The sequence below is a fragment of the Camellia sinensis genome, chromosome 3 (genome assembly GCF_055761805.1).
Source record: "Camellia sinensis isolate YWXY chromosome 3, ASM5576180v1, whole genome shotgun sequence".
Taxonomy (NCBI): Eukaryota; Viridiplantae; Streptophyta; class Magnoliopsida; order Ericales; family Theaceae; genus Camellia; species Camellia sinensis.
Window position 1 is genome coordinate 26,513,538 of NC_138963.1, and position 72,089 is coordinate 26,585,626.

A 72,089-nucleotide genomic window follows, 5' to 3' on the forward strand; every position below is an offset into this window, starting at 1 on the left:
TCACTTTTACAAAAACGTGATCACCTACTTCATATTCTCTGTCTCGCCTTCTAACATCCGCATAACTTTTCTGTCGGCTCTGTGCGGTTTTCAGTCTTTGTTGGATCAGTTTTACTTTCTCAGCCGTTTCATATACAATCTCGGGCCCAAGCAATGGCCTATCTCCAACTTCTGCCCAGCAAATCGGAGACCTACATTTTCTTCCATACAAAGCCTCGAAAGACGCCATACCAATACGTGAATGAAAGCTGTTATTATAGGCAAATTCAGCCAACAGTAAATGACTTTCCCAATTTCCCTGGAAATCAAGAACATACATCCACAATAAATCCTCTAGAGTCTGGATGATTCTTTCTGACTGACCATCTATCTGAGGATGGTAGGCACTGCTCAGTCTCAGTTCAGTACCAAATGCAGTTTGCAGCCTTTGCCAGAATCTCGATGTAAACTTCGAGTCCCTATTAGAAACAATGGAAAAAAGCACTCCATAAAATCTAACAATCTCATCAATATAGAGTATAGCCAATTTGTCCGCATTATAAATTGTTTTGACAGGTAAGAAGTGAGCAGATTTAGTCAATCTATCAACAATGACCCAAATTGAATCCATACCTTTACTGGAGTGAGGTGAACCAACGATGAAATCCATGGTAATATGTTCCCATTTCCACTCCGATATGGGTAAGGGTTGCAGTAAACCTGCGAGTCGTTGATGTTCGGCTTTAACTTGTCGGCAATGAGGACATTTTGACACAAAATCAACAATTTCTTTCTTCATTCCCGGCCACCAGAAATTTAATTTCAAGTCTTGATACATTTGCGTATTTCTTGGATGGATAGACAATTTTGAATTGTGGCCCTCTTGCAGAATTCTTTTTTTCAGTTCAGAATTATTCGATACACACAATCTTCCTTGGAATTTCAACACATTATTCTCAAATTTGAAATCCGACCTCGGTTTGGATTCTCGTTCTTCGATGATCTTCTTCAAGAAGTCATCCTGTTGCTGTTTCTCTTTAATTTCTTCAATCAGTGCCGATTTGGCAGAAATAGCAGCTATTGTTTCATCTTGTTCTCGTAAAATAATCTCAATTTCAGATTTCTCAAGGTCACAAAGCAACTCTTTCTATCCGGTGAGTAAACAGGCTAAGTTTCCAATCGATTTCCGACTCAGTGCATCGGCAACAGTGTTAGCTTTCCCCGGATGATACAAAATCTGTAGATTATAATCTTTTATCAGTTCTAACCACCTCCGCTGCCTCATATTCAGTTCTTTCTGTGTAAAGAAGTATTTCAAACTCTTGTGGTCTGTATACACCTCACATGTCGCCCCATAAAGGTAGTGACGCCAGATTTTCAGTGCAAACACTACTGCAACAAGTTCTAAATCATGGGTCGGGTAGTTCCTTTCATGCGGTCTCAGTTGTCGAGAAGCATAGGCAATAACTCTCCCATTCTGCATTAAAACACATCCCAAACCCTTATGAGAAGCATCACTAAAAATGGTAAAACCATCCGTACCTGAAGGTAGGGTAAGAACCGGTGCAGTCATAAGTCGAGTTTTTAACTCTTGGAATGCTAATTCTCTTTGGTCAGTCCAGTCAAATGATATCCCCTTCTGAGTCAACTGTGTCAGTGGTAAGGCAATTTTGGAGAAGTCTTTGACAAATCTTCTGTAATACCCGGCAAACCCCAAAAAGCTTCGGACTTTTGTAACATTTGTTGGTCTAGGCCAATTTACCACGGCTTCAACTTTCTGTGGGTCAATTGAAATGCCATCTCTACTAATAACATGTCCCAAAAACATAACATGATCTAGCCAAAATTCACATTTAGACAGTTTAGCATACAGTTTCTGTTCTCTTAGGGTTTGTAGGGCAAGTCTCAAATGATGTTCATGTTCTTCTCTACTTTTAGAATAAATCATAATGTCGTCTATAAATATAACAATAAAGTCATAGAGGAATGGTTTAAAAATTCTGTTCATAAGGTCCATAAATGCAGCAGGTGCACTGGTAACTCCGAAAGGCATAACTAGGAATTCGTAATGTCCATACCTCGTTTAAAAGGCAGTTTTGTCAATGTCCTCTGGTTTAACTTTTAGTTGATGATATCCGGATCTGAGATCAATCTTAGAGAACACTTGAGCCCCCTGTAACTGATCAAATAAGTCATCAATACGCGGCAATGGATATTTATTTTTCACAGTTACCTTGTTCAGTTCATGGTAGTCAATATAAAGTCTCAGTGAACCGCATTTCTTTTTCACAAACAAGACAAGTGCGCCCCATGGTGAAGTACTGGGCCTAATGAACTTCTTATCTAACAGTTCCTGCAGCTGAACTTTCAGTTCTTTCAATTCGGTAGGTGCTATTCCGTACGGAGCTTTAGATACTGACTGTGTACCCGGAATCACATCAACGGTGAACTCAATCTCCCTATCAATCAAATCCCCTGGAAGATCATCTGGAAAAACATCTGGGAATTCTCTAACTATAGGAATACTGTCCACATTAGCGTTAACATCAGTAGATACAGTCAATATAGAACATAAATACCTTTTATACCCCTTCCTAATCAATTTAAAGGCTTTCATGGAGGAAATCAGATACAAGGGAGGTACTATTCCAACTCCATTAAACACAAATTCAGGCAAACCAGGTGGACGGAAAACTACTTGTTTCATTACACAGTCTATGGTAGCATGATATTTCGTTAACCAATCCATCCCCAATATTACATCGAAATGGTCAATATTCAATGCTAGTAAATCAATATGCAGATGCATATCCCCAACAATAATTTCACATGCAGGGTACATATATGCACAAGTCACAGATCTCCCAACAGGTGAAGATATAGCTAACAGATAGTTCATGGGTTCTAATGGTCTATTCAATTTTCGCGAAAAAGCATGCGATACATATGAATGTGTAAACCCCGAATCAATCAAAACATATGCGTTTTGAGTACAAATTGAGAGTATACCTGACACGACGGTCTCGGTATTTTGTACGTCTCCCGGTACGAGTGCGAACACTCGGCCTTGCCTCATAGGCTCTTTCCCAATAGATTTAGGGTTGGGTTTTGGTGGAGCAGTTAATGCTGCTGTGCTTGGTGCAACTTTACTATTGCCCTGAGGAGTGGAAGGGCAATATTTGACCATGTGGCCCACCTTGCCACACCTGTAACAAGCACCTGAAAGTTTATAACAAACCCCTTTGTGTTTCTTACCACATTCAGAACATGGCGGTATGGAACCACTTCCCTGACTGGAGCTGGTGGTTGACCCTGAGTTTTGTTTTTTTTTCAGTGGGTTGTTTCTGCCTTTCTTGAATTTAAAACCCCGTTTCTTCCCACGCCACTCAGTTGCGGGTGTTTCAGTCTGTTTCAAAGCTTCGGTATTTGCTTCGGCCATAATGGCTCGGTCAAGAACATCTACATATTTGAGCAGTTTCAGTACATTAATCCTGTCCACTATTTCTACATTGAGGCCACCTTCAAACTTCCTGCCCTTCTTGTAGTCGGTGTCCACCATGCGTGGTGCATATCTAGCAAGTTCGGTGAACTTTGTTTCATACTCTCCTACGGACATGGTACCTTGTTTCAGCTGTTCAAATTCAGTCACCTTTCTGTCCCTGACACACTGAGGGAAGTACTTTTCGAAGAAGAACTCCTTAAATTGAGCCCAGGTCATAACAGTATTTGTATCACGGATCAACATCCACCACCTTCTAGCTTCTTCTTATAAGGTGAAGGTAACTAGCAAAACCTTGTGTGCTTCAGAACATGGAAAAACTTCAAATAACTTTTCAGTCTCAAGAACCCAAGCTTAAGCTTTTAGCGGTTCGAGGCCTCCCTGAAAGGATGGCGGTTTCATCTTACTAAATTTCTATGTCAGAGCTATGATATCATCATTCATAGGTGGCTCTGGTTGTACTGGAGGAGGAGGGGGCTGTTGGTTCTGTTGTTGCTCTAGTCTTTCAGTTAGTAGTTCCACCATTCTCTCCAACCTTGTCATTCTTGCCTCAGAGGATTCAGTTTCATCAACATTTCTTGTGTTGTCCATCTCACTATAGGCAGTTATAACCATTATAAACATAGGCAGTTGCATACTTAGACAGATTATCACATTAACAGTTATATTCATGTCTTAGCCACACACACTTATCATGCTCATGTAATGCCCTAATCACTTTTCTAGGACATCCTATAGCTCATTTGGACACGTGTGTGCGGTACAACTCGTGATTAAGTATCGCTTTGATACCACTTTGTCACGACCCAAACCCGCCCCTATGGGTTTAGTACCGTAACCGGCCAGTAATCCGAGATTACCGAAGGCCTGCTTAATAGTAATACAATAATACAGAGTACAGGGGCTGGCGAAAGCCAAATCAGTAATTAAAAATGTCCAATGAGCTGTGACAGTCTGTATGCAAAAAGACCTTTCATATCATATACAAGCAGTACCAAAACAGTATGTACAATATATACAATCATCCAGGACAGAGACTTAATCCCTATTTAAAACATTACAGTACAAAAACATTCAGTCTATACAGAACATAAACAAAAAGGGGAAAAAACTAAAACACCCCAAAAGCCCTAGCTTGACAAGCTCGGAACCTCGCAGTGAGACACAATGGTTGGCTTTGACAAAAGGGAGTCTAACCCACGCTCCTAGCTCCGGTCTGGTGCCTAAACACCTACATATATATATGAGCAGTGAGCTACAGCCTAGTGAATAACATAATGCATAAAGAGGTTAAGAATGAATGTCCATTCAGTATAGAAAACAGTCGATTAATTTAGTAAATCAGTCATTCAGTCGTAACAGTCATATGTGGTACATCCAATAGTAGGACGGTACAGTAAACAGTAAGTCTAAAAAGACCGAACAGTCAATGATGGCCATCATAGCAGTAAACAGAAGTTCCAAAATAGGAACTGACAGAGATCTCTGTAACAGTAGCAGTAACAGTAACAGTAGTTGCTAAGGATGCCACAATACAGTTCAGAATAAAGGACAAACATTCATTCAGTTAACAGTAAACAAATCAAAAACAGTTCAGTTGATCATTCAGGAAATATTCATTTTCGAACATATCTTTACAACATTGTTACTCACAGAGTTCTGGGCTACAAATAAGCTAGTACGCGTCTCTGGATGCCAACCCTACACAATTACAGAATGAACACACACTAAGCTACACAGTCGGAAAACAATAACGTAATCCCTATCTAGACTTGGTGTGGTTCTACATCAATATCCTCATTAAGATGCCTTAAACTAGGCCTAAGAATGCCTAGAATGGAATGAGGATGCAAAGATGCACTTTAAAAACATTTTCAGAAAATAGGGGTCTCGCTCGAGCGTGTCTATATCCGCTCGAGCGGACATGTAGACAAGGGTCTCCGCTCGAGCGTGAATAAATCCGCTCGAGCGGACTGCAAGCTACAGTAAAAGTACTAGATGTGTGAAAATCACGCTCGATTGGACGCTCGATACCCGCTCGAGCGTACAATACCCCGCTCGAGCGGACTGTAAAACAGTGCAAAGTGCTGGATGCACGAATTTCACGCTCGAGCGCCAGTAACTCCCCTCGAGCGTGAGTCCAAAATTTGGAATTTCCAAATTTGAACCTCAAGCTCAAAAACAAGTTTCAAAATACCAAATCCGATCCTTTTGGGCTAATTTTCTGGAAAATACTTCAAAACTCATAATATAACATGTTTCAAAGATCAATTTGAGAAATCAAAGCCCAAAGGTAGTTCAATTAAATCCAATTTCAAATCAATTTTCATGAACATAACTCAAACATGAAATGCATGAGTTTAAACCAATTCAAAGCTTCAATTACATGCTCTAATGAGCCAATTTCTTCCAAAACATGGTAAAATCATGAACTATGATCAAAAGATGAACATGCATGAAGCAATCTCATGAACAATAACTTCAAAACTCAAGAATGGCAACATGCATGCGTGATTTGAGCTACAATTCAACATGCTAGAACCAATTCATGACTTAGCTCTTCAATATGACATGAACCATGCAAGAACCAACTTAAAGACACAATTAAGAGGTTGAAATCCTTATCTAAGTCTTCAATTTAAGGTATGGAAGTCCTATTCTTGCAATCTTCCTACAATTTCTCCAAGTTTCCAAGCAAATATGAGATGAAAACAAGCTCTCTCTCCTATCACTCTCTCTAGTCGGCTATAGCAAGGAAAACAAATGGCTGAGCAAATGTGTGTCTAAGTGTAATCAAGTCTCAATGTGTTTGGTGTGGTGGCCCACTAGGATGGCATGTTGGTAATTAAGCCAACTATTGCAATTTATCCTTTATTTAATCTAATTAAATCATATCAAATCACATTTTAAATAAATATGCCATAAAATCACATTAATTCTAATTATCATAAATCATCAATCAATTTCAGATTCGGCCACCGATAAGGCCTTCAATTTGCAGTTTAAAGCATACAACATAACCAGATAATTTTAACAGTCAACAGATAGGTATGCACTTAAACAGATACACTTGATCAATCAGTTCAGTATTTCAATCAGTTCAATGACTATTTATAATCAGTCTCAGTTTAGCAATAATCAGTGGTTAATCAGTAAACAGTGGTGAGCGTTGTCACATTAAGTTCCACTTAGGTTCTCATTAAGCATGTGGCTTTAACCTCGTCACCTAGGTCAGATTCAAACAAAGACTGGCCGAGGTTACCAACCTTGGTTTCTTTGTTAATCTAACTGATATGTACTGAGTTTCAATCTGTGTCTGATTCTGCCGATATGGCAAGTCCAGGTTAATTCAACTTAGTTCAATTCTATTATATGTAAGTTAAAAAAACTCTGTCATATAACAAGTCTAAGTTATTCGTCATGTTTCAATCAAAAACATCGCCAACTTAGTTCAACTCTATTATATGCAAGTGTAATTCAGCTCTGCCATATAATAAGTCTAAGTTATTCGTCATGTTTAAAACAGAAACATTGCCAACTTAAGTTCAACTCTATTATATGCAAGTGTAATTCAACTCTGCCATAAAATAAGTCTAAGTTATTCGTCATGTTTCAACTAGAAACATCGCCAAATGACTGGTCAGTCATATGACACAAGTTCAAAAATCAAGCTAAGACTTTATTATTTATTCGGCTAATAACAAGAAACTTAAAAAACAAAAAATCTAATGATAAAAAAACTTCATATTGCAAGTATTCCAAGGTCTTGGCAACTTTTTACCTTCACTGTCTTTAAGCCAATATGCACCATTGCCCATGACCGAGATGATTCTATAAGGTCCCTCCCAATTTGGGCCAAGCTTGCCCTCTTTGGGATCCTTCTTGTTGCCGAAAACTTTTCTCAAGACAAGGTCCCCAACTTGAAACGCTCGTGGGTTAACCTTTTTGTTGTAAGCCTTGGCAAGCTGTTGCTGGTATGCCTCCAGTTGAATTGCTACTTTCTCCTTTCTTTCTTCCAGTAAGTCCAGATCTTGGGCTAAAAATGCATCATTAGTCACATTCTCCACTCCTTGAGTGCTCCCTGGGATGTCGACCTTTAATGGGATTACAGCCTCTGTGCCAAAAGCCATGGCAAATGGAGATTCCCCAGTTGATCTTCTCGGCATAGTCCGATATGCTCAGAGTACATTGGGCAACTCATCCACCCACTTTTCCTTTGCTGCTTCCAACCCCTTCTTAATCTCATCCAAGATAACTTTGTTGGATGCTTCTGTTTGTCCATTACTTTGAGGGAAGCTTGGAGTGGAATAGTAGTTTTTGATCTTGTACTTTGCACAGAAGCTTTTGATTAGCTTACTGTCAAATTGCGTACCATTGTTTGCTATTATTGCTCCTGGCATCCCAAACCCGATGATAATGTTCTTCCATATGAAGTTTTTCACATTAACATCTCGAATCTTTGCGAGGGGTTCAGCTTCTACCCACTTGGTGAAGTAATCTGTTGCCACTAGCAAGTACTTCCTTTGTCTAGTTACCTGAGGCAGCTGTCCAACAAGATCCATGCCCCATTGGGCAAATGGCCAAGGGCTGGATACTGGGTTTAAATTTGCTGCTGGTTGATGTATCTAAGGTGCAAACTTCTGACACTTTTCACACTTTCTGACATAGGCTTCAGCATCTTTCTGCATATAGAGCCACCAGTACCCATGAGTAATGGCCCTACGAGTAAGTGACCTGCCCCCTGTGTGGCTTCCATAAACTCCTTCATATATCTCATACAAGAAGTCTTCAACTTGTGAAGTATGCATACATCTCAAAAGGGGTCCAGTAAAAGATCTTCTGTAGAGATGCCCTTCTGCTGTCAGGTTGAATGTTGCCGACTTTAATCTAATCTTGTGTGCTTCTTTCTGATTATCTGGCAGTTTTTCATCTTTAAGGAATACTATTATTGTATCCATCCAATTTGGTCTCATATCCACACACATTGTTTCATGCTCTGTGTTCTATGGTTTTACACTTGGGCTGACAAGTACTCTACCATTATTGTCCTTGCTTCTCATGGTTTTATTGCGCTAGCCAGGTTGGCTAAGGCATCAGCATGGCTGTTGTCATCTCAGCTAACCTGTTGTAATCGGCAATTCTGGAATAAGGGTACCAGTTTGCCCACTTCCTTTACATAGGCTGATATGCTTTCATCTCGGGCAACGTATTCACCTGTCACCTGGTTGACGATAAGTTGGGAGCCACAGAAGACCATTACATCGTCGGCTTCCATTGCTGTTGCCAGTTTTAATTCTACTATCAGTGCTTCATACTCTACTTTGTTGTTTGAGGCTTTAAACCCCAAATGAATGGACTACTTCAGCATTTGCCCATCCGGGGATACTAGTACTACTCCTGCCCCCGCTCTTTGTCGGTTTAAACTTTCATCAACAAACAGGCGGAATAAGTCACCGACGTAAATACTGCAGGGTCTGAGTTTCTCTTCCTTCCTTTGTTCTGCTCTCCCCAGCTGGGTTTTTCCTTGTTCACCTGGACAATGTGTACCTCGGCTCAACGGAGCCCGATGTGTGATGGCGTCTAGTGTGAACTCGGCCACGAAGTCGGCCAAAACTTAGCCTTTGATTGTTGTTCTAGGTCTGAATTCCAGATTGTATTGGCCTAACACCACTGCCCATCTGGCTATCCTACCTGTCAGATCTCCTTGTTACAACAGGGACTTCAAAGGATGCTCAGTTAACACCACAATCTTGTGGGCTTGAAAGTAATGATTTAGCTTCTTGGAAGCCATTACTAAAGCCAGTGTTAGCTTCTCCAAGGATAGGTATCTGGTCTCAGTATCAACTGAGGTTTTGCTCACGTAGTAAACTGCCATTTGCTCTCCCTTGTCCTGGTTTCATCTACCAGGTCCCTTAGATGACCCCGTCTTACCAGGTCTTCCAGATGTGCCTTTAGGGCTCTGCACCCTTGAGTTAGATGCCCATTCTCATTGTGGTAGGCACAGTGTTTCCCCAGACTCCTTTCCATAAATTCACCAGGAAGCTTCTCTAGTGCTCTATAATAAGGTTGATTCTGGATTCTTTCCAAGACTTTGTAGACCAGAATCCAGAATACGGTAGTGACTACTTGTGTAGCCCTCAGTCCTGTCTCTTGTTTATTGTATCCATTATTACCTCAGCCTTGTTTTGGTGAGCCGTTCTTCTTCTATTTGGACGCTTTTGTTCCTGGCGGTCCTCCTCAACTCTCGCATACTTCTCTATCCTGGCCATTAGCTCCTCCATACTTTTTGGCAATATCTTTGCCAGTGATTTTCGAAGCAGACAATCATCTTTCAGGCCGTTTTTAAATGACACAACCGCCACCTCTTGGTTGCATCTGGTATTCAGTTGAACACCTGATAATACCTTTTGGCATAGGCCCTAAAGCTTTCATCCTCGCCAATTCTCAGAGCCATCAGGGCGCCCACCCTCAATGGCTGTAGTTTGTTTGTCATAAACCTGGCCACAAACATCTCGGCCAAGCCTTTCCAACTTTTCATAGTTCTTTTCGGCAACTTGTGAAACCAGTCTGATGTAATTTTCCCAAAGGATGAGGGAAACACTTTGCAGAGCAACGACTCGTTTCCGGTGTATAGTGCCATTGAGTTCAAGTACAAGCCGATGTGAAAGTTAAGGTCCAACTTACCGTCGTATATTTGGAACCTCGGCATATGGAACCTTTCGGAGCCTTAAATTTGTCAAACTCCACCGAGAGCTTGACCGGAGAGGTTACCTCGGTATCTTGTTGCTTCCTCTGGAGGTAATCCCTCAGATTCTCCTTGGTCCGTCCAGGAGCTGGGCTATCAACGGATTTCAGCCTCTTCGGTGCCCTACTCCCAGTATCATTATGAGTCCTCTTGGACCTTTCCCCATTAGTTGCGTCGAAAACAGTCCATTCCTTTGAACATGCCGATGTTCTTTAGGGTCAGCTTCCTTAGTACAATGCGTCTTTCGAGAATCTCCCCTTCTTGACTCTCCTCGCCCGACCTCCCTTGAAGGCCGGTGAGAGTGTTCCTTGGTCCCGGTGTGCTAGGGGACTGTAGGGACTATTTTCTGCCCTCCATTCTAGGCATTGTTCCTGGCCGTTGGAATCGCCGTGTCTTGTAACGGGAACGGTGGCTGCATGATGTTGTTCTGCATCATGAAGTTAACGACTGATTGCAGGTCAATTAATTTATCCGTCATTCCCTTCATCTCTTCGTCCCTCCGCATGCATCTATCTTTCCATACCTAGAGGTCATTCTCGTTATAATACCCGCATCGGTCTGCCTTCTTTGGTACATCTTCCTCATGGCCGACGTCCTTCTCTCCGGGATTCTGATACTGAGTTTCTTCACTGCAGTTATTCTTCTCTATGATAGGGTCAATGTGCTTACCACTCCCAGCAGGGATGTCGTCCCCTACCTTTTCTTTCTGTCCATCGTTGGCCATCTATTCTCCTTTCGTTCCCACAGACGGCGCCAAATTGTGTGTGCTATTTTCTGACCACACTGCGAAACAGGTACTCAGCTGGAGAACATCGATAGAATAGATTGCGCCCGAACGACCTGTAACAAAAAAAAAAGACTCCGGCGGTGGTTCGTCCACCCGGGGGCACTCGACGATCAAGTCAGTTATCTCTCAAAGATATCAAAAGTGTTTAACTCACTATTCAAAATACAAAAAGTGTACCTTAAACCCACGAGGGCGTCTTACTTTTATAACCAACACTGACCTGATCTCTATAGAAGCCTAGCTTTAATGGACTCTGGCTTAATGCCTATCCAGTACTCTCAAATAGATAAAGATAAACTTCCTAAGAGTTTTATCCTTATCTAGGCTGAAGTCCTCCCTCATTCTAGGACTCTTGTAAATTATCCGCTCATCTCGGATTCCGGTATCTTTGCAGATAACCTCAGCCTAGTCGGGATTACCTCGGCGTCAAGTCAAGGACACGTGGCATCTCGGCTGGCACTTCGGTACCATCTTGGCCACGTGTTGCTATCCAAAAAATATGTCACCACAAATAGTTTAGATTCATTTTGTATAGGGTAAATTACACTTTTCGTTTCACCAATTTCCTACTTTGACATTTTAAGTTTAATTTTTCTCACTTTGGTCCTTTATGTTTGTAATTCTTCTCACTTTGGCCCTTTATGTTTGCAATCCATCCTACTTTGACCCTTTATGTTTGTAATTCTTCCCATTTTATTCCTAAACTAACTTCCAAAAACTAACAGAATCTGCCACATCATTAACACATCAACTTTATGTGTGATGTAAAAAATTCACTAAATATGCAAAAAATAAAAAATAGAAAACAACAAAAAATGGAATTTTTTTTTAGTTTTTAGTAAACTTTTTTTTTTCAAATTTATTCATAAACATTATTACATTATAGATGCATTTAGATTAAATGCAGCTAAAAAAAGAAAAAAAAATTATTAAAGACGAAAAAAATGAAAATATACTAACTTAAACACCTGTATTGTCAATTCTGAAATGAAAAATTTACCATCGTTTTTTCGTCTTTAGTGAACTTTTTTTTTTAGTTAAATTTGTTTTTATTTTTTTAGCTGCATGTAATCTAAATGCATCTATAATGTAATAATGTTTATGAATAAATTTGAAAAAAAAGTTCACTAAAGACTAAAAAAAATTTCCAATTTTTTTGTTTTTTGTTTTTTATTTTTTGCATCTTTAGTGAATTTTTGACATCACATGTGGAGCTGATGTGTTAGTGATGTGATAAATTCTGTTACTTTTTTGGATGAAAGTTAGTCTAGGAGTAAAGTGGGAAGGATTACAAACATGAAGGGCCAAAGTGGAAAAAATTAAACTTAAAGGGCCAAAGTGGGAAAGATTGCAAACATGAAAGACCAAAGTGGAAAGGATTGTAAACATAAAGGGCCAAAGTGATAAAAATCAAATTTAAAGAGCCAAAGTAGGAAATGGGTGAAACTTTAGGGGGGCAAAGTGTAATTTATCCTTTTATATATGTTCTCTAAATTTTATCAATTTAATCTTCACCGCATGCCTATTTCTAGATAAATTCAGAGTCCTAAATTATGGGACCTTAGCTTTTTTGCCATATATACATTCGATGATTGATAGGCGGTGATAAAAAAGAGTTTAAAATTAGACAAAAAATGTCACAATACTTATTTCATATGTGGATTTCATACTTTATCAATTTAATTTCTACCACATATACCTATTTCTGGATAAATTCGGGATTCTAAATTCGTACCCTAGTGTTTTTTTGCTATATGTACATGCGAGGACTGATAGTCGGTGATCAAAGAGAGTTTAAAATTATACAAAAAATGTTACAATAATTATCACATAATATAAAAAATATATTATTATATTGAAATTAAAGTTTATGTTAGAGATTTAAGTCATATATAATAAAATATTTTTATACTACGTGATTATCCATTTGTAAATAATTTTAAGAGTAAATTAGAAAAAATTTAAAATATAAAAGGTTAAAGTAGGGGGGAAAAAAAAAATTTAAGGACAAAGTGAAAAAGTGACCAAGCATAAAGAGGACAAAGTGTGATTTACCTCTACTTATAATATATATATATATATATATATATCATATAATTACCAATGTGTCATTCTTTGTCTCATTTTGAATATAAGTTACGTTTTGGAGTAAATTGAAACGATAAAAAGTTAAAAAAAAACTTAAACCGTGAATGGCCAAGAGGCGGAAAAAAAAAAAATAAAGACCAAAGTTAAAAAATGACTAAATATAAAAGAATAAAGTAAAATTTATCTCTTATTTCAAGTAATTTTTTTTGTAAAAAATATTGGGAACAAAACATAGAGCTTGAGCTGGTAAGTTGTACTAAAATAAATTATGATTTTTCATTTTATTAATTTAAATAATAATTTTTTAATTTGATTTCAATCTAAATTATTTGACTATTTTTATGAAATAAAATTGATGAAAAAAATAATATTTTAGTAATTAAATTTAATAAAAAAATATATTTTAGACGTTTTTTTATAACTAGTGAGTAACACATATGATGTTTCTGTAATTCAAATAGACAAAAGTAAAAACAAATAATAAAAAACCGATATCATAATATGTAAGTTGGTTAAATAGTAAGCATGTTTGTAATGAAATCAAAAGTTTTGGATTCAAACCTCATCTGTGCAGTAATATAATAATTTCTATAATGACTCAAACACCTAGGGATTTTTTTTTTTTTGGTTGTAATTTTCTCAAAAATATTTTAATTACCTAATTTAAATATTTTTTTAAAATAATAAAAATACAACAAAAACTTCTATTTTTGTTAGGTTATGTTATTTGTAATAATCAAACTTCCATACCTTGCATACCATAACATTACTCTTTATATATATTTTTTTTGAATGAAGTCATACGCATCAATTAATATATCAATTAATATATTAATAGATAATGTGATATAATTTTAGAGACTTTAAATCTTTATAATATGTATAACTGGTGGAGTTCATAATTTTTAAAATGACAATGTCGTAGTATATATTGGTACATATTAATTGATAGGTGTAGCGCCATTGAGTTTATTAATTTTTTTAATTTTTTAATTTTTTTTTAATCAAGTCTTAAAACTCTTCGGGCCAGTATGAATAATTTAAGAAGGTAAGTAAATTTGGAAAATTGTTTTGATTTTGAGGTTTTTACAGAATAGATTGAATCTTAAATGGTAGATAAATTGTAGGGGAATAAAGCCATCTGTATAACTGCTTGATTGACATGCATTCAGATTCATATTCATATTCATATCACATCTCATCTACCCAATCCCCACACTGTCAGCATTTCACGTAATCACATCTACCGATTCCTTCTCCCCCTTCACTGCCTCCATTAGACTCGGAACTCCCATCTCTCTCTATGGACCCAACTACCAGAACACCACCCTTCACTTCCACTATTCACATACATATCTTTTCTTTTTCTGTTTTTCTTCTTCTTCTTCTTCTTCTTCTTCTTCTTCTTCTTCAATCAATTCATTCTTTATGTTTGTCAATGCTCAGAAGAACAATTATAACACATGGCGTTCGTGAGGCTTGGTTCCAAATCTGAAGCATTTCGCCTTGAAGGCCAAACTTGGTAAACACTGGTTCCTTTTCTACTTCTCGCGTTTGATTCCATTTTCCTTTTTGACTGACATGGGTTGTTGTTAAATCGGGAAATATGAAATGGGTTGTTGTCAAATCTTTGGTATTACAATGCATTCCATTTGGATTTGATGGGTTTTTGTATTTTGTTATTGTAATTTCTTGATGATATCTGTGAATGTGTTTGTTAAAATGCCGCTGTCGATGTGAAGTAGCATGGTTTTAATTCTATCTCACTCACATGTAGAATTTAGCTTGCAAACAAATCTTCATTGGACTACATTTTGGATGTCTTACGATTGAAGACATTGCATCCAATTGAGCTCACATACAGGGCATTCTTTAACATCTATTTTCCAATACATTTTTTTACAAAGTGGTCGTATAAATCCTATGATAGTTCAACTAAAAGCCTTTTGCAGGGTCATGCCTAGTAGTTGTAATGTAAACATTTTGCTAACCGTCCTAATCAACTGAGTAGGAAGCCTATGCCATCTTCCTCCCTCAAGTCTCCTGTTGGGACTTGTTTAATTATATGATAGCCAAAATAGTTGCTTACATCTAATGTTGTTCATGTATTTGAGCTTTGACATCTCAGCAAAGAGGCTATATGCTTAGAAAATTTTAGACATTAGTGGACTTACTGAGGGGTTGATTATTGCCTTGCAATCTTTGGTCAATTATTTTTATTTAATAAGATATCATTGCAGTTTATTGTAATAATATATATATATATATATTTTTCATTTTAAAATATGTCCTTGCCTATAGATTTATCCCAAAAAAAAAAAATGTTCTTGCCTATAGATAGATTCTCACCAGGCCTCAACGAGAGTAATATAGTACACGTTATAATTAGGTTGCACGCAAAGAGTGGTGACGAGATAAAAGTTTTTGAGACATAACTCTAGAAGATTATGGATTTTTGCTTTTGCCTCTCCTATGAACTAAATGTGCTATTACTCGTCACAAATCTTCTTGCGCCAATGTTTATTATTATGGTTAGCAATTAGGAGTTTATGATCTAGTCTCACATTCATTACCTGATCCCACAATGATTTAGTATCACTCCATATCTGCTAACTTCATATTGCAGGCTAGAATTTTTGCTCTTACATCATCTATTGACTTATCATTATCACAATCGGGCATGATGTGGTGGAAATGGTTCACTGTAGAGGTTGTTGCAATAGTCCCGAGAAGGGTTAGCTGCACCTTGGTTCTCTAAGTCAAAACCTGGTCATTTTCATTGCATTGAATAATTTGATTGATGCAAGTTAGTAGGACAGTCTGTGAATTGGTACTCACCTGAGCTAAATTCAGGAAGTTGGATTTTGTCACCAAAACTGGAGACGCAAACTGTCACCCAATATGCTTATGAGCCTATATTAATTCTCATAACATGCTACATCACTTGATACCCTGAATATATACATAATTTAGTGAATGGTTTGTTTTGTCACCTTGTATTAAGCCTATGAGAAATACTTCACTGTAATTTCATGGAGCGTCTTTATGCTCTCTTTTCAGGCATTGCACAAGTGGGCTTCCAAGTGATGTCACTATTGAAATTGGAGAGATGTCCTTTCATCTTCACAAGGTGCATTTTGTTTAATTAAGTTCAACTTTTAATTTGTTGCTTGAATGCACACCGAAATTATGAAATTATTCACATGCATGCTTTCTACAATTCATCATTTTTTTAATCAATTCAACCTAGTGCATATCAATGCTGGTTTTTTAATTTTTTATTTTCTTCCTCCATTTTGACATGCTTCAGTTTCCCTTGCTATCAAGAAGTGGACTACTAGAAAAGTATATCAGAGATTTTTGCAGTGATGATGGATCAATTTGTGTGTTGCAACTTCATGATCTGCCTGGTGGAGCTAAAGCATTTGTGCTCATTGCTAAATTTTGCTACGGCGTGAAAATGGAGCTCACTGCTTTGAATGTAGTTGCTCTCAGGTGTGCAGCTGAGTATCTTCAAATGAATGAAGATTTTGGGGAGGGAAATCTCATTGTCCAAACAGAGACTTTTCTTAATGAAGTCTTTGGCAATTGGGCAGACACAGTCAAGGCTCTCAATACCTGTGAAGAAGTTCTACAATTTGCAGAGGAACTTCACATTGTTTCCAGATGCATAAGTTCCTTGGCAACGAAAGCTTGTGCAGATACAAACTTACTTAATTGGCCTGTGGCAGGATCCAATAGCATGCCGAGCACAACAGGTGCTGTTTTATGGAATGGAATATCTACTACATCAAAACCGCAACCCGTGGGTGATGATTGGTGGTATGAGGATGTGTCTTTTCTTTCTTTACCTCTCTATAAACGATTGATTCAAGCTGTTGAACTGGGAGGCATGAACTCTGAAAGAATTGCTGGTTCACTCATGTTTTATGCTAAGAGGCATGTCCCCTTGATGAATAGGCAATCTAACTTCAAGGACACAAATGACATTAACCCCGGGTCAACAACCATATCTGCCCCTCCCGAGGCAGATCAGAGGGCTCTCCTTGAAGAGATTGTGGAGTTACTTCCTAATCCGAAAGGGGTTACACATACTAAGTCTCTGCTTAAGCTACTCCACGCAGCCATGATTCTACATGCAAGTCCCTCATGCAGAGAGAATTTAGAAAAAAGGGTAGGGGCACAGTTAGACCAAGCCTCTTTGGAAGATCTACTAATACCGAATATGGGCTACTCAGTGGAGACTCTCTATGATATAGACTGTTTTCAGAGGATTCTTGATCATTTCATGGCAATGGATCAGGCTGAAGCTGCATCTTCTCCTTGCATAGCTGAAGAGGGAGAGTTGATCGAAGGGGCTTCTTCACTAACATCGATAACAATGGTGGCCAATTTGGTGGATGCATACCTTGCTGATGTGGCCCCTGATGTTAATTTGAAGTTCCCAAAATTCCAGTCGCTTGCTGCTGCCATCCCTGATTATGCCAGGCCACTTGCTGATGCCATTTATCGTGCAATTGATATATATTTGAAGGTAAAAAATCCTCCAAATGCTTTTGGAAAATTTGTTAAAAATTATTGTTGTCTTACACAAGGTATGATGAAATTCAAGAAATTTGGATTTTTTAAAAGAAACATTCTGAAAAGTTTGGATTTGTATGTGAATGTGCATTACATAGATTGATATTAGATAATTGAAAATGATAAACACTGTTCAATCACTGATTTTACTTAAAAAAGTTTTGCTATGCATCAATATGTTCAATGGTTTTTACAGCTTTCGAAGCCGGTTTTGCTTAACCATTACTGCTTTTTCTGATTGGGACTTCTAATACATGCAACCACATAGTTATTAACAGCCAGAACCTTCATATTGTCTTGCCCTTTGTCAGTTAAGGTCTCATACTTCACCTGTAAAAATAAGTTAACATGCGAAGACTTTCACCAAGAAAAGTACACTACAAAAAGGCAAATTCCAAAATTTTGGACTTCGACTGTACTTTTAGTAAGCTTGGTCACCCTTTTTCTAACCAGTAAAGTTGTGTACTTTTGAGCATGCTAACACATTTCACAACTTCAGGCACATCCTTGGCTCACAGATTCTGAGCGGGAACAGATCTGCAGACTTATGAACTGCCAGAAGCTCTCATTAGAGGCTAGCACCCATGCAGCCCAAAATGAGAGGCTACCTCTCCGAGTGATTGTCCAAGTCCTATTCTTTGAACAGCTTCGGCTGCGTACATCAATTTCTGGTTGGTTCTTTGTCTCTGGCAATCTTGAGAACTCACAAAATCCCAATGCAAACCTTGCACTCACTACCCAAGACAGAGCTGTGGGGATTGATGATGTGAGGGAACGTGTTTCTGAGCTTGAAAAGGAGTGCCAGACCATGAGACAAGAGATTCAGAACATAGTGAAGACAAAGAGAAGTTGGAACATTTTTTGGAGACGAAAACCCCGGCATACTAATTCTAAAGAATCTAAGGCCTCAAGTTTAAAGGCACCACCACCAGCATCTGTGAATGGACAGAAAAATCATGAAAATGGCGAGTCAAGAAACTAAAATTTGAAGGTTCAAGTAACACTACATCATGTCGGTATATTTTTTTATTTTTAAATTAATAGAGAATCTTCCCCTCCCCTAATGCTAGGTTGTTTCCTCTTTTTATTTATTTTTATTCATTAAATAATGCCAATAGCTTCTTTTTTTAATTATTATTTTTTTTTTTCTTTAGATGCTAGCTTGTATTTTTTCGTTATCCCTCAATTGTATTTACAAGTTTCTGTTCTCCATACTAGCCTGAATTATGATTTTGTTAAAAGATCATTGGAGGACTAGTAAAATGAATTTCTTTTACTATCATGAGCCAATCATTGTAAAGGATGGTTTTGTCAAGATTTGGAGGATGAAGATAGGGTTTGGGTAGGATTCTTTCAATGTTCTATGGCTTTTTGGCTAATATATCTGCTGCAGCATTAATTAATTTTGTAACCTGCTGTGTGTTCCAGAGCGAGACAAGTATCTGGCTAGGTTTATGCTATTCTACAGGTCCGTCGAGCAGGAGCTCATCACTAAGTTAGCCTATGTTTCCTGATGCTGGCATACCATTTGTGGGTAGTTTAAACTCGCTGAACGGGGTGGCTTTAATAGGGAGATTTATTCAGTTTACTGCTGAACTTTTTATGTTGTAGGTATGCACTTTTAGTCAATTAGAATTGGTTTAAGATGTTGATGTAATTTGCTTCACTATATTAGTTATACTTGCACAGTCTCGTCTTGTAGACGCTATTCTATCTGTATCTAGGCTTTGCCTTCAAAACACCATACACACATTTTATCTCATTCTCTGCTTAACATGGTTTCAGAAAGCCCTCATGTTCTTACCTTCAGAATTTTGTTCCTTGATGTTTGTCAGATATGTTCTTTATTATCGGGAGTAGGATTTCAGAGGCACTTCTTGGAGTTCATTTATTTATTATCTTTACGGAGTTTAATGGAAACTCCAAAACAATATCTTAGCATTACAATTATGGAAATCTCATCCCAAACAGTCAGCTGCAAGTTTTTGCAGGAAAAGTGATTACAATTTTGACTTGGGTAAATTGAGGGGAAAAGGAGAAACTTTCAGCTTCACTGAGAGAGTCACGCTCTTTCTTCTTTGATTTGCAATATCTAGCAGGGTGGAAGGTCTTTCGGAGGTGGTAGAACAGATTCTTCTGCTGACTTCCCATTCTTGACTACAAATGCCATCTTTAGCCCCCACGTTGTATGAAGTTCTAGATGACAATGCATGAACCAGACACCTATTCAAACATAGATAGATATGTTAGCATCTTCTTCAAATTTGAAAAGGTGTGCATCTATGGCTAATCTAAGTATCTAAGCCATTTTATTAAATTTACAATAATAACTTGAGTTATTAAGAAGTTTGTATCTGAATGTCTAAAACTCCCTGATCTTGTGTGCTTTCATGGTTTCTGCACTATATCTATGTGTGCTTGCAGTACTTGTGTACATTTACCTGGATTATCAGCTCTGAACCTGATAGCAGTCCAACCTCCAGTAGGAACACCAACTGTATTTCTCTCTGGAGGATCGACCAAGTTGAATTTAGCCGGGTCTTTTTTAGGATCAAAGTTTCCAATCCCACTCCCAACAACAAAAAAGTTGAACCCATGAAGACGAAAGGGGTGTGATTCAGCAGAGAAGATTAGTGTCTTGTAAGACCAATTCAACTGTAGAATTGAAAGGCAGCTTACTGAGCCGGTCCCCATGGCAGTTCCAAGGTTAGCTGTAAGCGGTGCTCCCGTGTAGTTAAATGGAGCAAGAGGCTTGTCTGGGAAATCAGTTCTAAAAACTCCTGAGACGTCGAAATAATGAGCCTGTAAAAGCCCAATCTTAGGCATCACAAATGTTATGTTGTTTAATGAAGCTACTACTTGTGTTCCTTTTTGGCAAGTCGGGCATGGGTTAATTCCTAACCCAATGGTGTAAAAAAGATGGCGGTCAATCTGAAGAGGGACTTTTGCCGGAAATCGTGGGCTGTTGAGACTTTTGAGCTTGCTATTATAGCTCATTGCAAACTTGGTGTCATTGGAAACCGGTAATTGGGGTAAGATTGGTAGAACTGAATTTGGGATGCCTTCGTATTGTAAAATAGCTGTAACAGGTTTGTTGTCCACAGTAATTGGTGCATCCATGAAAGGCCTGGCAGCCATGAAGTAGCGCTTTGGAGATTGGTCAGCTTTGACGAGAACATTTGTGGTTTGGCCAGGCACGATCAGTATAGCTTTGGTCGTGAAGGGCTTGGTGTAAACTGCATCGATCTCCACAACCGTCATGCTATGACCGGCTATGGCAAAGAAGTGCTCATCATTAAGTGCAGCATTGATGATCCTCAAGAGATAAGTTTTTCCAAACTCAACCTCCATTGCAAAGGTATCTATTATAGTAGAAAAAATATATGATTAACATAAATATAACATAATTTGAAGAAGTTTGTATATTTTTGTAAGGAGAACTAGGGTTTTACGTTTCTCAGAGCGCGGAAAAAGTGGTCCTGGTTTTCCATTGATAGTATGAGCATTGGAGGGTTGTGGTGGCAAGCCCAACTTATTAGCTTGGGTAACAATTGTTTCGACATCTTGATTCCACCATTCTCCTGCATTGCATACACATGTTAGATATGTATTAACTTCGAGAATTCTTATTATTATGTGTAGTAAAACTGACCTAAAATTATGTTAGTTTCCCGGTGAGGCTGAGGGAATGGAAATGGAGTCCCTTCCTTCGGCATGATAACAATGGCACCATAAACTGTTGCTCTTAGCCACAGGATGTGTGCATGCCACCATAAAGTTCCTCTTTGATCCGTAACTGTGAAATTGTAAATATAGCTACGGCCGTTTTTAATTGGACACTGTGTTATATATGCCGGTCCATCTGCCCAACCGTTGCGAAACTGTTTCAAGTCATGCCTGCTTATGCAAGCTCACACAGAATGTTATGCAATGATAGATTTGTTCACATCAAAATGCACTAGGTAGCACGAACATAGACGTGCAACACGACATGGACACACTAATACATAGATTTCCAAAAAATACAGGACACAACATGCTTTGGACACTGCTAAAATTTTGTATTTTTACAAATTTATTATATGTTATATATATGAATCTTTTATCAAAAAATAATGAAAAATATGTAACATAATACTAATTACATGAAAAAACTATATATTTCATAACTTAATTATCAAGATATCATTCACGTAACAATTATATTCTAAAAACTGCAAAACAATTATAGAACATTATAATACACATGATATATTTTATCTTGTAAATATTTCAAACCATATTTAGTGTTCATAACTTGTATTTTAAAGAATGTAAAATATTGTTATTATGAAGGTATACATAGGACATGTTCAAAGTGTTCAAGAAGTATCGCCAAAGTGTCTGCGAAGTATCGGTAAGGGTATAATATTATGAATTTGATTTTTTAATTAAGACATGTTGAAGTAGTGTTGAACACGCTCTTCGGAGTGTCTGAAGAGTGTCGGTGTCTGACTCTGACATGCTTCCTACGTAGAAGTGTCCGTGTTTCTTAGCAAATGCATATATATATATCTCCATCAATAGAAACATACCAATGGATGGACATGTTGTATTGTGCATGGTTGGTAACATTTACAAGGACTTGATCTCCTTCTCTAACATAAATGCTAGGCCCTGGGAACATCCCATTCACTGTCACTATTGGTTTGGCATTGCACAATCTGCTCACATTCTTCACTTGTATCTGAAACATCAAAAAGGAAGAACAAGAAAACCAGCTTATTTTTTTGCAGTAACGTTACAAACATCGACTGTATCCAAATTCTGTGTCACTAGCATTGTTGTATTTTTAGTAAATGCACACAAGGTTATGAAATGGAAAAAAAAAATCACATCAAGGGTAAAAGCATAGAACCTACATTGAAGTCATACTTCTTCAATGCTGCGTTGGCAGGAAAAAAATGAAAAATGAGGAACAAAGTGATGAAAGGGAGACATCCTTGCAGTGTCACCATTTTTATCTTATGAAAGTTTGCTGATGATTGATGACTGAGTTGTGAAGAGTGTGTTTTTGGATGCTATGGAATGTTGGGATTTATAGGAGCTGATTTAGAAGAAGCTTAAGTTGATGGTTTAAGAAGAGCTGGAAGTAGAGTTCCGATGGACTACAGGTAAAGCAAGTGCAAAGAGTTGAACAAAGCTTTGAAGCAGCTGTGAGGAGTTGAGATATCCATGTAATGTTTGTTACCAATACATTTACATGTATATATGACTGTATATTGTCTAGGGATATAAAATATTGCATATAGAGTACCTTGAAAGGTGATAATGAGTGACCAACTTTACATTATTTTTGAATATTTTGTTCCAAATTGCCAGCTAGATTCACTAAGATAGGGTTTTATGCATAAGATATTGTGAATAGGTGGAAGAACATGAGGGCATCCTCATATCATCCACATTTTTAATGGGCATTGTCCAAAAGATGGTTGAGATGTCCCTGTAAGCTGAAAAGGGTTCTTGGGCATTCACCATTTGTCTTACGTGGGGCTGCCCCATGACCGCTTTGCTCCTACACCTGGATTGATTACTGGACAGAAATGGACGGGGCTAGTTGCTCTACTAAGTCCGGTGGCAAGTTTAGTGGCATCGACTCATCATAGTGACACTAGCTTGGGGGCTGTTTACAAATACGGGTGATATTAGCTTAAGGCTAGGGTTTCAATTTGGTTGGTTGGGGTCGGCTCCAACCCAACCAAGGGCGTGGCATAAATTTTGTGCAACAACGTAATGTACTTAAAAAATGTCTTAAGAACATGTCCAGAATTCGAAATATGTGAATTAGATTTATCTTGAATTTTACTCACATCACACCAAGTCTAAATCTAAACTATAGATTTAAATTTTTGGAACTTTTTTAGGAACATAAATACAAAAGAAAAAAAGAAGAAGGTATGTACTGAATGGTTACAAGATTTTTTATGTTTGAAACATGTTAACAGGGCTATTTGAAAAAACAGGTTTATTATTACAAAAAATGAATGAATTTTGTGGCTGGTGAATTTTTAAATGACAAAGAACATTTGGTTGGGTGGACCATGGATCAGCAACCAGCCTGGCTGTGTTGTTTCAGCCCATGGTACAGTGCTACATCCCATCCGTATATCTATATATATAAGAATCGCTTAGCTGTTTGAGATTAGTTTTTTCTTTCTGATTTTGTCTTTTTATTTTGAATAATTTATTAATGGTGACCTATATGTTGAGTGAAGTTTTTTTTCGTAATTATGCAAATATTTTTGGTCAATTATGCAACAAGTTTTTTTTTGTAATTACGCAAATATTGTTGGTCAATTATGAAATAGGTTTTTTCGTAATTACGCAAACATTCTTGGTCAATTATGAAATATAATTATTTTTTTTAATTTTTTAACAAATTACAAATACACCTATAAGGTTTGTTTAAAATATGAATCGGTCTTATAATACTAGAAATTACAACAATCGTTTGTTATAAATTTTAATTTACACAATAATCAGTGAAAAAAAAAACTATTCTCATATGCAATAATAAATTATCAAAAATTGTTTATTGAAAAATATCTCTCATATCATTAAAAACCTTTAATTGACTTAATAATTTATTTATTAACAAAATGATTAACTGAAAAATATTTTTCATATCATTAAAAATTATTAATTTACTTAATGATTTACTTATTAATAAAATTGGTCATTTGTTATGCTAGTGTTATTTATGTATTAATAAAATTAGTCATTTCTATGTACATGTATTTTTTTACTTTTTTATTAGTTCAGTGAATTATCTTAGTAGTTTTTTTTTCAAATGAAAGAATTTATCTTAGTATTTGTTTTATATTTATCTGTTGAGAAAAGTTACGCACCATAATTTTCTTTATTATAAATTCAGAAGGAATATATTATTAGGTGTATAACAAATCAAAAAATTATACGTATTATATCACATAATTCTATCATATATATAATGATTTCTTCTATTCAATTTCATAAAACAATATTCTAATTTTTAAAAAAATTATCAAAATATAAAACCTAAATATACTGTAATAATAGTTTGTGAGTTTTTTTAAACTAGTATATATATCTATATATATATATAAGAAGCTCTTTTTTCTTATGGCTTGTCATTTCTTTTCCTATTTTGCCCTTAATTTATTTTGAAATTGCAATTTTGCCCTTTAATTGGTTGGTGAAACAATTTGAGTGGTGGCATTTTGGAAATTTTGTTAGACATTTTGGTTGCTTTGGTTGGGAAGTTTTGTTTTGGGTTGTCTATTTTGCCCTTAGCTTTTTTGAATTTTCTATTTTCCCTTTTATTTTGTATAATTTATAAATGGTATATCAAATTGAATGAGGATTTTTATTGATAAATCTCATTTAGAAGTGTTTTAATTGAAAAAGTCCATGAAGAAATTTATTAATCCATTTAGTCCCATGTATGTATAGTTTTATTCCATAAAGTCTTTTTTCTTGATTTATACTTTTTTTTAGACTCTTATGCCCTTATATTTAATTTTGATACCCTTACAAATAATTTTTGAACGGTTAGCAATTTTATGATGTAAATATTCATATTTTAACATTCACATTGGTAAGAATGTAATTGGCCCGTGGCCCGTGGGCGATATGAAGATCGCCCCCGGGCCGGGGCGGGCCCGATTCGTTGACGATGTGAATATTCACGTTGACATGTCAACATTCACATTGATAGAAGTATAAAATTGGCCTGCGGCCCGTGGGCGGCCCGAAACCCGCCCGTGGCCCGTGGGCTGCCCGGGACGGGCCCGACCCGTTGACAATATGAATATTCACATTAACATATTAACATTCACGTTGATAGGAGTGTAAAATTAACCTGCGGCCTGTAGGCGGCCCGAAACCCGCTCGCGGGCCCGGACCAACCCGTTTACAATGTGAATATTCACATTGACATGTTAACATTTACATTGATAGGAATGTAAAATTGGCCCGTGGCCTGTAGGCGGCCGGAAGCCTGCCCGTTGCCCAGGGCGGGGCGAGCTGTAAATATTCATATTTTAACATTCACATTGGTAAGAATGTAAAATTGGCCCGTGGCCCGTGGGCGGTCCGAAGCTCGCCCCCGAGCCGGGGCGGGCCCGGTCCGTTGACAATGTGAATATTCATATTGACATGTTAAAATTCACATTGATAGAAGTGTAAAATTGGCCTGCGGCCCGTAGGGGGCCTGAAACCGGCCCGCGGTCCGTGGGCTAGCCGGGGCAAGCCTGGCCCGGCCCGTTGACAATGTGAATATTCACATTAATATATTAACATTCACGTTGATAGGAGTGTAAAATTGACCCGCGGCCCGTAGGCGGCCCCAAACCAGCTTGTGGGCTCGGCCCGTTTACAATGTGAATATTTACATTGACATGCTAACATTCACATTGATAGGAGTGTAAAATTGGCCTGTGGCCCGTGGGCGGCCCGAAATCGGCCCGCGGGGCCGGCCCGTCCCGTTTACAATGTGAATATTCACATTGACATGTTAACATTCACATTGATAAAAGTGTAAAATTGGCTCGTGGCCCGTGGACGGCCCGAAGCCCGCCCGTTACCCTGGGCGGGGCGGGCTGTAAATATTCATGTTTTAACATTCACATTGGTAAGAATGTAAAATTGTCCTGTGGCCCCTAGACGGTCCGAAGCTCTTCCTAGGCCGGGGCGGGCCCAGTCCGTTGACAATGTGAATATTCACATTGACATGTTAACATTCACATTGATAGAAGTGTAAAATTGGCCCGTGGCCCGTGGGCTTCCCGGGACGAGCCCGGTCCGGCCCGTTGACAATGTGAATATTCACATTAACATATTAGCATTCACGTTGATAGGAGTGTAAAATTGACCCGCGGCCTGTAAGCGGCCCGAAACCCGCCCGCGGGCCCGGCCCGGCCCGTTTACAATGTGAATATTCACATTGACATGTTAACATTAACATTGATAAGAGTGTAAAATTGGCCCGCGGCCCGGAGCGGGTTCAACCTCTTGACAATATAAATATTCACATTGACATGTTAATATTCACATTGATAGGAGTGTAAAATTGGCCCGCGGCCCGTGAGCTACCTAAAGCCCTCCCGCGGCCCGGGGCAAGCTCGTTTGGGCCCAGGCCCGAGCCCAGCCCGAGAACTTGGGCTAGGACTTGGGTCATCACTTTGAAGCTCGGCCCGTATAAGGCCCATTAAGGCTCGGCCCGCGGCCCGGCCCGCCAGAGGCCCGATGTCTTTTTAGTGGAAAATAATAAAATTTTGACAGAAAAAATTAAAAAGAATTAAAAAAAATGGCGAGGCTCACCCAAGCCTGACCCAAGCCCCTTGGCTTGATCCACCAAGGTACCCAAAGCCTGAATACCTTTGTGCTAGGGCTAGGGCCTAGGCCTAATTTTTTTGGCCCGTGGGCCAGTCCGGCCCGGCCCGGCCTGAATTTTGGCAAGCACCCACGAGGCTTTACATGGGTTGGCCCGGGCCTGGGCTGGGCCGAGCTCCTACACATTGATGATATGAACATTCACATTGACGGTATGAACATTTATATTGACAGTGTGAACATTCGCATTGACGATGTGAACATTCACATTAGGGATATTTTGGTAATTATGTCACTCATAGGATGTGAACATTCACATTAGGGGTATTTTGGTAATTATGTCACCCACAGGACTTATTGAAACATAAAAAAATAACGTGGACTAAATGGAACATAAGTAGATGAAAATGGTATTTTGGTCTTTTTACCTCAAATAGGAACATTCAACATTTACATTAACAGTGTGAACATTCACATTGACGATGTGAACATTCACATTAAGGGTATTTTGGTAATTATGTCACCTATAGGATGTGAACATTCACATTAGGGGTATTTTGATAATTATGTTACCCATAGGACTTATTAAAACATAAGAAAATAATGTGGATTAAATGGAACATAAGTAGATGAAAAGGGTATTTTGGTCTTCTTACCTCAAATAGGAACATTCACATTGACGGTGTGAACATTCACATTAGGGTTATTTTGGTAATTATGTCACCCATAGGACTTATTGAAACATAAAAAAATAATGTGGACTATATGGAACATAAGTAGATGAAAATGGTATTTTAGTCTTCTTACCTCAAATAGGACCTAATGGAATAGTAAAAAAGAATATGAGTTTGATGGAATAAAGCTTTTAGAAAAAGAATTTATCAAAAAAGCTCCCATTTGAATAAATGTTTTCGTGCGAACATTCTGGTCAATTGTAAAACATAAATATTTTATTTTTTAGTAAATTGCAAATACACCCATAATGTTTGTTTAAAATATGATTTAGTCCTATAATATTACAAATTACACCTATCGTTTGTTATGAATTTCAATTTAACCCAATAAGCAAAAAAATAAAAATAAATAACTACTCTCCTACGCAATAATAAATTATCAAAATTGTTCATTGAACAATATTTCTCATATCATTAAAAACTGTTGATTGACTTAATGTTTTATTTATTAACAAAATGGTTAACTGAAAGATATTTTTCATATTATTAAAAATTGTTAATTGACTTAAGAATTTATTTATTAATAAAATTGATCATTTGTTATGCGAGTATGATTTATTTATTAATAAAATGGGTCATTTGTATATATATATATATATGTATTCTCTTTTGCTTCTTTATTAATTCATTTTTTTTTTTAAGATGGGGAATTATCTTATTTCTTTTATACTAAAATGTATACTTTATTTTGTTTATCTTTATGTCTTCACATTTAATCTTACTGAAAAAGAAAAGAATATAATTATGTTAAAATGATAGGATTTATTATATTTTTTCTTCTTATTATTTGTAATGCAATTTATATAATTCTATCATATATCTAATAATTTATTCTATTTAGTTTTATACAATAATATTTTTATTTTTAAAAATTATTAAAATATAAAACTTAAATATACTGTAATAGTACGGCCTTTGTAACTAGTATATGAGGTTGGGCTTTGCGTTTGAGGCCTCACAAAAATTACATGCCAGGCCTTCTCTAGAAATGAGAGCACAAAACTAGTGCTCGCACTCTCTCTCTCTCTCGCCCTCCTATTTTTAGTTCTGCTTTTTTATTTTTTCAAATACACATATGACAAGTATAGCATATAAAAACCAACAATTCAAATACTATAAAGATCAGTTTGGATTGGTGTGGCTTAAAAATCAAGGGATTCGAGGTCAAACTGATAGAAAAACAATAAAAAAAAGTCGAGATAGAATATATATATAGAGAGAGAATTTCAAACATGATTTTAAATGACTAGTCTTATGTGGTAATTTCAGATAGTTAGTTTGATAACCCAGAAAATGTGGTCTAGATTTTTACCTAGAATGTATTTGTGTGGTGAAGATTGCATGAGCATAGTATGATGTTTATGTGTGAAATGAATCTGAATCACATATTAAAAATTCTAAGTATAATTTATGGGTTTGTAGCATCACATGTTTTAAATCTATCATGATAAAACTATTTAACTCATTTTGAAATTCATAAGTAAACTATCATATCTAAATATGAGTTATTGTCTTTGAATGATTAAGATCAAATCCCTTTATTTGAAATCTACATTCATCCAAATCGAACCTAAGGATAAGCATACGTTTAGATTTTGGATTTATAGAGATAAAAGAAAAAAAAAGAGAAAAAAGTGAAAATATAATTTGTACTTCACATACTTTTTCCCTCTATAAATCCCTTCACAAATTCAAGATTCAACACAAAAACATGCTGGATGTGATTGCACCTTTTGATTTTTGAAACAGAGATTTAGGATTCCAACATAACATTACCTACTAAAATAAAAAAAAATTCACATGTTATGTTATTTCTGAAAATGATTGATCCTAATGGTTTTTAAAGTGCATTATAGGTGATACCATTTTGATGATGTTGATATCTTTCTTATCTTGAAACCCTAGGAGATTTCTTAAGAAATCCTTCACCCGATTGTTTCTCACTCATCCTCAGACCAGAGATGCCCTCTTCAAGCATAATATGCTTGTACTTTTTATCAAAAAATATCTCAAAAGAGCGTTCTCTTATCGTAATCATTATTCCACAATCTTCTCGAGACTCATATGTATGTATATATATATATATATATAGTAGAACAAGGAGAAATTTGTTAATAATTTCCGAGGGGGGACGTAATGAGCCTTACCTCTCATGCAATAGAAGAAAAAATGCATACAAAAAGAATCAACACTAACAGAGTATACAAAATACACAACCCTATCTGAAGGCACAAGACCCTTAACCAATTTAAAAAACTATGAAAAAGTCCAACAACAAAAAAAAAAAAAAACTCAACGTCAACCTAACTAATGCATTTGGAACACTATTTCTTTCACTGTAGAAATGAACAACCGAAAAGACCCTAGTGGCTAATAAACTGTTGACCTCAAAGAGAATCGGACGCAAGTGCCAATTAGGGAAAGATAACAAAAGGGTTTAAAACATCAAACATAAGGGGGCATCTCACATCGGATAGCTTTTGGATGTGTGTTGTGTAAATATAGTGCCATGGCCCTCACATGGTGAGCAATTGTCTAGTGTGAGTGGTTTGTGAGTCCTGCGCGCTATATTGGTTCAAAAAAATTAATTCCAAGGCCTCCTGTGTGGGCTCACTTTTCAACCCTCTTTAGACCTGGCTATGTCAGGCGAGGCTTTCGGGCTTGGGAGGGTTGGGCTAGGGCTATCCCACATCGGATAGACTTTGAGTGTGCGTTGTGTAAATACAGTGTCATGGCTCTCACCTAGTCAACAATTGCCCAGTGTGAGTGGCTGGTGGGTCCCGTTGTATTGGTTCAAAAAAAAAAAAAAACAAAACATCAAACATAAGTAACATCGAGCTTGTTTGGTTTATATCTCAAGATACAATTTTGTTTGGTTCAATTTTTTGAAAAGAAAATTCCAAAATTACTTCCTCACTCTCTTATACATTAATCAATCAATTATTTTTTCTCTCTCTTCTCTCATTCTCAATTACTTTTTCTCTCACACACATCTATTAAACTGCAACAAAATATCAAATCACCCCAAACTCCAAAACTATTTTCAAAATATACAATTAAACAAACCAAAAAAATGTCTAAACTTTTTTTCCAATTTTTTTTTTTTTTGAAAATTTATGTCAAAAGACAAACTAAAACACACCTATCATTTTTTTTTTTTATGGGTCCTACCAACCAAACAAAACACTATTCAAAGTGGACCTTCAACCCACCTAATGTTTTTTGATAGTTTGTCAGACCACACAACATTGCAAAGAAGCAGATATAAGCCATGAAATGAAACTATCACCAAAATGACCGTTCATTCTGTCCTAAAATGGCCATGGCAAGTGGTCATTTCCTCGTCGACGAATCGATACCGTGTCCCCCGGGTAACCTCTCTCCAACATCTTGTCAATTGTCACTGTCCCATGTGTCAATGATAGATGATGTTTCCTTCTTTTCTTTCTCCATATGAACACAATGAGGGCCCTCTCTCCTCTTGGGCCCCCTTTGGTTATCTATTGTTGGTTGGATTGATGTTGTCTGATGCCTCTACCTCAAACCTTAACATCAAACAAGTACTTCTTCAAAAACCATTTAATTAATCACACTTGCCCTGCCCCACGTCTTGTATTTAACTTGATTTTGGGATTCCCCTCTTTCATATCAACACGCACATGGTCGTAGTAATTCTCAAACTAGTACTTCTTAAAAAACCGACCAGTCTTGTATTTGCCGTAGATTTTGGGATTCTCCTCTTGCATATCAACGTGCTTGCACATTGTCATTCGTGAGGACTAAACCATTGAACTCAGAATACAACTAGGTAGAATCATAAGATTAAGCTAAACTGAAACAAGAGAACTTCAATACATAGAGAAGCCATTTAAAGATGATAGGCTCCGTTTGTTTGGAGAAATAGAGAAAGATTGAGATTGATAGTGAGGTGAGACTTATTATGTTCGTGTTTATTTTGAGAGATGGAGAGGGGATTCGCAATCTCCACCGGATTATGAATTCCCTTTGAGAGGGGATTCAGATGGACCTCCAACACTTAATATTAGAAAAATAGTCTGGATTATTTTTTTTTTTTGTAATTATTTTTTACATGTTGGACATTTTTTTTTAAAACATTAATGTTTAATTTTTTATTTTTTTTATTAAGTAAAAATCATTTTTTTATTTGTTTATTTTTTTCTAGAAATTTTTTATTTTTTATAATATTTTTTACATGTTGGGCATTTTATTTTAAAACATTAATATTTAATATTTTTGTATTTTTTATTTGTTTTATTATTTTCTATAAAAATAATTTAACATTCCCTACACCAACAATTATCATCAAAACAAACACAATTTTACTTAATCCCTTCACTATCAATCTCCCCACTAACTATCCCTTCATTATGAATCCCTTCGTTATAAATCTCTTCCATTATACATTTGAGAACAAACGGGGCAATAGTTTCTTGATTATCCAATGATAGTGGTGTTTAGTCGGTTGCCCCTGTTTTTATGTTTTTATTTTTGTTTTTAGATTATGTGTTTTTCCATTACCTTTTGCGTGAGGATCTACAATACAATCTCTTCCTTTTCATTCCATCATACAAAAAAAATAATAAAAATAAATTACAAAACAAAGCAAAGTACTTGGATAAGCTATAATTAAGAAGGAAAATTTCATATGCATATCTAGTACTTACAAAAAATGGAAAACCAAACTTCCAATTGAAGGGAATAATAAAACTTGACACAGTGAGGTCATTTGCAGCCAGTAATTTACAAAAATTTTAAAAATAAAAATAAAAATCCCTTCACATCAAAAAATATCAATTTTTGTTTTTTTTTTAAAGTTAGCCCATTGTCACTGCTAGATCTGCCTTAAAGCACAAACTCATTTCATCTAGAGATATTGTACTTTTGAGGGTAGCCGAGCTGCTCAATCTCCCAGCTCAACTTTGAAGCGACTCTTTCATGGCGAGGAACGTACTCCTGTAATTACAAAAAAGTAAAAACATACGATGACTAATTTTTTCCACTAATGTCTTACTAAAATAAGCAATTATATCATAAAACAATCAATCTATAGAAACAAACATATGGCACTCATCAAAAAAGAAATGGGTAGCAAACTTCCCTAATTTTAATGCAAAACAGGTATTAAACTGTTTGATGCAACTGTCAAAAAATAAATAATTTAAAATACCTCAAGTTTCTTCACTAATTCCCTAGCTGTTGGCGCTGATACAATGATATGCCGCGCAGTTGGATTTATGAAACCTTCTTCCACAGCTTTGTCGATAAATAGCAGTAGTGAGTTGTAAAATCCATCAACATTCAGCAACCCCACCTGCAAAAAATGAAAAATACAAATAATATGAAGTTATTTGCACAAAATCTGGTTCAATTACAGCAGTGATCCCCAATGTTAGAACAGAATATCAAATTGCAGATTTAAGTATTACCGGTTTATCGTGTATGCCAAGTTGAGCCCATGTTATCACTTCCAGTAGCTCTTCTAGAGTCCCATACCCACCTGCATTATATAACCCGAATTTTTCTTAAGCCCGAGATTATTAATAGTTCCATTATTTTAATAGAAGTAAGAACTCAAGTACAATGCCTTCTCTCTTTTCTTTTATTTTCTTGTTCTTTTTAACATTTTTCTTAAATTGTCCAAACACATCCTGAGGTAGCTCAAGGTTACTACGCCAATAAAGCTGAAGTTTGTCAGTCCGTCTTAAGTTATTAATAAAATTATTAACTTATTGACGAGAATAAATGCTCAGCAATTGTTTAACTTAACCACAATTGCAAGATTCAACACATCCGAGAATCCCACATTAAGAGTTGTTGAGCATTTTGCAGCCCGTGAAGAAATATAGTAGAGATGGAAAAGGACATTCAGCTTCATAAAAAAGCTAAAAGGAAAAGAAAAGAAAAGTGAAGCAAAGAAAAGCAAATGAGATTGAACTGAAGAATTGCAGAAGAGGAACATCCCATGAAGATCCAATGGAATCTGAGGACAAAGACATCTAATAGGCTAACACAATCACCTCTAATGTAAAGTGTTTTAAAAAATATGATTTTACTGTCTGTTCAATCATTTGTGGTTAGGGAAGAATTACTTTGACTAAGAATAATTACTGTCTACTATGTTGCATTCAATGGTCATCATGGTGATGAAAGTTGAATGACCAGTTGGCCCCAACCTTTTTTACATTTTCCAAAACTTGACATTTATTGACCCCATCCTTCTTTAGAACAGGGAACATAATCTTCTGGCAACCTATTCAGGTCATAATGTATCTCACAATCCCATGATCTCCCGCCCCCCCCCCCCCCCCCTCCTCGAGAATTGGGCAATGACCTGGTTTGCCCCCAACAGGTCCTTCCTTCCAACAGGCTCTCCAATTTTTTGTGTTAACGTGTTATATGACCAAAAAAAAAAAAATGATAAAAGTCGGGTCCAATTTTGTGTGTTAACTGGTTGTTAGTTTAGAAAGTGAGTTGGTGTCCCAATGATGTAGTCAAAATGTCTGTTAGGTAAAAGTAGGGTATACTTAAATGTATATGTGAAGAGAAAAATATAATTAAAGAATAACAAGAAAAGACTTTTGAGGCCCACCACCTCCTCTCTCTATCTCTTCGTGCATTGGCTAACTGTGTTGTCGAAGTTAGTAACACTTCTAGCAGCAAATTAACAACAACAATAAACATGCATTGAGGACAAAAGAAAAGAAAACAAAGGGTTAACTGTGCTAATGTCTGATTCTAATGTAATAGGTTCTTGGAGAGCCTATTGGAGATAAGGATTTGCATTAAACAGGATGGATGACAAGTAGCATCCTAGCAGGTTGAAGATGACTCATTATTTGGTGCAGGTGCTATTTGGAAAAAACTATCCGATCAAAGTATGACTATATATATATCTCTTTTTGCCTTCATTTTACCTTGATATGGTAATGGAAACTGTTCTAATATCAGAGGCTATTACTACATTGAAGGACAAAATCATATAAATGAGGTAAAAAACAAAACTAGTTTTATTCAGGATCAGAAGCTCTAATTTTCAGTGTAAGATGTTGATGGGGTCAACAAAGTAGTGTTTGAAAGGATGACCTGTAATCATGTGCCTTGGGGTTTGTGAGGGAAGAAAGTTCAGAGGGTTGTGATCATTTAGGCTTCACACAGTTGCTTTCACAGCATTACCAACACCAGAGATTGTTTTGGACTGTTTTTTTTTTTTTGGAACTAGTTTTAGACTGTTATTTTCCATGGCCATTTTTTGAGGGACTGCAAAACCTACATAGATACATGCATACATACATACAACATATATAATATCCATTATTGGCTGTAATTTGTTAAAAAAAGAAAATCAAGATAACCCCTCACAACCACACCCCTTAAAATAATGAATAAATCAAAGGTGGTGTCATTTCCACTCCACTTTTTTTTTTTTTTTTGTGTGTCACCAGTGGCTCTGTTTGGTTTAGCATATATGAGATGCTTATAATTATTTTTATTTATTTTGAGAGTTTTTTGTGTGTCTCTATTGGCTCTGTTTGGTTTAGCATATATGAGATGCTTATAATTATTTTTATTCATTCTGAGAGTGTGATAGGTTGTTTGGTAATAGAAATAAGAATAATTTAAATAAGTTGATTATCTCAAATTTGAGAGGGGTGCTTTTGTTTTTATTTTTCCCCTTCAATAAAAGGACAAGAAGGGTATTATTATAATTTTATATAATAAAGACAAAAAACAGTCGGTGCATTTGTTTGTTCTCTCACAACTTGTATCAAACAAATAGACTGCAGTTTCTTAAGGAACAAGTTAAGGCAATCAAAACAAATCTGATTATAATCAAGACATGAGTTCTTTGTAGTTTGACTTATAAAGAACAGACGGTTCATATTTTTTCTTATTTTTTTTTCTAGATTACTTTCTTAGTAGCGAGTGATAGATCAAGCATGTATTTACATTTCTACACACTGGTTAAGTTGACTTTTAAGCTACACTTGAAAGAACCAAAACAAAGAGAGAGATAGGTCCAATCTTTGATGGTAGAACTAGAAAAAGAAAAGCACCTGAATGCCTTTTAGCCTGAGTTGATTTGCCTTAGAGTATTAGTGAAAAAAAAAAGAACTTTTTGCAGGGCTTTATACTAACCAGGTAAGGCAATAAAAGCATCAGAATGCTTAGCCATCTCTGCTTTCCTTTGATGCATATCTGCTACAGCCTTCACTTCCCCTACAGTTTCACCAGTTAACTGCAAAAGATGTTAAAAAACTTAAAATATCTTCACAGAGAGAGAGAGAGAGAGAGACTGGAAACATGCATTGGTTGTTGTGCAAATTGTGCAGTGAAGCAATGATGGGGATTGCAGGAATGGTTCACTTGATGCAAAAGCCTTGAGTCCGCAATTTCCAGATCCAATAGTTCATAGACTTATGGATGTGTGTGTGGTAATACAAATACGTATGTGTATTAGATAAGGAGAAAAAAAGCCAAGGAGAAAAAACTAGCTGAACTGAACAAATAAATAGAAAGTCAGAGAAAACATTTGAAACCCAAAAATATACAAAAAATGGTGAAATGCCAGCTACCAAATTGGTGCTATAGATCAGACTATACAGACTGGTTGTAATTCTTTTGTCATGTCCACTTTGGTTGTATAATGGACCAAGAAAGAAACACATCTTATGAACGGAAAACTGAAAAGAAAAAGACAACAGTACAAAGCAAAAAAAAAACTCAAATGAACAAGATATTAAAGGGAGGTGATACGAAAGGAAAATAAAGTAGCTAGACAAAAAGAAAGAAAAAGAAAATGATTGAAAAGAAAGAGAGGAAGATGAGAAAATAACAAAACAACCAAACCTAATCCATGAAAAAGAACTACTACCTCCAAACCCCTCCAACCCAAAAACAAAACCAGAAAATAAAAAAAAAAGCAATAAGAGAAATGACAGTAGTTCAACGGGTTTTTTTATTTTTTATTTTTTATTTTTTATTTTTTATTTTTTATTTAAGTAGTTAATTAAATAAGAAAAGGCTTAAAACTTTTTGGGGGTGTAGCAGAGAGACATACCTCTCGAGGCATGAGCGTCTTGGGAATAACTCTGCAGAGAGACAATAACATGACAAAAAAATTAGTTGTAATAGAGAACAAAACCAATAGCAAACTACAGACCCAACTCATTGATCTTAGCTACTTAATAATGCTTTCTTTATTGATCTTTAAAAGTCTTTTTTTCAGGTCAACAATATTGAAGGAAGTCTCACCCAATGACATGCCGACCACCATCATGAACAGCTTGTGAAATCAAACCCATGAGGCCAATGCTACCTCCTCCATAGACCAGATCAATGTTCCTTGAGACCTTCAAGAGACCAAAGTCAAATCAGCCCACAAAGTGTTTGTAACAATGTCTATGCAAGAAAATAGATTAACCCATTTGAAATAGTAAATCTACCCTAATGAAAAAGAGAAAGGCAAATGTGGATTCCTCAGTACTCCAACAAAAATGGGTTTTGTTGGTACATATTCTTAGCCATATGAAGGCAATGATATGAGACACAGAGAGAGAGAGAGAGAGAGAGAGAGAGAGAGAGAGATGGAGACAGAGAGCTCTGTTTAGAAACAGAGCTGAAGATATTCATTGACATGCAATCCTTTGCTTGAAAAACTTCCAAAGCAGCACAATTGAATCACAAACCAAAAGAGAAAGTAACAAAAGTGTCCCATTCGAATCAAAAAGTTCAAGAAAACATGATTTGAAGCCAAACCCATCTCAAATCCAATAGAAAAACATTGGGAGGAACACATTTTCTGACAAGACCCAAGTTCAAAACAAAGATTTCTCAAGAATCCAAGTTCAAAAAGGGTCAGACGATACCATAAAACAACTCAAAGAAAAACAAGGCCATTAATGTTTTCATGAAAGCAATACCAATTCTTTGCCAAGCTCAATAGCAGCATCTTGGTAGCTGCTCTTCTTGCCCTGGCTACTCCCACAGAAGACACAAATCCTCTTGAACTTGGATTGCTTCATTTCACTCTCTCTCTCCATCACTCACTCTCTCTCACTCTCTGTGCCTCTACAGGTTTTGTTGGGTTACAAACGGCTTAGAAAAAGGAAGAATCCTCTGCCTCCCTCCCTCTCTAATTTTGTATAAACTCTTGCTAAATATGACCTATATAGGCATAGACATAGATATAGATATAAAGAATGTACTAGGCATATATGTATGTATAATATTAGTACATATACGAGTCACTAAAATTACAAGTGGCAACCTGTAATCTTTTTGCTTGACCACTCCTGGTCTGTCCTCTCACCATTTGAGGTGTTTTTATAGACGTTGTTATGGCACGTGAGAATCTTGGCACGCTTGAATCACTACTCCACTGGCACGTGCCAACCGAAATAACACACGCACAAGAACAACTTCTTGTAAACTTCATCAATATGTTTATATTTAGTAAAAATTTCATTTTGTTTTAAATATATTCTCTTTTTTTTGGTTCTTATTATACCTAGAAAGGAATACATTTAGAGTAGATTGAAATGAAAATAGAAATTATATATGATAAAAATAAATAATAGAATGTATTTAAAACAAAATGAAATGAGAATATCAATTCTTTAAAATATTATATTTAATATGCACATGTTTATGCTAGTAAAATGTTGATGATGTACATATATATATTTTGATCCTCCCCTATCATCTTTTATTAACAAAACCAATAGAGATGTCTTTTATTTTTTCCCCCTAAAATTTTATTTATTTGATATGCTTGTGAAGTACGTCATTAGGCTAATGAATTGTTACACAACTTTGATAAAAACAATAAATAAAACATTTGTTTCAATAAAATTTAAAATGTTGTATTACAAGATCGAAGACGGTTAAAAGAAGTCGATTAAACTTTCCTCTAAACTTTCAAGTCATGCTTTCCTTTCTTTTCACCCTTTAAATGAAAGACTTTGGAACTTAGCCTGATCAGCATAAAGGATAAGTCTTGGCTCAGGATAGTGTCTTTGAATAATGCTTCCACTTCCACAATGTGTAAAAGAAAACAGTTTGATAGTACATTTTCATTGCCCTTTTTTTTCTTGGAATAATATTGCACCCAAAACACTTTTATTATTAAAAGGGGAGATTTGATTAAAACTCGCTCATAATAAAATTTTAATGCATTGAGGACAAATATAAAAAGTTTTAATTGAAAAATTCAACACATATCATTATTATCAAAATATACTTACTGAGTAATTTAATATTCAAACTTTAAAATAATATAATTTTTGATGTAGATGTTAATTTTTAATAAAATATGTATTTTTAGAATCTTCTCATCAAAATCTATCAAACAAGGTCTATGTTGACTATGAAATTCTTAAAAAAAATATATATATATCGTCGAAATTGACATAAACAGTAATATGTTATTCTATCTCACAGTAACATATTATTCTGATTCACAGTAACATTTTATTGTTACAAAAAACAAAGTACATAGTAAATGAACCAATCAAAAATATACATACACAACATTTTTAAACTTGTATAAAATAAAATAAAAGTGTTCATCGTCAAAAGAGTTCTATATATATATATGCATGGATAATTTCAATAAAAAAAAAAATTATTCTGTCCTTACTCAGTTATACACCTCCTCCTTAGGAGGTTTATAAAGCAAAATAAATTAGATTGTCTTTTTTACCAAACAAAGGGTCCAATGGAGGGATTTGACTAAATGTCCCTTACTCAAATAGATATAATTTTAGGGAAGCTCTAATTTCTTGGAATCTTTATAGATCTTAGAAAATCTAAATGTTTCTTCGTATATAGAGAAAGAAGCCTAATTTGATACGGTTGTGCTACATGCATCAATTAGTATACATACTAGTGTTATAATATCGTTAATGATCCTATTTATTATATAAATTACAAATATCCAAAACTTCTAAAATTATGCCGCATCATCTGTTGGTACACTAATATGTATACTAATTAATGTATATAACATTATTCAATTTGATATTACAATAATTTAAAGGAAACAATTCTATTATTGCTTTGAAGAACCACTCACACCATTAGACATTTTGATTATTCAATGTTTATATTGATTATTTTCGTTCCCAATGATTTTTCTTGTGTATTGCTGTATCAGTTGTCTTGTTTTATTTATGAATAATGTGCATGCCATGCGATTAATGTTTTGAAATTGACAAATTACACTGACCACCTCCTTGTTTTCATATTCTGAAATTTAATTTACAAATAAAACCTGAATTATTATAACTTTAATTTAAATGTGTACTTGATTTATTTAAACTAGAATAATTTGCTATATATTGTGATATCAACTCACAGATGTAGCTTAAACAACACCAAACCCATAACTAATCACTAACCAGTTAAGAACATTATCATTCATTGCTAAACAAACTTCTCAAACCAACCAAAAACAAACTTTCTAACAAAACCATAATTTGACAGTAATTAATAAGGTCTCCAATCAAATGGAAAGTTAGAATGTGTCCATTCAACATGTAAAGAAAAAAAGCAGGCGTTGGGTTTTGTTCACCTTCTCTCTCCAAACCAAAAAAAGGGTAAAAATGGACATTGTGAGATGGGTATATATTACTTAACTATACCCACACCGTATACGTATTCACAGAGAGAGACATTGTATGGGCGCATAAATGGTTAAATTCAGAATTTCAGATGATCCCATAAAGCATGTGTAGTATATTTATAAGTACATAGAATTAAAAAAACAAAAAGAGCATATGACATTTATTTCAAGTGTGACCTACATCATGTTCAAAATGAATGTGAACCAGAAAATACATTTTTTACACACTTTTTGTGTTCTAATTTTTTATCTATATTATTGTGTATATAAAGAAATATGATATAATAAACATGTTGGTGTATGACATGTCACCTTGCACCCTCATCCACAGTTTCCCACACGACACAGTTGTTGTAAGCATAGGAAACATTTTTATTTTTATTTCATGCACCATTCCCTTCCTCCATATCACCCACACTTCACTTCACCAAGCATGCTGTCCCCAGCCCTAGCCCCATACATCCCTCTACTAATTGCATTTGCCTCTTCTCCTCCTATCGCCATTATCTTCCCCCACCCTCACAATCATCCCCATCTACATTATATATATACAATTCTTTATTCATTATTACATCCCAAAATAACCCATTTGTTAATTTCTTACTATAATATGGGTTTCACAGATAAGCTATTTCTGTAATTTCAATCCACCGTTGTAACTTAAGTGTCATAAGCTCTCAAATTATGAAAATAGTCTTTTAGCGCAAGAGGTAAAAGACCCTCTCTAAACTCTGGCAAAAATCTCATTCACTGTGACTATTCTTTTCAATTACGGGTTTTAACATAGTAGATTAATTTCACCATTTAAAAAAAAAAAAATAGATTAGATTCTCGCAACAAAAAAGGCCAAAAGAAGAACACGAGATACATTTTACTAATTTCAAAATATTTTTTGACATTTTTAATTATTTTCAAAACATTTATCATATTAATACCAATACTAAACAATATTCACGGAGCACTCATTCGCATTTGCCTTTAAAAAATAACTGTAAGTTGTATTATTTTCTAAATATTATTGATCATATACAGACACATTGATGATTATTGGGTGAATAGATGGAAAAATAATAATAATAATAACCAATGACATATATAATTTTCTGATCGTTAGTTAGTTCATTGCTGTAATTTTATGACTATTTTAGTTGCCTAGATTGCAGGAACTGAGCTCGTGGTCTTAAATTAATAATGTGTATTAATTAATTAATACTCTCAAACCAATGTGGAGATTAGTATATTCTTTAGTTTAAAATAGACATCCCCAATCCCCAAGTCACCCTTTCTGGCTCTTCTTCCTCTTCATTTTTTTCCAAGTCTTTTTGACTGTGTCTACAGTAGGCCCACTTCATAAGTATTGAGATTATAAACTTATAATTACTACACTTCTTAATTTAATTAAATAATTAGTGGGGAACTGAGTGAGCATGTACTCATAAATTATATAAGTGTGAGTTGTGCATGCTTGCATGCGCATTGGTTGATCGCATGTTTTTGTGTGTTTGTGGAAGAATTAGCTTCCACCAAGGAATTTGTTTAAGAAACAATAATGACACTAGTTTTCAAATACAATGTTTGAATTTTTTTAATTATTGGATCGATTTAATTTTTTTTTATAAATGATATATATGGATTTCATAAAATGAACTTTTTTTTATGAATGGTATATATTGAGGGTTTCATAGAATGAATGGTTTGGATCATCAAAATAAGACTCGTGATGGGCTCTGCAAGTCTCTCAAGTTCTCTAGTTTAATTTAAACTGAAATAAGTCCAATTCTAAAAGAAATTAGTTGCTCAAACTTAAGATATCGTGATGGTAACAAATACAGCAAGAAGACAAATTAATGCACTTGATCTATAAATTGTGTGGGGATGCAAAAATGGGCATATAATGGGTATAATACCTAGTTTTTTGGCTGTACTTTTATTTTTATTTTTATATGTAGAACTTCACATCTCTTTCTTTAATCTCATTAGAGGTAAAAACCTTGTCATTGTTGTATTGGTAGCATGAATTCGTGTCACAGAAGCATCCTTTCTAAAAATATATAGAGTTAAGGTTGTGTACATCTTATCTTTCTTAAATCCCGTTTTAATAGGAGTTTAAGTTGTATTTATTTTTATTTCAAAGATTAATTGGTGAATGATAAATTGATAATAATAGTATATCAGCATACAAATACCCATTTTATCAGTTTTGATTAGTTAAATTTGTCTGAGATTCTTCTTATAATAACCAAAAAAACATCTTCTTATGTAATAATTATGATCAAACAATAGAAGAAAAATAAATGCATAGTCAATAAGGGCGATGAGCAAAAGAATTGAGTTTTCTAACTAGAAGACAACTCATCATAATCCATTGGATGACACAAACAAATACAAGGCAACAGTCACAACTCAAGCAGAACATCAAATGGAACATCAATTCAAGTAAGTATAATGGTGGACAAAGCTCACTGTCATGGTCCTAAGTCCTAACAATTGGAATTGTCTTAAAGTTCTATCAAATCAAATTAAAAATATCAAATCAAATTAAAAATAAACAAATGCTTATTAGTCAATCTCTAACATGGGTTTGTTGGTAAACACATAGATATACCACTAAAGTAAGAAATAAAACATTGTTTTGCCTCTTTGATCGAGTGCCTATTTATCAGTAGAATATTTTAGACTTATTTATGCTTTTTTTATTTTATTTTATTATTAATTATCGTGTAAGTCGTAATCAAAAGATACAAGCGGTTTGACATAAAATTTCAAAAATATCAAAAAGTCATAAGTAGCAAATTAAAGTTGCAACAAAAAATACCTAAGCCAGCTAGTATGAACACTAAAAATAGGATTGAAAATGCTGGTATATATAATCAAAATTATCAGTAAGTAAATATAAGATGGAACACCATTTCTTTTTCTTTTTATTTTTTATTTTTTAAATTCTAGTGAAATGGAACAACATTTGGTGTAAGAAGCATGTGTACGACTTCAATAGCAAGGTATGAGAAAGCACCAGCTATTTTTTTAATATATATATATATATTATATTGTTGAAACAATTTCTGAACCTTCATGCTGTGCATACACTACAACAAAAGTTGCCTATAACCACGTTTTTTAGACAACGTTTTTTGACAAACGCCGTGGAAGGTGTAAAGTGAGAAACACGCGTTATCCTCCTATAAGCACACGTTTCACTTTATAACGGTGCTTTGTCTCCATTTCTCTTTCCTACTTTATCATTCTCTGTCTATCATTTTCTCTAGATCTAGGGTTTTCTGTGTCTCTTCTCAGGCTCCTTGAGAGATTCATCAAGTTTGATTTCGATTACTTGTTCAGATCTAATTCTAATTCCATCGATTCTTGAATCGATTTTGTTGAAATTTCTTGACCATTTTTTGTTTTTCTAGATTCTAATTCTGATAATTTTGTAGAGGAAGATGGGCCGGTTGAGTTGCACGAACGCGAGGTTACGAGACCGAGGAGTGAAAAAGGTTTGAGATCATGGATTGGGATCGAGACATGGATCGAGACCAAGACTGGTCGAGTCGAAGGAAGAGAAGGAGACGAGATCATGAATACTGGGTTTCTAGAGGGATTCTATCTGGGGTTTCGAGCACGATGGCGTTGGATGCGCCCTACCTGTTGAAGCTCCTCCTAATGTTAGTTCTCCCGCCGTTACCACCCCTCTGGTCTCGTCCTCTCTCTCTTTCTCTCTCTCTCTCTCTCTCTCTCTCTCTTGCTCCATCAGATCTGGTCTCGAACACATGATTTACTATCTTCCTCGCTCTTCGATCTGGCCTCTCTTCAGTCGAATTGTACTCTTTTTAATCTTTTCAGTTGATATTTTTGGTCTGCTCTCTTTTCAATAGAATCTCATTCACTTTGATCTTTATGTTTTTCAATCTCATTATTTTCAATTTTTTCAATCTATGTTTGTATATTGATAGAACATAATTTTATGTATTTCTAATGAACATAGGTAATTAGACTATGCTATTCCTTTTTGTCTTGAAGGAAGAACATTAGAATCCTTGAATTTTTTTATTTTTTATTTTTTAAATTCAGATTAAGGGTAAGAATGAGATTCAGCCCAGTTGATGTGGGAGCCATGAGAAGATGATAAATTGATTACTAGTATGAAGTAGTTAGTCTTGTTAGTATAAATTGGGTATTGCATGATACAATGCTAACAAATTGGCCTGTGAAATGACAAAAAAAAAAAAAAAAAAATCATGCTTCGCTGCCTTTCACCTAGATGGTAGAGCCCTGTTTTGTGGTTTGGATGATAGTTTAAAGTTTCTGATCTCTTCCATTTTAAAATTTTATGAATTGGTTTTGGTAAATGAAATAGCCTTTACACATCCATGCCCCCATGTACTGCAGGTTTACTCAGCAGCTTTTTTCATCTAGTTCTTTTTAACTCATTTGATTTTTTTTGGTAAATGAAATAGCCTTAATTTTTTTTTTTTTTGGTCAACTTAACCGCTCTGAGCAGAAATGTGATCTCCGGGAAAATTCTTTGGCAAAAGTTGGGAGTCAAAGAAGGAATGCTTCACATTTCCGCTGCTCGTCTCCAGATTACGAGACTAAAGAAATACAAAATATATACGTGGACAGTAAGTATTTATTTTTACATGGAAGTTGCTAATTGGGGTTTAGCCAAAAATGTCTTCATATTTGGATTTCATTGTCATTTATTTGAATTCATCTATTGGCAATATGGTGTTGATTGAGAGGTTGTAAACATAATGACTGGATCTTCTGTTTGGTGTTTATAAATTTACATTAATGTCTCTAATTGTTCTGAACCGATATCAATATCTTACATGTCCATTGATGTTACCGTATCTTTATGATAGTGATAAATCTTCAATATGGTATTATATTCCTTGGGGCCACACTTAAAGAGAAACAAAAAAAAATCTCTACATAAATTTTTTGCATCTTTCCATTCATTAGATTTTTAACATTAAGTGTTTCTGCCCTTGGAATTATTGGCATCTAGTTTTAATTTCTTCCTCGAAGCAATATTCCTCCATCATGTGCTTTTCCGGTATGATTTATTTCTGCCTCAGTCCCTTATGTTTGGGTATTGATCTCTGCTGACTTCAGAGACATACTTGACCTTTTTGTCTATCAACTTGATCAACCAGTATCAGATTGGAAGTTGACCCGTTCTAAACTGATAGCACCTTCAGCTAAACTTTTTGCACATTCCATTATATTCTCATTGTTGCTTTGTGAGATTTTCCTCTGGAAAATGAAATCTAGGGATTCTTTACCAATTGTGTTAATAAACCTATATTTTGAGATCGGAACTTTGCTTATAATTTTAGCATATTGGTTCTATTTCTAGAAGTTGTTTACTTTTTTCAGAAAGAAGGGGGAGATTACTTGATGAAACTTCTTTCTAAATTAATTTTTGAAATTTGTTTGTCAAAAAGCTTTCTGAAAACTTCATTTCCTTTCCAGTTTGAAATTCTTCAAAAGAAAGACTAATATAGTGAAACAGCATGTTCTTAAACTCCATGTCATTCCAATCCTGAATTCTCTTACTATTTTCCATTTTTGAATTTTTGGCAGATCAATGCCATTTATATTTGAGCCTTGTCAAAGGATATAGAATTATAAACATTGTTCCCTACATACATTTTAAATTTGATTTCTCATTCCTTGTGTTAAATCCTATGAGTTTAACAATAGATACACAACCTATGAGCTTTTGATTACATATATACGTCATTATAATAATAATTTGTTGCTCAAAATATTGATTTTTTTTCAATTATTTGTAGGTAATGAGCCCCTCAATGGCACTGAAGGGGACAAATTCAGTTAAAGTTGTGAATGGAGGTTTGCAATCAAATGCTATCTACACAGTTTTTAAAGACACGTTTGATAGAATCGGATTCATTTAGAAATCTCAGTGAGTGTGAAGTCAAAGAGCTTACCTCCTCCTCACTTCTTGATGGTATTTAGATGAAAGTTGTTGGGGTTTATAAAATAGTGGTACCAAGACTTTCAAATCTTGTTCTAGTTTTGCTAGTCATGAAAAAGGAAAAAAAAAAGGTGGTTGTTCGTGAAAGAAAGTAAAGTATGCCAGGGGTAGCTGCATTAGTGGGTGGGTTATTATTTTAATGATAACTGCATTCTTTAAATGAAATATTGCAATCTACAGCGAAATTACTAGAAGTTGTGTACTCATTACAATCTATACACTTTTTATATATAATGTCAAGATTGCAAGTTAACCTAAATGATTCCTCTTTCCTAGTTGACTTCTTTAATAGAGGTTCTATGGATATCATGATAGTAGTGTAATGTGATTGGGAATGCAATGAAAATGTGTTGAACATTGCGATAGATAGAATGATATAACAGATAAGAATAAGACTTTGTTGAGTTGTAGATTACTTGTACTTGGAGTGAAGTAATACTCATAAACTAAATGACCACAACCTCCTGAAGTTGGCCTGCCTTTCTGCCAAAAAGAGTATAAATTTGTATGTCTTGAATATTAAATCTTTGACCTTCCTGTCCACTAACAATTATCAATTTACTTTCTCTGAATTTTTAAATCCTTCATATATTCTGTGAGAGCTTCTGAGCCAAGCTTGCTTTTATGGCTTCATCTTTTTAAATCAATTGTTATATGAAGAGTTGGTTTGATTCGGATCAATGGCATGCTCCTAGGGTCTGCAGAATGGGGAAGTAATGGCAAAAGAAGAGTACAAACAGTAGTAGATATTTAAAGGGAGGATGATATCTTGTGGTGTACCTAACAATGATCTAGCCAATGCATGTTGTAACTAACCTAACCTTTACTATTGCTTGTCATGTTAAACCATATAATACAATGACATCTTTGAGGAGAGAAAATTAAGAACAACCTTCTCGTCAGTTCAGGAGTTGGCTTAAATTCTCTCGATAATGTTAAACCATATAATTAATGTATACAGATACAAATGATTATTTTCTTGTGTTGCAGCTGAGAAAATATATTTTTGATGTCTATATTATTACATGTGATGACCAGCATCTAATTCATGCTCAAATTATTGTTAATCCTCATTTTCTGAGGTTAGATTTAATTTATGGACTGAGAAGTATGCAAACTTGTTTCTTGAATTGCTCTAAGGACATAAAAAATTCCAAGTAGTGGCAGATTTCTTATGTGGCTTGCAAAAAGAAATCTGGAATCGAAGAATTATTTGGGACTTGAAATACGGAAGAAAGTATGGGGACAGATTCCTTGGTTATCAAATCCTGTTGAGAATTCTTCTGATTGAGTTAATGTATAATTGCATGGTTTAAACAATTCATTTATAGTCATACCCAGGACCCTTGATGTTAGTTTCCATCCCGGTGAGTCCCCTTCTTGTACTGGAACATTCTATGAGAAATGCTTTTCACATTTTCATGTAGGAAGGATTTTCTTTAATGGTTAGATTGTATGGTTGTTGTTTAAATTAAAACTTATAATTATTGGTATGTTATTTTTGCAGTGTCCAGACCCTCATTTCAAGAAAAAGTATCATAAAAGAAGGGTTTTGCAAAAGCCTTTAGTGGAGTCTATTGTAGACAGTTTAATGCCTGGAGGATAGGTATTGCTCAACATATCAATGATTTTGCAAGAGTGGTCATATTTGCTAGAGCTAGTGAATGCATTTGCATTATAAATGCTTTTTTCTACAGGCTGGACAAACTATTTATTTAATTATTAGTTATCTGATTATGACTTATAAATGAATTGTTTTAAGTGTTGTTCTGTTTGACTATAAAAAAAAAAAATTGACGTTCTGTGTAAACATGAATTTACTTCTTGGGATCATGGAGACCTTAACTGGATGGAATTTTATCAGGCCAAATCAGTTCCTTGTGTTGATTCACTCTTTGTGATTGTTTGAACCACCGGATATAGAACCAGTCACTTTTATTTATCTCTTATGTACAGGGGTTGGGTAATTTGTGTATAGCCAAGTGAACTATGCTTATATTTAGTTGAATATGATAATTGATATAGACCCTCATTAAACTTTAGGCCTCCTGTGTGCTATGTATGATTCCTAGTCTTGTCCTGCCAAAAAGGAAATGCTAAACATACAAATTTTTTATGCAGAAAAGTCATGCAGAGTTGCAATTTTGATTCGTAGTGACAGGCTTTTTAATTTCAAATAAATGAATACATGTAAATCATGTTTGTGTATCATTACCTTGTCAAAAGACTTTCCCTGTTGCCAACATTACATCAGAAGATATTTTGCTTGGTTAAATGGCTTCGTCTTTTATAGAAGCCATTATAGAGTTGACACTATTGAATCAGCACTAGAATTTCACAAAGCGGCTTCAGAATGCATTATCTTTTTTTTGTCTATCCTTTTTGTTTTCAAGTTTGTCTTTTGATGGATGGGTTTTCTTTTCCCATCATGTTCATATTTGTAGTGCAGAGAGAAAATTGACATTTGAATTCACCTTAGATGATGGTTGATCAATTCTTACATTTCAGTGCTAAGCCTGTGTAAATAATCTTGAAAAGTTTGTTGTTTCTTGCTAAGATTCATTTTTTTTCACTGTGCACATTTTTTACTGTATTTATCTTCTTTTATTTTCTTTCCTTTTTCTTCTTACTTCTCATAAAAGAGAAGTGTGTCGTATCTATATGTAAACTAGGTTTTTTTGGACAGTTATTCAAATAGGTAAATAGGGAAATCAACCAGGAACTTGCAAAATCATTTTATTTCTGAACATTGCTTTCTCCCAAATTGTCAAGTAATCTTTTGAATATTTATCATGCTACTTGGAAACTTACAGAATGGACATCCACAAATAATTGAAAAGGAGTTGACATCTGTCAATGATGGTAATGTTGCTGAAGATCTGATGTAGAATCGTGATGTATTCTTAAGTACCTACCCTTCGGTCTCACTTGACAAAATTACAGGTCTGTGGATCTGATTTATTACTATTTTGGCATTATAGCTGATTGCTGATTGCCGAAATTATGTCATCTATTAAGCAGTTTTCCTGCATGGAAAATTACTAGATGTTTGTAATAATTGACAAAATTTTGCCTTTGATTTTCCGTTTTGAATAAAATTCTATTTCTCTTATGTGAATTGCATTCAAGCATCTTGTTTTATGTAAGGATGCAGATAATGTAAACTTCTAATGAATGCAGGTGGTGTGCCATTTTTGGGAACGGAATATATCAAGGGTGATATAGATGCTACGGGGAAGTTGCCTTGTGGGTATTTCTTGGAGGATTTCAAGCGTGTTGCTTGTTCATTTCAGATGGTTCCTATTGGTAACCAATTTCTTCCTTGTTTAATTTTATAAAGATTGTATGTGGTGTAGGTACAAGCAGACTTGATCAGTATTCTCATGGAGAAAATGGAGATTCTGACCATAGGTTTGCACTAAACAACAACATGGCAACCATGAAGGGCTGATTTGAAGAAAATTCAAACTGTTTGACAGTATATGATTGAGATTTGGAAAGTTGTAGGGTTAAATCTCCAAGGAGATGAACTAGAATTTTTATGATCTTTAATTTGGCATTGTAATTCAAATTTGAGCCAATCTATGTTCTTTTATATTAATTATTAGTTAATTCTCAATCTCTGTTCCTAGTTAAATTTATATAAATTCTCAGTTAATTTTCAATTTCTATTCCTAGTGAAATTCTCAATTAATTGGGTTGTGTTCTTAAAAAAATAAAAAAGACATCTTTTTGAAAAAAAATCCCACTAAATGATGTCATCATGACATCGCAGCAGTGGCAAGGATTAAAAATGAAAATAGATGGCGTTTTTTTAAAAAACGTCACTGAATGATGTCACCATTACATCATTAACGAAAAAGTAAGTGGTTGTTAAAGTTTTTGTGACGTTTTAAAAAACGCCATCATATGTTTTTAGCGACGCTTTTGAAACGCTGCCAAGCTATTGCGACGGCCGTATCTTCGACGAAAATATTAAACGTCGCAAAATTCTATTGTGGCGTTTTTCAAGCCTATAGCGGCGTTTTTGAAACGCCGCTAAAAGTCGAATTTCTTGCAGTGATATGTCTGCAACAGTATAGTGTTAGATGAGAGGAGAGGATAAAGAGTGAGTTATCCTTTTATCTTGTTTGAGAAAAATAATTCAAAGAAATAAAATATAAGAGAGCATCATAATGTGAGTATAAGAGGAAAAAATGGATTATCTCCAATGCACTGTTTTAGATTGGAGGGTATTGTTTGCCATCATGGGAACAATTATGAGTTTTGCTCTTGTGATCTATGTTGGAACAATTTTCTGTGTAAATAAAATAAATTGAAATAAAAATAAACAAATAAATAAATAACGTACCGCATTTATTCATCGAACCGAATGAAAAATAAAAGACCAAGTCGAGTGTGTGACACTCTGTCCTTAAGACAGATTCGCCCCGCCACGGTGCTTACATTTGAGTGGCGTCTATCTCCCAGGATACAATGATCTTCACAAATTTATAGTAGCACTCCAAACAAATTTGACTGGCGAACTAGAACCTTGTGTTCTAATACTCTCTTTAATTTTCTCTAAAACTAGAATGAAGATTATAAATGCAAAGAAGAAAAATAGGAAAGCAAAAAAAAGGAATTTTTTCTGTCAATTTTTCGGATCTGAAATCTGTTGGACCAAATTTGGTTTTATAGACCTGCACAGGTGCAAAATTTGAAGTGAACATATGAGTTTTTGAATTGGACAGGTGCAACAGATAACTGCCCAGTAGTTTTTATCTGTTGGTAACTGCTGGACAGATTTAAATCTATCTGGCTGGAACTGAATCTGTTCGGGGTTCAAACAGTTTTGAACTGTTTAATCTGTTTGAATTTCGGACTAGAAATGGACAGAAAATAAATTCAATTTTTGGTACAAAATTTGAATTTTATTTTATTAAAAATTCAAATAAATTTTGTCCAATAAATTAATATGAGACCCGCCCCAGGCATGGCTCGGCTGGCGATGGTGTGCGCGTGTGTGGTGGTTTGGGCTAAGGTTCACTTTGTCCATAACTCTTCCCTTCTACAAACCTGGGGTGCCCCTTGAGGCTCAACCCAAGTGTTGTAGTCTAGAGTTTATATATATACACAAGCTCTCTTAAAGTTTCAATATGGGACAACCCATTTCAAAGAAATCCACATTTACTTCTTTAATTATTCATTCCACGAACCTAAAAACGATGTCAACTTCTGTAACAACCCTCGCTACTATTTACCGATAAACTACTGATTACCGTTAAACTGAACTGATTGTGACTGATAAGTGAACTGAATAAACTACTGAACTGACTGACTGAAATTGAAACTGAATTGACTGAGTATATCTGTTCAATTGTATGTCTATCTGTTTGATTGTTTGATTATCTGTTTGTATTTTTATGTTTGAACTGCTAATTGAAGGCCTTATCGGCGGCCGAATCGGAAATCGATTAATGTTTCATGATCCTCATAATTTATAGGATTTTATGGTATATTTACCTGAAAACTGATTAGGTATGATTAAATTAGATTAAAGTGAGCTTAATTGCATAGTTGGCCTTATTCACCATTTTGCCACCACTAGTGGACCACTAGCTTAGCACTCTTGAGACTCATTCCTTTGTATCAAACACACCTCATCAGCCTTTTTGTTTCCTTCAACCGACCAAGGAAGAGAGTGAGGGAGAGTTGAATTGTTCTAGAGAATTGGCTTGGAAGACTTGAAGGGATCATAGGAGAATTGCCTAATTGGACTTCTATACTTGTAATTGAAGCTCTAGGTGAGGAATTCAACCTCTCATTGTTGTGTTTAAGTGGATTCTTGCATTGTTCATGTCTAAATTGATGAATTGAGTTATGTTCTAGTCCTAGCATGTCAAATTGAAGCTCATTCCATGCATGCATGTTTGAATTGTTGAGTTGTGAGTTGATTTCATGGTAAAATGTTACATGCATGTTCATATTGTGTTTAAGTCCATGATTTCATCTTGTCCTTGGAAGAATTGGCTCACTAGAGCATGAAATTGAAGTTTTGAATTGAGTTACACTCATGCATGTCATGTTTGAAATATTGTTCATGAAAATTGGTTTCAAATCGAGTTTATTTGAAACACCCTTGGGCTTTGATTTTGCAAATTGAGCTTTGAATCACGTTAAAGTATGAGTTTTGATGTGTTTTCTGGAAAATTGGCCCAAGAGGATCGAATTTATGGTTTGAAAACTTGGTTTTGAGCTTGAGGTTCAAATCTGGAATTTTCAGAATCTGGACTCACGCTCTAGCGGGGTGACTGGCGCTCGAGCGTGGAAATCATGCTCCCAGTATTTTTGTTCTGTTTTGAAGTCCGCTCGAGCATGATTAATTGACGCTCGAGCGAGACATTGTGTCTAATGCTCGAGCGGGTGTCGAGCGCCCAATCGAGCGTGATTTTCGCCTTTCCAGCACTTTTGACTGTTTTGCAGAACGCTCGAGCGGGTAAGTCTACGCTCGAGCGGAAACCTTTGTCTGCATATCCGCTCGAGCGGAGTAATCTACGCTCGAGCGTGACCCCTGTTTTCTGAAAATTCTGGAAATGCTTTTAAAATGCATCTTTGCATCCTCATCTCATCCTAGGCATGATTAGACCTAGTTTAAGACATCTTTTTGAGGATGTAGATGTAGAAACACACCGAGGCATTAGGGATTAAGCTGTTATCTTTCCCAACTGTGTAGCTTAGCGTGTGTTCAATCTGTTAACTGTGTAGGGTTGGCGACTGGGGAGACGCGCTCTAGTTTACTGTAGCCCAGAACTCTGTGAGTAACAATTGTGTAAAGATATGTTAAAAAATGATTATTTTCTGAACAACTGAACTGTACTGTTTCTGAATTGAATACTGTTAATTGAATGAATGTATGTCCTGTATATTGAACTGTATTGTGGCATCCTTGGCACCTACTGTTTACTATTACTGTTACAGAGATCTCTGTCGGTTCCCTTGTTAGAACCACTACTGTTTACTGACTGATGGCCATCACTACTGTTCGGTCTTTTAAGACCTACTGTTTACAGTACTATTATGCTAATGGATGTACCACATATGACTGTACTGACTGAATGACTGAAATACTGAATCAATGAACTGTTTTCATTACTGTAAGGACATTCATTCCTAACCCCTTTACGCATTATGTTATTCACTGGGCTTTAGCTCACTGCTCATATATATATGTAGGTGTACAGGCACCAGACCGCAGCTAGAAGCGTCAGGGTAAACTCCAGTTTTGTCGAGCCAACCTATGTGCCTCAACGCGAGGTTCCAAACCTGCCATGCTTTGGCTTAGGGGTCTTTTTATTCTCTCATTCTGTACTGTTTTGAGAACTGAATAGAATGTACTGTTACTGTACTGTACTGTTTAATAGGGATTAGGTCCCTGAATGATTGTATATTTGTACATACTATTTTGCCTGACTGTATATATATTTGAATGAGAAGTCTTTTTGCATACAGACTGTCACAGTTCATTGGGCATTGTTTATTTACTGTATTGGCTTTCGCCAGTCCCTGTACTCTGTATTACTGTATTACTGTTAAGCAGGCCTTCGGTAATCTCGGATTATTGGCCGGTTACGGTGCTAAACCCATAGGGGCGGGTTTGGGTCGTGACAACTTCCCATTCACGCATAAATGGTTTTGACGAACCGTCTTCACCGTGTGACTTGTCATACGACAAGGAACACGTCACCTCTTTGGACTTGCCCCAAAAGACATTCGGAGCCCACTCAATCTTGGGCTCAAAGTTGACCCAAAATAAGCTTTATAAAACCAAAATTTTCCAACAATCTATACAGCCGATTATCTTATAGGCCTTTATGTCTAAATTACCTATAGAAAAATCAATTTGATTTGATAGTCTTAATCACTTAATTTTAGGGATTTTTATTGATAAATCCCATTTAAAAGTGTTTTAACCTAAAAAGTCCATGAAGAAATTTATTAACCCATTTAGTCCCATATATGTATAGTTTTATTCCATAAAGTCATTTTTCTTGATTTACACTCTTTTTTTAGACTCTTATGCCCTTATATTTAATTTTGATACCCTTACAAATATTTTTTGAACGGTTAGCAATTTTATGATGTAAATATTCATATTTTAACATTCACATTGGTAAGAATGTAAAATTAGACCATGAGCCCGTGAGCGGTCCGAAGATCGCCCTCGGGGCGGGCCCGGTTCGTTAACAATGTGAATATTCACATTGATAGAAGTGTAAAATTGGCCTGCGGCCCGTGGGCGGCCTGAAACCCGCCCGTGGCCCGTGGGCTGCCTGGGGCAGGTCCGACCCGGCCCGTTGACAATGTGAATATTCACATTAACATATTAACATTCACGTTGATAGGAGTGTAAAATTGACCCGCGACCCGTAGGCGGTCCGAAACCCGCTCGCGGGCCCGACCCAACCCGTTTACAGTGTGAATATTCACATTGACATGTTAACATTCACATTGATAGGAATGTAAAATTGGCCCGCGGCCCGTGGGCGGCCCGAAGCCCGCCCGTTGGCTGGGGCGGGGCGAGCTACAAATATTCATATTTTAACATTCACATTGGTAAGAATGTAAAATTGGCCTGTGGCCCGTGGGCGGTCCGAAACTCGCCCTCGAGCCGGGGCGGGTCCGGTTCGTTGACAATGTGAATATTTATATTGTCAATGTGAATATTCACATTGACATGTTAACAATTACATTGATAGAAGTGTAAAATTGGCCCGCGGCTCGTGGGCTGCCCGGGGCTGGCCTGGCCCGACCCGTTGACAATGTGAATATTCACATTAAAATATTAACGTTCACGTTGATAGGAGTGTAAAATTGACCCACGGCCCGTAGCCGGCCCGAAACCTGCCCGCGGGCCCGGCCCATTTACAATGTGAATATTTACATTGACAAGCTAACATTCACATTGATAGGAGTATAAAATTGGCCCGCGGCCTGTGGGCGGCCCGAAACCCGCTCGCGGGCCCGGCCTGTTTACAATGTGAATATTCACATTGACATATTAACATTCACATTGATAGGAGTGTAAAATTGACCCGCGGCCCGTGGGCAGCCCGAAGCCCGCCCGTTGCCCGAGACGGGGCGGGCTGTAAATATTCATATTTTAACATTTACATTGGTAAGAATGTAACATTGGCCCATGGCTCGTGGGCGGTCCGAAGCTCCCCCTAGGCCGGGGCAAGCCCGGTCCGTTGACATTGTAAATATTCACATTGACATATTCACATTCACATTGATAGAAGTGTAAAATTGGCCCGCGGCCCGTGGGCGACCTGAAACCCGTCCGCGACCCGTGGGCTGCCCGAGGCGGGCCCGGCCCGGCCCGTTGACAATGTGAATATTCACATTAACATATTAACATTCACGTTGATAGGAGTGTAAAATTGACCCGCGGCCCGAAACCCGCTCGCGGGTCCGGCCCGTTTACAATGTGAATATTCACATTGACATGTTAACATCAACATTGATAGGAGTGTAAAATTGGCCCGCGGCCCGGAGCGGGTTCGACCTGTTGACAATGTGAATGTTAATATTCACATTGACATGTTAATATTCACATTGATAGGAGTGTAAAATTGGCCCACGGCCCGTGGGCCACCCGAAGCTCTCCCGCGGCCTGGGGCAAGCTCGTTTGGGCCCAGGCCCGTGCCCAGCCTGAGAACTTGGGCTAGGACCTGAGCCATCACTTTGAAGCTCGGCCCGCATAAGGCCCATTTAAGGCTTGGCCTGAGGCCTGGCCCGCCAGAGGCCCAGTGTCTTTTTTGTGGAAAATAATAAAATTTTGGGAGAAAAAATTAAAAAGAATTAAAAAAAATGACGAGGCTCACCCAAGCCCAAGTCTAGGCCCAAGCCCCTTGGCTCGACCCACCGGGGCACCTAAAGCTTGAATACCTTTGTGGCAGAGTTAGGGCCTAGGCCTAGGTCTAGGTCTAATTTTTTGGCCCGTGGGCCGGTCCGGCCCCGCCCGAATTTTGGCAAGCACCCACGAGGCTTTACAAGGGTTGGGCCGAGCCCCTACACATTGATGACATGAACATTCACATTGACGATGTGAACATTTACATTGACAGTGTGAACATTCACATTGACGATGTGAACATTCATAGTAGGGGTATTTTGATAATTATGTCACCCATAGGATGTGAACATTCACATTAGGAGTATTTTGGTAATTATGTCACCCATAGGACTTATTGAAACATAAGAAAATAATTTAGACTAAATGGAACATAAGTAGATGAAAATGGTATTTTGGTCTTCTTACTTCAAATAGGAACATTCACATCGACGGTGTGAACATTCACATTGACAGTGTGAAAACATTCACATTAGGGGTATTTTGGTAATTATGTCACCCATAGGACTTATTGAAACATAAGAAAATAATGTGGACTAAATGGAACATAAGTAGATGAAAATGATATTTTGGTCTTCTTACTTCAAATAGGACCTAATGGAATAGTCAAAAAGAATATGAGTTGGATGGAATAAAACTCTTAGAAAAATAATTTATCAAAAAAACTCCCTTAATTTTATCATTTTTATTTTTTAAACAGTCGGCGACATTTAAGAATTTGAAAATAGAGTATATCATCAATTTAATGTGTAAACTAGAGAAAATTCACTCGTTTTCTATAAAATTGTTCTAATAAAAAATGAACAGTGTAATAACAGATGGTTGGGGCTTGGAAGAAATTAGTAGGACCCACCAATGAACTTTTCATTTTTTTTTGACTATCCAAAATTCCAACATGGTTGAATTGGGTTATGTCCTCTGTAAACTGTCTAGCCAAAAAGATGAGCGGGGAAAAGAGGTGGAAAACGGAAAGAAAATACAAGACAGAAGAAAGGAATTGAAATTTTGAGCAGCCTATAGGCTAGGGTAGTCAAGATGATCATCCAGTTATGTAAATGTCTGGTTTTTAAAGAGTAGCCAACCTCTGCATTTCTGCCATCTTTTCAGATCCATGCAATGCACATTTCACTAAAGGAAATGGACCACCCAATATTTAATTTTTATGGCCAAGCCAAAATTTTCTTTTTCATTTTCCCTAAACAAATAAATATGCCAAGTTTGGGAATTTAGGAATAGGTTCTAATTTGAAGGAACCAAAAAATGATCTGAGACACAATGCACAATGCACATATATCTTGAAAAAAATGGAAAAAGAAAAGCCAAAGGAGTCCAGATATACTTTGTGGGTGTTTGGGGGGTGAATTTTTTTATAGGTTTTTTTAGTTATAAGATATTATTGGAGAATTTTTTTTTTTGTATTTGGAAAGATAGTTAGGTTTTTTTATAGTTGAATGTAATGTTTGTGAGAGAAAAAATGTAATGATTATGAGATTTGATTTGATATTTTATTCGGATTTGTTTTTTTTAATTTTGTAACCAATTTGACTTTTAGTGAAAAAAAATCAAAAACAAACTTCCCAAATTTTGTGGTAGTTATTTGTAGCCTATTTTGTTTATTTGTTATTTTTCAAAAGTTTTTCATTATGTTAGATTGTTCTTTGTTGCTATGGTCTCAGTTTCCATGCATGGCGGAATCTTGTCAAGAGATTTGGTACAGATTCAACACATAGTTTTATATAGTATAAATAATTTAAATAAATTGAAAGAAAAAATTTATTAAAATTGTGTGACAGTTTCAAATTAGAGTGAGTTGTATGTTTTGTATAATGGAAAATATGTATAGGATACAAATACAAGCTCCGTTGGGAAGTGGGTTGGCTTTTTGATTTTTTTGACTATTTTAACTTGAGACTAAAAAATCTGGTTTAGGAAGGGCTTTTGACTTTTTTATGAGAGAAAGAATGTAATGATTATGAGTTGAATATAATGTTTTACCTTATTGGACTAAAAAACCTATTTTATTTTTCTGGCTATTTTAGTAAAAAAAACCCACAAACCAACTTCCCAAGGGGAACTACAATTGTATAATATTAGATTAATTATATGACATGATCGTCTTAACTATTAATCTATTAATAAATATTACTTTATTCTTGATTGGAGTAGATATAAATCTCTCCATCATCTCAAAATTTCTTTCCTGTAAGATAAACAATAATCTCGGTAATTTTCATCTATTTTTTAGCTATTAATTAAATTATTCAAACTTGTAACTCCCACCACAAATCTCTGTCAAAAAATTCAAAACTCATTCTAAAAAATCAAAAAAAAAAACAAAAAATTAAAAGTTACTCAAGTGTCTGCTAATGGAATATATGTATAACTATATGACAGGATTTTCTTAATTAATGAATAATTAATGAATATCCTCTTAAGATTCATTTCATCAAAGTATAAACAATAACTACGATAATTTTAAATCCATAGTCTAGCTGTTAATTAAATTAGGAAAATGTCTTGTAACTCAAATTTTGTGGCTCAAAAGTGGCTCAAATGGCCAAAACGACGTCGTTTTGGCCAGTTTTATGTTGTTCTGTACTCAAAACGACGTCGTTTTGGCCATTCGAGCCACTTTTGAGCCACAAAATTTGAGGTACGTAGCATTGTCGATTAAATTATCAAAACTTGTAACTTCCACCATAAGTTTCTGTCAAAAAAATTTAAAACTTATTCTGAAAAATAATAAATTTAAATTTTGCTGAAGTGGCAGATCATGATTGGTGGGTGAAATATTCCCTTGGACAATATAAGAGAGACAGGAAAACTCATCATTAAAACTTGCCCTTCCATATCTCTGCAGCAATTTTATGGTAAAGGCTGGTGATTACAGTGACCCCTATTGTCCACTACCCTTTTGTCCATTTGCTGAAAAATGTCCTTACATACCCTTGAGTGACACTTGGCCCCAGGACAATCAAAACTCTCTCTCTCTCTCTCTCTCTCTCTCTCTCTAACCCTTTGATCACTAATTATATATATTAATTTCCTCCAATCACATTACATATCTTGCCCCAAACAATGACATGACATGTGTCACAGAAGACCCAAAATTGTTCTTCGTCAAATTATAGAACCTTTTATCTTTATCTTCTATGGTCTGTGAAAGGTGGGACATTACTAGGAGTACTTGTCTCCTCTAAAATAATGTTACATTTTCTTATAAGTAATTGATATATTTGATGCGAACTTTTTTTTCTTCTTCTTTTTTTTCAAATTAAAACTTAATAATAACAAATAGAAGTTAAAAAGTAATTATCTTAATTTTTTATATAATTAATTTTTTAAGTTATTTTTATCTTGTAATTTATAAGAAAAAATTGTATCAAACATTTTAACAAACTTTTAACTTAAAAAATAAAAAAATTACAAACAACGTCTTTAAAATAAAAGAACTTGTAATTTGAAGGATAGTTAGTTTAATTTTTTTTTCTTAATACGTTTATTGTTATGTTTTATGTGAAAAATTTGAAATATAAAAATTTCAAAACATAATCTAATGATTTAGAATACATTAGAACAGAAGGATAAGAAGTCGAGGGAAAAAAATTCCACAGCGTAATTTTATTATTCATTACAATTTCATCCTATTTAGGGACACAACATTCATGTTTCTTAGTACGGTGTACTTTATACACGGCTTACCTAAAAACACTAAATTAAAAGAGGTATTTTTTTTTGTTTGTTTTTATTTTCATATTTTGTATAGCTTAGGGAACTTAATATTTGATCATAATATATATTAAATTTTTTTTACATTTATAATTTTGTATTCCATTTGGAATGCTGAATTCATAACCAGCAATTATTGTTCACAGCACTTGTTAGGTACTTGAGAATGCTTCATGAAAAATGCTTCTTTTGCAAGTTAATTCCATGCATCAATGCAAAATGTGGTTGGTCGAATTAGTACTCTTTTATATAAAAAAAAAAAAAAAAACCCATTAAATAAAGTGCTCGAACCATGAATTTCATTGAGGTAAAATTAAATATATAATATATAATTAACTAGTATCTCCAATTTATATGTCAAATTCTATATGGTACATCAACAATCAAATTTGATCCAAAATTTTGCTCCAACCTATATCTCAAATATGACATGATTTGGCAAAGGTTGAGAGTATGTCAAATTGACATACTCCTTCAGCACGTATCAAAAATAATTATAGCACTTTTTTAGAAATAAATTAATATTTTAATTTATCTTTCAAGAATAAAATTTAGCGTATAGGTTAGAGAATTTCAAGAGATGTCAAATTAACATATGCTAATTTGTCATCCAAGCCTTCAATTTTATTTAACATACCAAAATTTGACATATAGGTTGAAGATGTTATACTTGATGAAATTATCATCCTATTTTTTTTTTTTTTACTTGTTTTTCCCCTCTTCAAAACAACAATTTGTGAAAAGAGAAAAGGTGTCAAAAGGGCGACGTTGTCCTAGGACAATATATTAAAGGACATCTTAACACGTTGCAATAGTATATACTTTAATGTTTAAACTTGTTAATTTAACTCAATAATTATTTATTTTAAGAATTTTAAGTCAGACACATAGAATTATTTTAATTACAATAATGTTATACAAACAAATCTTTTTACTGAATTTTCTTACAAATTGACGTAACAAATATTAATAAAATCTTAAAATGTGATTATGACTCACTTTATTAAATGTGAATATGTTGACAAGTGTCACATCAATTTATATAAATTTTTATTTTATTTTATTTATTTATTTAGCATTACTCTTATTTTAATTAATTAAATCGATAATTATATCCCAATCAAGTGTAAAATAGTCATATATTTTCTTATCCATTAGACTTATATTTTTCTAGTTCTTTCAACCATTTATTTGATAAGAGAGATTGAAGCCCACACGAAACATAACATGTCCCAATCTGAAGGTAATTTCATTGAACTGGATGCCTTACATAATCACAAACCACACAATTTTGGACAAAATGTACAAATCATAACTCTTTCTTTGCTTCACACTATTAAAAACTAAAAAAAAAAGTTTAAAAACACAAAAATTGGTCACTAAATTAAACTGGATACAACCTTCTCATATGAATGTGTTTCAAACTTTTATAAGGGTCTCATACTCATATAAAGAAGTTATGTTCAAGATTGATTTCTATACAAATAGAAGAACTGTACAAATTACGAATCACACAATTTTGGATAAAAAATTGTATGAATCATAACTATTTCTTTGCTTCACACTTTTAAATACCAGCTACAAAACAAGATCAAGGTCACCATATGCCACTCTTTATCCCTAAGAACATATTGATATAGTATTGTTGTTTCGAATCTTGAAAATAGCCCTATTCTTGACTGATCTAAATTTTGTGTTTTGTTACGTGTCTTGCCACGATAAAAAGTACAAAGATTAGGGAGAAATTTAGATCAGTGTAAAACTTCAAAAATAATTATAAATTAGTGATAAATTTTATTAATATTAATAATTAAAGTTATAAATTTTTTCACACATGTAATAATTTTCTTAACTTACCACTAAAAGGTAATTTTCCCAAAAGATTAACCAGACTCCTTTATTTGGTGCTAAATATGACTTTGTAAATTTTTGTTTTTATTACATTTTTTAAACCGATAGTATTTTTCATATTGTGGAAATCTTGTCACATTACATTAAATTCACCCAGTCACGCTTATTTGTACGATTTTGCAGAAAGATTTGAAATATGGAGTTGGCCACCTTTTGTCCCCCTGAGGTTGGTTTAACCCCTAGGCTTTTCTTTCCTTTTGTTCTCACATCCACAATATTGTACAATCAGGGTCTCTTATTTCTCTAAATTTTACAAAAATAAACTATTCATATATATATATATATATCATTTTAGGATAAATTATACTGTCCCCCCAGAGATTTTTTTTTTTTAAAAATAAAAATAAAAGTTTTAAAGTTTTAACATAATTATGCTCACATCCCTTCTACTATTAAGTTAAAAAAATCGAAACTAATAACTATTATGATTAAACAAAAATATATTTTTTAATATAAAAGAGATAACGATATCTTTTTTTTTTTTTTTCCATTTATATGACTAACGAATTTTTAATGAAAATGGATGAAGTGTTAAGTTAATAGAAATTTAAAAGAGGTCAGTGTAATTTAACTTTTATGTTAACATCTAAAGATTGATAAATAGCCACACCTATATTAAAAAGTAAATTAAATTAATTAATAGATAGTATTAATCACGAGACAAATGAAAAAGATCAACCATTAAATGCGCTTGTTTGCCTCATATTCCTTGACTTCAAGTTAGCTTACGTGAGAGCAATAGAGCTATGGTCTCGCACCAACAAAGAAATGCGCCATACAAAGTAGAACGAAAAATTCACAGTGATAGAGCTGAATAGTAAAAAATGATTTATATAGACAATCCTACTTAATTAATTGAGATATAAAGCTTTATTTGATTTGATTTAGTTTAAACTCGTACATTATGAGATATTCTATTGAGGGTTTTGTTTCACTTTGACACGTTTCTCATGGTCATAACTTTGTATGAGCAATATAGTAAGTCAATGGTCTAGGACTAACATATAATTTCGCGACAATAAATAACACATGATAATAAGATGAAACAATTGTGGGCTTCACACCTTGTGAGTATCCTATGCCATTTTGACACCTAGTCCCTAACATTTCCTCTCATATCTACATCTTCCTATTGGATTGAAAGTACGTGTTATCATATCTCCTCTGTCATTTTTTGCCAAACAACCAAAATAAAAGTGTGCTACTTTGGCCATAAGTTAACAAAGTTTATTGTTCACGTATCTTCATTTGTATTTATTTTTTTCTTATTGTCTGACTTTTTATATAATAGTGAGAGCTACATGTGACGAATAGTGCAAAAGTATGATATGTAGTGTCATTTTTTTTCAAAATTTTGAAAAAAAATTGATGAACTAAATGCCTAGTTTAAATTGAATTCTTACACAAACAAGACCCTAGGATAAAGGTAAGATGAAAAAAGGATGAGTTGGGTGTACCACCAATTCCATAGGCATTGATGATGCTATATGTTTGGAGGAAAATGGAGGAAGATATGGTCCCAATGGATCTATAAGTCAATTTGGGAAGGAGTGTTTGGAGTTTTATGCAAATAAATGGATTCTCCCTTCCCAAGGCAAGAACAAGACACCACCTATTTTGCGCTCAAATTTTAGGTTTATTTTTTGTCACCTTCAGTTTGATGTGGGCAAATTAAGCTTCAATCTCCTCCTCACATGGTGCAAACACACTCCTAATTAGAGCACGACATGTGTATTGTATAGGTTTACTATTAACACGTAGCTTTCATATTATTTGACTTTTGAGAGGGGAATTTTTTTATTTTTTTACTATAAGAGGTGAATAAGAAAATAAAATTACTCCGTATAATAATGAAATTCTTATTTACATATCAAGCTTAGTAAAATAAATATAAAAAAAAAAACCTCATTCATTTCGGTATTGCAAATGAGAGTTTATACCCTTATATACATTTATGAAATTTATATTTTGAGAAAATGAGGGATTATGTAGAACAATGGATTCTATATACATTCCTATATTTTCATTTAGAATTTATCTTACAAGAGAGTGAGTCCAAAAAGATTTTACTTGGAAAGATTTCTTGTCAAAATAAAATGGAGTAATAGTAATAGTAATAGTAATAAATAAATAAAAGATTATAGGTAGAAAAGAAAGTTTGGCTAAGTAAGTGGACCCTTGTCTTACATCATGGGCACCACATCAATCATCATCATGGTGGGTTGGCGGCAGGGGTGAAAGGGTGCCTTAATTTTGATACAAATTAAAGCCTAATTTTTAGGGATAGGAGCATAGGTTGAGGCGAAGGAATTTGACCCAATCCAATGCTTAATTTGAATATATTGCCGTGGTTTTTTATGGCTTGGCTGACATTCCTTTTTGGGGGCCAAAAAAATATTAAAAAATTAAAAACTCAAATATCCTGCAAAATCAGATTGATAAGATGACTTTGATTGTTATTTGTTTCTGATTTCTTAAAACAATTGAAATTCCTTTTAACATGTCGGCAAAAAGAGCATGTATATGTATGCAAATAAATTTATTAAAATATTTCAATTTTTGATTCATTTGAAAGTGTCGGGTCACTTAAATTGGAATTTACACTTTTGTTCCATATGCTTGGGAGTAATGACACAGGTACATTTAGAGCTAGTAATGATTTAATCCACTAAATATGCATAGGTTCATAAATCTTTAAACCCAAAAGTAACACAATTATGAAGTGAAAGTGGTACTAATCACATTCTAATGAGTTGTCAACAAATAGGAAAAATAAAATAAAAAAATTAAATTAATGAAGTTTGAAACTCGAATGTAATTTTTAAATGTGATTTTGAGAATAAACAATCTAAAAAATAATGAAATATATGACTATCTATATTCAATCAATATGATTTGTAACATAGATGATATTCTTGGTTGATTGGGCAAAATGAACAATTCGAATAATTAAAATGAATTGACACTGAGTCTCTCCAAGGGGCATATGGACACATTTTTCGTATCTACAAATCTCTAGTGTAAATAGTACCTATTTTGGATTATCTTTCATTCTTTAGCTAACAAGAAAAAATAATTATTTAAAATCGTAGTACACTTTCATTTTTTAAATAATAATTATTTAACTATTATTTAAAAAATAGTACCGTAACACACTTTTTTACTTTTTTATTTTTTTTAAGTCACATCATTTTTTTTTTATTTTTTTACACATTTTTTATAAAAAATATGAAAGTACACTTATTTAGATCATTACAAATAACATTTTAATCAAACAAAACACGTTTATCTTATGATATATATATATATAGGCCTTTTTTAGTGAGTGTCAAAAAAGTCAACTTATTGACTTATTTAACTCATATTCTCTCTATTTTTTACATGTCCTTTTATAATAAGTAAAAAATAAACTTTTTTTTAATATTTCTCAAAATAATCCATAATCACATCTAATAGTTTTCATCATACAATATTAAAATAAAATATATAGGACCCACATGAATACTATATTGTACATTAAAACTATATCCTCCTAACCGACTTTCCTAACTCCGCCAATTGTGCAAAAGATGTGGTCGTGAATGAATGAGATGTGGAGAGCAAGTGATATTCAAGGACACAAGTTAGTTAGTTAGTTAATTAATTAATTAAGGATTCCAATAATCACACTCATAGGAAAGAAAATCATCAAGAAAGTTCATGAGATTCCCCACATGCCCTACCTATAAATTTCCAAATACTTCTTAACAGGAATATGACAGTCAAACTAAGATGTGCCCTCTTCATTTTTTAGATATTATTGATTGAAAACGACCAGAGCTGTGGTAAAAAGATTATGTGGATAATCTCTCTCTTAGACACCACTCATCTACCACTATATTAATTTTGCAATGATTCTAGCTATCCAAAATTATTAACCAAATTTACAAAAGAATGTGTGATTAGATTCATTTTAAGTGTAAATTTTATTATATAATAGTTAAATATGGATTACACATTTTTTTGTTTTTTTTTGTAATGTTGTGTTTTATTAGGAGATTTGAGTAGGAATTTTGAAAGAGAAATGAAAAAGTTAGGTGAAATGTAAATAAAATATGAGTGCTGCTATTAGTACCTCATAAATTATTTTGGATCCCCAATTTTTTTTTATTATAATAATAACTTCAAATAAAATTACTACAAATGACATCATTAATTTTTGGGCATCCCATCTCACAATTAAATCTACACACCCACTACATCATGAATTAGAGTTAATGAGAGTGCCCACCTCCATCACCACCTATCCATATTTCCCAAATCTCATCTTCAAAACCTAACCACCCTTAAAACCTTGAAAACCTTTTGGGGCAATATTATAGCAGTAACGGTGGCAACTATTTAATTATCTATAATTTTCTGCCAATGACAATGAGTGAAAATTTTTCTAGCAACTACAACTCCATAAGAAGAGAGGGGTATAACAATAAAAGCTTAGAGAAGGTTCATAGTTTTGATATTATTCTTAGTTCAGAGGAAATTGGCCTTGTAAGGATAACTTTCTTGAAAAAAATGGAAAAAAATAATAAAATATGTTCATCATTTTTTCAAAACTGAACTTCCGAACATATGATCGAAATTCGAGAATATAGGCCCGAACATTATTTATTTGTTTGGTAACCGGTAACCGAACATTGATTTTGAACTTTTTGTGATATGTGATGAGTCCAAAATGAAGAAAACTCAAAAAACTGAACCGTTTTATGAATTGGGAATCGGAGATTTTAATCTCCGAGAAGTGACTATATGATAGATTAATATAAGTAAGGTTAGTGGCAACCATAAACAAGTTTTGTATTGGAACATCCCCTAAAAGATTATTGTGGCTCAAATCAAGAGCTTGGATTTGAGAATAATGAAAAATATCAATGGGAAGTTGGTTAAATTGGCAGAGATAATATTCTTCTGTTGTTCAAATTTTGAAATTAAATAAATAGATTTATGAAGAAATCAAATTATATATATACTAAGAACACATGCTAATAATTACAACTAAATTTCAACAGAAATACACAAAACAATAAAAGGGTAAAGAAACGAAACCAAAGCCTGCACGGAAGCAGTTTCCTTAAAATAGATTTCGCCGCCTCACTGGTCGAGTGCTTGAGGAATCCCGGCGTCTGTCTCCCAGGATACGACGGTCAAAACCAGCTACGGCAGAAGCACTCTCTGTCTAGCTTAGCGAACAAAACAGTGGCAGCACTCTCTCACTGTAGGAACTTTCAGGCAAACTGACTTGTGAAATGGAAGTAAAAATTTCTGTGTTTGAGACTTGACAGGAGGGTCTCAATTTATACATGTATAGGGGAGAGAGGAAGAGCCTCCAGCCTTTATGGCTGTTCATAATGCACCATTAACCTCTGCAATAAAGGCGGGAGTTACAAACCCCATTAATGCAGGAGTTACAAACTTCATTACCTTTTTTCCATGAAGCTAACTTCATGAGGTAATTTTTCATTCAAATCTCAATGGTTTTTGGCCATTCACAATAGATGGTTGGGACCCATTTTAATCTTTAATTAAAGTCACCGAAAAAAAACCATTTTTTCTAACAATCCCCCACATGAATAAAAATTGACCGAATGACTCAACAAATGAACACCGTTCAACAATAATGACTCGGAGAGAGAGTACAACGGACTAACCCCGACATCAGAGAAGGTAGCTTTTGGCTTTGAACCTCTCCCAGTGAAAACCTATCGAGTTTACTGGCTGATCAGTGAATAAGACATCTTGAACTGCTCTGCCGTTTGTGTAAATTGAGACAATAGATCTCACACGAAAATTACTCCTACCACCATTCTGTTCTCACTGGTGTGCCCTGTGTGGCCCTAGACACTAGCCTGGTTCAGCGAGTGGTTTCAAAGAATCTTGGCCTCTCAATTCTTCTAGAAGCGGCCCCACTTCACACTCACATAGGTGACTCTAGTTGAGTATCCTGCTATACTTAGCTCAATAGCTTAACACACTAGAGTCATTAAAAGCTCAGCTTAACCTCTACACTTGCAGGTATCACTGATAGAAGGAATGGCTGGAGGTTTAACCTCCTCAGTGACATACCACCGTTACACGCAATTAGGTTGTCCCATTGAATCTAGATCTTAGGATCTCCAGTCAACTAGGTTGGGTTTCCATTCCGATAACTTCCAAAGGCCTCAACCCCATTCCTTTTGATGACGTTTCGACTAACACACGATTTAACCCTTTGGTTAGCGGATCCGCAATGTTGTCCTTAGACTTTACATAGTCTATAGAGACAACTCCATTCGAGAGTAGTTGTCGTATGGAATTTTGTCTATGACGGATATGTCTAGACTTTCCATTATACATATTACTCTGTGCCCTACCAATTGCAGATTGACTATCACAATGAATGCAAATAGCAGGCACAGGTTTGGACCAACTTGGAATATCTTCAAGGAAATGGAAAAGCCATTCAGCTTCTTCCATTGCTTTATCCAAAGCAATAAACTCTGATTCTATCATTGATCTAGATATACGCGTTTGTTTGGAAGATTTCCAAGACACCGCTGCTCCACCAAGAGTGAACACATATCCACTAGTGGACTTTGAGTCCTTTATATCTGATATCCAATTTGCGTCACTATAGCTTTCAAGCACCGCTGGATATCGAGTATAATGCAGCCCATAATCCCGAGTGTAGCGTAAATATCTTAACACCCGCACAATACCCTTCCAATGAGAAGCATCGGGATTACTTGTGTATCTACTAAGCCTGCTAACCGAGTAAGCTATATCCGGCCTAGTACAACTCATCAGATACATTAAACTTCCAATTACCCGAGAATATTCTAACTGCGAGACACTTTCATTATTATTCTTGGTCAAATGTAGACTTAAGTCTACAGGTGTCGATGACACACTCGTATCTGATCCACTAAACTTCTCAAGTATCTTATCAACATAATGAGACTGAGATAGTACAATTTCGTCAGAGATTCTGGTAATCTTAATTCCCAGAATAACATCTGCAATGCCCATATTCTTCATGTCAAACTTAGAGTTTAACAACTTCTTGGTAGTTTTGATCATTTCATCGTTACTACCTATAATGAGCATATCATCAACATATAGACACAAAATGACATAACCTCTGTCAGTGTCTTTGATATAAACACACTTGTCACATTCGTTGATTCTAAACCCATTTGAAAACATTGCGTTGTCAAACTTCTCATGCCATTGTTTAGGCGCTTGCTTCAAACCATACAAAGATTTGACAAGTTTACAAACTTTCCTGCTTTGCCCTGGAGCTGAAAATCCTTCAGGTTGCTCCATGTAGATTTCTTCATTCAAATCTCGATTTAAGAAAGCTGTCTTTACATCCATCTGGTGAATTTCTATGATTGCGCAAAGCAGCAATCGCAATCACCATCCGAATGGATGTTATCCTAGTAACAGGTGAGTACGTATCAAAGTAATCTAGGCCTTCTCGTTGCCTGTATCCTTTGATAATGAGCCTCGCCTTATACTTGTCAATTGACCCATCGGCCTTCATCTTTCTTTTAAAAATCCATTTGTAGCCTAAAGGCTTACAACCTGGAGGTAAATCTACCAACTCCCAGGTGTGGTTTTGTAAGATGGAGTCAATCTCACTTTTGATTGCTTCTTTCCATAATGGACTCTCAGGAGAAGTCACAGCTTCGTGGAAAGTTTGAGGTTCGTTCTTAACCATATAAGTTAAGAATTCTGGACCAAAAGATTTGGATATCCTAGCCCTTTTACTCCTTCTGGGCTCATCTAAAACCTCAATTTGATCATCACCTGAATCATCAATATGATCATCCTCACTAGTAAGCTCATCAAATTTCTCCAAAGACCTTGGAACCCTTTCATGGGTTCGACAAGAAAAAATGCCTTCAAAGAAACATGCATTCCTTGACTCCATAATGGTATTCCTGTGTATGTCTGAAATTTCAGACTTATGTACAAGAAACCGATATGCACTACTATTATGTGCATAACCAATGAATATACAATCCACGGATTTCGGGCCTATCCTAACCCGTTTGGGTGTAGGAATTGCCACTTTTGCAAGACACCCCCACATTCGTAAGAATTTATACGAAGGCTTAACGCCTTTCCATAACTCTTTTGCTGAGCTCTTGGAACAAAACACACTATAGAGTGAGTCTGCCAAGCTGTTAAACACATAGTTCGGGCAAAGATAGTCTGTCTGCTTCCATGTGTCAAGCGCTATGACTTTCTGCCTATCAGGCTCATTCTCTGCCACGGCTGGAGGATCCTCGCTCAGAACCTTTGCAAGGTTTAGCGTGGTCAAGTAGAATAGCATCTTTTGTTGCTATCTCTTGAAGTTCACCCCAGCAAATTTCTCTGGGCGCTCATGATGACTGAGCGGTCCTCCCGGAACAGCCGGAGTAACGCCATGGTTGACCACAGAGGTCACAACAGTAGGGGTTTGCAACCCAGTTGCCCCGGGGTTCAAATCCCCATCAACATTAGCAGTAGCAGCAGCATCAGTGATAGTTGCCATTTCTGAACAAATAAAACCTCCTTTTTAGCCAAGGTTAAACACTTTGGTTTCTATTCCAGAAAACCAAACCAAAATCCAAACTTACAAGCAATTTAAACTTGCAAACAATTTAAAATTGCTACAACCAAATACATGCATATAAAATGCGTCTAATAAGCAAATAAAACTTGCTACTACAAATTGGTAAACAAACCAACTAAATCTCAAGTAAAAAATTTCTTCAAACATAAAGAAAAATAACCAATTCAATTGAGGATTATAAGTAGTCCATACAATTCCTTTCTACGCTTAGGTATGCCTACAAAGAGAGTTAGTAGAAAACGACAACATAATATAAAGCAATTGTACATACAATCAAATATTATTTAACCTTCTAGCAAATCATAGAATAGCAAAATAACTAAGGAATTAAGATTTTATACAAGTTACAAAACCTTACAACTTCTACATTAAATTAAAAAATTAATTGCCATAAATTATATAAGAATTTAATTCACAATAACCATGTAAATAAATATAGGCAAGTTACACAAATTTTATAACTCCAAAGAACTACATTTAATTCAAACTTTAATTCATCCAATTAAATCACACACTATTCATGGAAATAACTTATGTGTATAACTCTAGAAAACTAGAAGCAATTTCACATGCAAATTAGATAGTAAAGCTAGAAGCATGCAAAATCAAAATATACATATGCAACATTAGACAAATAGGATGAAACCAAATAAGTAGCATGCGGTTTATGTAAATAATTTGAATTGTTTATATGTAATAAATTAATAACCAAGCACTTCAAGTATATAACCATTCAACCATTAACATGCAAAAATTCTAAAGATTAAATCATGTAATCTAGTCTAGAAAATAATAAGCATGTAACAAATTAAAACCTAGAATAGAATAGAATTAGCATGTCAAAATTGCAACATCAATAAATTATATTTTATAACCTTAAAATTCATGCAAATCATAGAAGGGGAATGATGAACTAAACTCATAAAATAAGATCAGAGTAATACAATTAAGTATACAAATTATGATAGAGCATTCTAATTAAACTAAACAATTAGAGAATCACATTGCATAATTGAAATAGGGAGCAATTCCGCAACAATTCCTAGTAACATTATACAAATGTCTATATAAATCTATTCGATCAATTTCATAGGAAAAACATATATGAAAAATCTGTTTTAAGCTTGTTGTTCAAATTTTGAAATTAAATAAATAGATTTATGAAGAAATCAAATTATATATATACTAAGAACACATGCTAATAATTACAACTAAATTTCAACAGAAATACATAAAACAATAAAAGGGTAAAGAGACGAAATCGAAGCCTGCACGGAAGCAGTTTCCTTAAAACAGATTTCGCCGCCTCACTGGTCGAGTGCTTGAGGAATCCCGGCGTCTGTCTCCCAGGATACGACGGTCAAAACCAGCTACGGCAGAAGCACTCTCTGTCTAGCTTAGCGAACAAAACAGTGGCAGCACTCTCTCACTGTAGGAACTTTCAGGCAAACTGACTTGTGAAATGGAAGTAAAAATTTCTGTGTTTGAGACTTGACAGGAGGGTCTCAATT

The 72,089-nt window shown here is 35.0% G+C and overlaps 3 protein-coding genes across 3 annotated transcripts; 1 reads left to right on the forward strand and 2 right to left on the reverse strand.

Moving 5' to 3' along the window:
* The first annotated feature begins 14,145 nt into the window (after positions 1-14,145).
* Positions 14,146-23,011, forward strand: LOC114313444 (BTB/POZ domain-containing protein At5g03250). The gene is made up of 7 exons (XM_028259834.2): positions 14,146-14,620; positions 16,159-16,228; positions 16,409-17,632; positions 18,179-19,951; positions 20,104-20,711; positions 20,784-21,037; positions 22,616-23,011. Exons 1-4 carry the CDS (start codon positions 14,562-14,564, stop codon positions 18,659-18,661), a joined length of 1,836 nt encoding a protein of 611 aa, XP_028115635.1. The 5' UTR covers positions 14,146-14,561; the 3' UTR covers positions 18,662-19,951; positions 20,104-20,711; positions 20,784-21,037; positions 22,616-23,011.
* Positions 19,562-22,895, reverse strand: LOC114313445 (laccase-11-like). The gene is made up of 6 exons (XM_028259835.2): positions 22,581-22,895; positions 22,254-22,405; positions 21,332-21,576; positions 21,132-21,260; positions 20,121-21,041; positions 19,562-19,902 (listed from the first exon to the last, which is right to left on the reverse strand). Exons 1-6 carry the CDS (start codon positions 22,674-22,676, stop codon positions 19,772-19,774), a joined length of 1,674 nt encoding a protein of 557 aa, XP_028115636.2. The 5' UTR covers positions 22,677-22,895; the 3' UTR covers positions 19,562-19,771.
* Positions 23,012-32,408: 9,397 nt separating the features above from the next.
* LOC114313443 (cytokinin riboside 5'-monophosphate phosphoribohydrolase LOG3) lies at positions 32,409-38,084 on the reverse strand. Its single transcript, XM_028259833.2, has 7 exons — positions 37,706-38,084; positions 37,038-37,135; positions 36,844-36,874; positions 35,922-36,021; positions 33,212-33,282; positions 32,953-33,096; positions 32,409-32,738 (listed from the first exon to the last, which is right to left on the reverse strand). The coding sequence occupies exons 1-7, from the start codon at positions 37,823-37,825 to the stop codon at positions 32,646-32,648; spliced, it is 657 nt and encodes a 218-aa protein (XP_028115634.1). The 5' UTR covers positions 37,826-38,084; the 3' UTR covers positions 32,409-32,645.
* Positions 38,085-72,089: the final 34,005 nt, after the last annotated feature.

Bases quoted from the DNA above. Each gene is read 5' to 3' on its own strand.
- LOC114313444 (XM_028259834.2), top strand. From the start codon at position 14,562: ATGGCGTTCGTGAGGCTTGGTTCCAAATCTGAAGCATTTCGCCTTGAA. The intron at 14,621-16,158 runs GTAAACACTGGT...CTCTCTTTTCAG, and splicing joins CGCCTTGAAGGCCAAACTTG to GCATTGCACAAGTGGGCTTC. The intron at 17,633-18,178 runs GTAAAAAATCCT...TCACAACTTCAG, and splicing joins CAATTGATATATATTTGAAG to GCACATCCTTGGCTCACAGA.
- LOC114313445 (XM_028259835.2), bottom strand. From the start codon at position 22,676: ATGGTGACACTGCAAGGATGTCTCCCTTTCATCACTTTGTTCCTCATT. The intron at 22,406-22,580 runs GTAGGTTCTATG...TTGATGTTTCAG, and splicing joins TGAAGAAGTATGACTTCAAT to ATACAAGTGAAGAATGTGAG. The intron at 21,261-21,331 runs GTCAGTTTTACT...TATGCAATGCAG, and splicing joins GGAAACTAACATAATTTTAG to GAGAATGGTGGAATCAAGAT.
- LOC114313443 (XM_028259833.2), bottom strand. From the start codon at position 37,825: ATGGAGAGAGAGAGTGAAATGAAGCAATCCAAGTTCAAGAGGATTTGT. The intron at 33,283-35,921 runs GTTAGTATAAAG...TATATAATGCAG, and splicing joins TGCTTTTATTGCCTTACCTG to GTGGGTATGGGACTCTAGAA. The intron at 33,097-33,211 runs GTAATACTTAAA...CATTTTTTGCAG, and splicing joins TTGGCATACACGATAAACCG to GTGGGGTTGCTGAATGTTGA.